This window comes from Onychostruthus taczanowskii, unplaced genomic scaffold (genome assembly GCF_017590055.1).
Source record: "Onychostruthus taczanowskii isolate IOZ18803 unplaced genomic scaffold, ASM1759005v1 scaffold60, whole genome shotgun sequence".
In the NCBI taxonomy this organism is placed as follows: Eukaryota; Metazoa; Chordata; class Aves; order Passeriformes; family Passeridae; genus Onychostruthus; species Onychostruthus taczanowskii.
This window is the reverse complement of record NW_024503680.1, coordinates 5,160,657-5,222,803: the sequence shown is the minus strand read 5'-3', so window position 1 is coordinate 5,222,803 and position 62,147 is coordinate 5,160,657. Positions and strand designations below refer to the sequence as shown.

Genomic DNA, 62,147 nt, shown 5'->3' with positions numbered 1-62,147 from the left:
AGCCTCAAAAGGAGGACCCCAAACAAAGAAATCTCTGGGCAATTGCACCCTTAGAGTGTAAACTCCCCATCCCTCATATGACAGTCCAGATCAAGAGTCTTGTTAGGCTCTGGGGTCTTCTCACTCTTCATTGCCTCACTGTTTTATTACCAAGTGGCTGCCACATTTTCACACCCCCTGAGGTCAGTTTTGCTGAGGGTTTCACTCAGATCTGTGGTCCCTATTACAATATGGTTGTTACAGCTCATACACCATGATCTATGGGCTGTCCACCCCAGATATTCATTTTTAAGTAACATTAAAGCTACAGCTTCATCTATTCTAGTATTAATGTTCAGACTGTCAGCCCTGGGTTTCACTACTCTCTGTCTTTTACCTACACAACACACCCAATAGTTCAGATAAAGTTCAACTTGCACCTAACAGGTCCAGCTCCTGATATCAAACAAGCACTCAGCTACTTTCAAATAATAGAACATTTTCAACAGTCGTGATCACCCAGTCATCATCACTGATGTCATCATCATCATTGCCATCATCTGTCTCCGTGTCAGATCCAAGCTCAGATCCAGGATTCTTTCCTTCCTCAGGCTTCTCTGGCTGCTCCCCCAGCACAGACCTCTCCCAGATGCCAGCTTCCCACCAGTCTCCAGCTTCTCTCCAGTCTCCAGCTTTGCTACAGCCTCTAGCTTTTCCCTAGTCACAGTCTTCCCTCACATTCCGGGGTTTCTTTCCCTTAATTTGGATTCTTTCCAGGGGAATTACTACAAACAATCAGCTAATATTTACACCCCAGTGGGAGTTTGTTAAAGGTATATTGCCCCTTCTCAAGGAAATGCCAATTTCTGTTTTCTTCTCTAATAAGGGGGCTAAAAAGGACACATCTTTCATACCCAGTGCTGCCACCCATGGGTGTGTGGCTGCAGAAATGCCATTTTGTGCTGCAGCAGAAGTTGGCTATTGTGGTACATTAGTGACTGTCGAATCAGGGAGTGCAGCCTCCTGAATTCAGGGTCAGGGCTGGCATTTGAGCCACAGGACCATGCCCTGCTGGACAGCAGACACCAGGTTTGGCCCTTCAGAACACCAAAACCCAAATGTTCATTATGATCTCTAAGTGCAAAGCAAGTGGCTGACATACACTTCATGCCCACGCCTGCTCCCGCCCAGGGGCCATGAATTAACCTGGGTGGTTTGGCTTTTGGCACTTGTTCTCTTTACCCCAGTAACTTTAACTCTTTGCTAACCAGGTTGAACACCAACAACATTCTGTTAAAATTGAATCTCGTGCTCCCACGTCTGTTAAAAATTGCATTAATTTTTGTCCAATAGCATCAGAATGTCTGGACCATTATTATGTCTGCCTTAATAGGATTTCAATTGCCAGATTCAGTCTGGCCTGGCTTACAGCCATAGTGCTCTTGCAGATCAGTCATCTAAATCAAATCAAATGGGGCCAGTTTGGAGTATAATTTCCCACTCTATCCTCAGGTCCACTGGTTTCTTCTGTTTCTCTAATGAGTCTGGTTTCATATTCGGGGGATTTGAAGGAAACAAAGAACAATCTTCTCCAGGTTCACTATGGTCAGGGCTACCCCAAATGTTTCCAATCTCATTCTTCAGGGGATAGCAGTTAGTTTTCTAATCTATACAATGCTGGAGGACAGGGAGTCCACATAAATATAACTTCAATCTTTTCTTCTGACTTTTTTTTTTTCCTTTTCTCCCTGTAATTTTTCTTCCTGTTTATGCAGCCTCTCAATTTTCAGAGACAATAATACAGCTTCTTTCCAACCTTCTATTTCTCTCTCAGATCTTATTTCTCTCTGCTATAGTTTTTCCTATCCTAACAGGCAGCTTCTGTGCAGGTGTCTAATATCTCACAAAAAACTCCTTTGCTCTTTTCATCTTTTATACAGTCCCTGGCCACATTTAGCTGTTCTTCCACAGCTTTCCAATCCTGCCAGTTTTCATCATGTGGAGCACAAATCTGAAAGAAAATCACTGAGCACATTGCTCTGCATCTTCCCTCAGCCTTGGCATGTTAGTAGCCCACAACACTAAATCTCCTGGAATCCAGGGTCAGTGGAGATGAGTTAAAACAATTGCTGGCTGCCCATTAATAACAGTACTCACAGAATTTGTCCAGATGGGATTGGGGCAGTTGCAGTGAGGTAGCAGTGAGCATAGAAAGCAAAGCAACAGGAACAGACAGTGGAAAATCCTTTTCGGTGGGCACACAGGGAGGAGCAGGGTCTGGGCTAGAATTTACCTCAGGATATCAACCCCACTCCTGAGCTGCTGCTTTTCCCAAGCTCAGTTATCCCATACATGTCAACAGTCCCTCTGCCTTTGTACCAATCCTGTAATCTATGTTGAAGGCAAATCAAAACAGTCTCTTTGAAACCCCCTGCGTGGGCCACACTTCTGCAGGTTTTGCCCCAGCATGCCAAGTAATATATGGCCATTCCTCCTGGCATAATGTCACTGTGAGTTTTAGAGATCATTTAGTAGTGCCAACTATCTTCTCCCTGTTCTGCAGTGCCTCAGCTAAGGGCATCCCTTTCTTTAAGCCAGGTACATAACTCATCTTTCCCAAAACCCACTTTGAAACTCAAAACTTGTAGAAGGCAGGACTTGAACCTCCTTCAGAGATTTGACACTCACTACTCAGTCCTTCCTTACTCCAGAGCTCCTAGTAAAACCATCCACTGCTGCAAATTTGGATATTTGGTGCTTGGAAGAAAATGGGCAAGTGAACAAAGGCCCCACTTGGGTTGCTAAGCTGGTAAAGAAATTTTTGACACTAAGCTCTCATGATCACTAGATAAATTTATTGGCATAGATCAAGCATGAAATCTGGTAGCCTGAGCTGGATGCCACAAAAGAGGAACCCAAAAATCTCTGAAAATCCCAGGGCAATTACACCCTTACAATCTAAAATCTCCACCCCCCATAATCAGCACCATTTTCATTGCTATTGGAGTGATCATATTCATTGTCATAGGAGTCATCATCTTCACTGCTATTGGAACTGTCACTGTTGATGTCATCATCACCATCTTCATTGCTATAGGAATTTTCATCACTGATGCCATCATCACCATCTTCATTGCTATAGGAATTTTCATCATTGATGAGATCATAACCGTCATCATTGCCATCATCACTGTCATCATCATCATCATCATCATCATCATCATCATCATCACTGTCATTGTCCTTGCCATCAGAAAGGTCATTTTTATCACCATCACCACCATCTTCATTGCTTTTGGAATTGTCACCATCTTCATTGCTTTTGGAATTGTCACTGTTGACACCATCATCACCATCACCACTGTCATTGTCACCATTGCCATTGTCATTGTCCTTGCCATCAGAAAGGCCATTTTTATCACCATCATCACCATCTTTATTGCTTTTGGAATTATCACTGTTGACACCACCATCATGATCATCAGCAGCATTATCACTGTTGTTGCCACCACCATCATGGTCATTGCAATCACAAAGCTGATTTTTATTACCATCATCACCAGTTTCACTGCTATTGGACTCACCAGTTTCATGGCTATTGGAGTCACCCATTTCATTTCTATTGGAGCTGTTTTTGTCATTGTCAGGCACCGTGCTGGGCTCTTTCCCAGCCTCAAGGCTCAGGGTGCTTCCCAGCTGCCCTGGTGGTGGCCACCCAGCTGGAGCTGCTCCATGGAACTCTGTAGGAGAGCAGAAAGCAGCAGCATCAGCCCCATCATGCTGCCCTTCCACCCACTGCTCCCACCCAGCAGCCCAGTAAACCACGATGCTGTGATGTCTCTGCAGCTTTTCCTGGTGGGGTTTCAGGCTCTGCCCGACCCCTGCTGCCCTCACGGCTGATGCAGCTCACCATGCTGGTGCCCCCCAGCTCATGGCAGTGCCATGGTGGGACTGGTGCCTGCGGGGCCCTCTGGGCACCTCTGCCCTGGGGCCAGCAGCCACCCGTGGCTGGGGAGTCAGGGAGAGGTGGCACTGTGCCACAGTTCACTGTGGCACCGTGGTCAGCCCCACATGGCCCGGGCTCATCCCACCCCACTCCCCCTGTGGCTGGCTTCCCTTGTCCTCACAGGCAGCAACCTGGCACCTGCCAGCACCTGCAAAACACCTGTGATTCTACGAAAATAAGGAAAAAACATTCTTAAATATTCCTCCCACCCTCCCGTACTTGCCTGCAATGGGTGCTGCCTGCAGCTGTGCCCACAGGGTGAGGAGCCCCAGCAGGAGGATGCTTCGTGCCATGCTGATGAAGTCTGTGTCCAGGGCTGTGCCAACCGGCAATTTAAAGGGTCTCGAAGGCAGCCCGGGTCCAGGAATGGGAGGAGGCAGGCCACAGGTGACTTCAGGAACCTCCCACATTTGTCTCTGTTTACCGAAGAGCCACTCCAGCTCCACCCACAGCCAAGGCAGGAGCAGGATCCAGCCTTGGCTGCACTCCAAGGAGGACAGCACAAGGACTGAAGGACAGAAGGGGGACCCAGGACTGCACAGAGGCAGATTCTCCACTGCTGCTCTCAGCAGCAATCCCTACGATGACCTTTACCAACAGCAGTGACCCCAGCGCCGGGCTCTGCTGCACGCAGGAGCCTCTCCTGGCCCCGCCATCCCGGGGCAAGAGCACCTGGCAGCAGCACCAGCAGCTCCCTCCTTCAAAATGCCCTTCATTCAAGGCTCCTGTTTCACACGTGGAGACTCTTTGCAGATTTTTGGAGGTCAAATATTCAAGGTTTCATTTGAGCACCTGTCTCTGAACCATCCCGTTCCCAAGCAGAGTGCTCCAGCTCTTTCAGAGTTCCTACTGTCAGTTGCCAGGTTTAGGCACACAAATGAGCTCAAAGTCTCCTGAGCAAGTTAATGCTGTCCCCAGACCCATGGTCCTCCTGCTTTGTGCCCTCCCCAGGACCCCTTTATCACAGGACAGCCCACACAGCTCAGCACACTCTGGGCAAAGTCAGAGCTCAGTGTGTCTTTCCCCCAGACCAAGCAGACCCCATCAGTGTGGCCTCCATGCAGCTTCTGGGAACTCCTGAACATGAATGCCCATGCATGAGAGCCCTATTAATTTACGCACAAGCATTCAATAACCACATGAATTTGCAATGGGAGTGCACGGTTACTGCATGCACAAACACCAAATCAGTTACTGTCCAATGAGCATCTGCTCCAGTTAAACAGTGCTGCACTAAAATTTACCTCTCTGGAGGAAAAGGTCTTGGGACTTCAAGCACGAGAGCTCACCTGAGCTGAGGAGAGCACAGGAACCTGTCTGCAAGCTGCCAGCCACACTGCTGGCCTTCACCAGAGACCCACAGTCAGAGTAAATGAAAATTAGATGCACTGCCACACTGGCCCCTTTCCTCTGCATGTGATCTCAGGGTAAAGACATATTTAATGTGTTTGAGACAGCAGATTAAGCTTAACTAAGATCCAATTCTGTGAGTGCTAACCTATTTAAACCAAGTTATTCTCCAGTCACCCAGGAGTGCGAGTTGGAATCTAATTTTCCAATTTTTTCTTCTCTATTTAATTATTTCTTTCTGAATTACACACAAAGCAATGTGCAATGAATAGGATAGGAGAACTTAAGGACTGCTCTGCCCAGGACACATCAGCACCAAGCACAAATGGGTTGGAGTTTCTGGATAATAGACAAAGTTTAAATTTGCAGCTGTGGGGTGAGTGAAGTTAATTGGTTTGAAATGGATGTTATTACTACATCTCTAAGCTGGCACTTGACAGGAGCGCTGGAAAAGCAAAGTCATGCTTAAAGAGCTTTCCACCAACATCACATCAAGACAATGCAGGGCCAGTGCACGGGAAGGAGCACAGCTCTGCACAAACCTCCACAGCTCTGTGTGGGAAGAGGGCTCGTGGCAAGAAAAATGCTTTAAGTACAGGTTTATCCTTCTCCTCCTGCCGTGACTCAAGGTGGATGCAATTCCTCCCCGAACCACCCATGCCCACCGGAGATGTGGTGCTCCACGCCTCGCAGCGCCCGGCAGAACCCGCCGGCCCGGTGCCTGTCCTGGGTTCCTGTGGCTGCTAATCACCATGGATCCGGCACCCCGGGGCAGGCAGTGCTGGCCAGCCGGTGTCAGCAGCCCCAGCTCCCTTCCACGCACCTGGAAAACCATCTGGAACAACCTGAGGGATCGCAGGGCTCCTTCCGACCTCGGGAGTGCCACGACGAGAGCTCAGCACTGCTGCTGTCCCCGTGCTTGCCTGGTGGTGCCTCCTTTTGGGAACAACACCGTAATTCTGGCACGTTTCTGTTTTAGCAGACCATAATCCTGGATAACAATTAGGGAGCTAATGGAGGAGAATGTCTGACAAGCAAATTGCTCTGATGAAATAAACGCCTGAGGATACTGAGGGTCAGAGGGACTTGTCCAAAGTCTCCCTGAGAATCAAACAGAACATGGGCAACCTCAGCTGTGAATCTGGTGTTCGTGTCTGGCAGACATGCACCTACCACACAGATCCATGGAAAAATCACCATTAAAAACCAGGGCCTGGAGGAGACCCAAATAAGGGACCACATCAGTTAGATTTAGGTGAACCCTGAGAGATGTTGTTCTTGAAAAGACATCCCTCTCCCTGCAAAAACAGCGACTCCATCATTGAGAATTTGTTCCAGGATTTAATTCTTCTTCCAGGCTCCTATGGGAGCCTATGGTTGTGTTTGAGGGTCCCAGGATGAGGGAAGAGATGAGAATCTTCACTCCTTGTTTTAGAAGGCTGATTCATTATATTATATTGAAATGCTATACTAAAACTATACTAAAAAGAAAGGAAAGAAATGGAATGAATAACAACATTTTGTGACTGTTCACAGCCTCGACACAGGTAGCTGTCATTGGTCATCAAGTAAAAACAATTTCACATGCTGGGTAAACAATTCTCCAAATCACATTCCAAAACAGCAAAACATGGAGAAGCTGAAGCTTCCCAGCTTCTCAGGAGAAAAGATCCTGACAAAAGGATTTTTCATAAAATATATGACAGGAGCCCAGTGTGGTCAGTGCTGAGCAACAGCTACAGCAGGAGAGTCACTCTGAGGGGACACAGCCACAGGCTGCAGTGACAGGTGCTGAGAAACACCAGCACAACATCCTCTGGAGGCACCAACACAGCACTGGTCACAGAACCACAGAATGGTTTAGGCTGGAAAAGACCTCTGAGATCATCAAATCCAACCTTTTGACTGATCACCACCTTGTCAATTAGATCATGGCTCCAAGTGCCACGTGCACGCATCCCTTGAACACAAAAAAAACACGACTGAGCATCTGGCAAAGCTGGTGGGAAGGAGGTGCCACTGTCCCCTGCAGCACGGCTCAGGGCTGCTGGCACAGAGGACAGGGACAGCTTGGAGATGGCTGCTGCAGCACACCCCACTCTGCACAGCCCGACCCACCCCGAGCTCGGGCAAATCCCCCGTGCTTGGTTTCTCCCACTGAATCATCTTGGAATGAGAATGTTACCAGCAAAACAGTAAATGGTTTATCAATGCAAATTGTTATCCAGCTGATTCACCAGAAAAGCTTCTCTTTGACCACAACATGGGGTGAGAGTATCTAGAAAACGACAGAAAAGTTGTTTTGACTATTCTGCACACATTATACGATGAGGAAATGCTTTGGGGTGTTTGCTCAGAGTGGCAATGAGAATCCAGAAAGAGGAATTACACGAGGAAACACAGAGATCATGGAAAGACGGCCGTTCCCATTCCCGCTGCAGCACTCGGCTCTCGGGGCCGGGGCCACGCGTGTCCTGCGCCCCCCGGACAGCCCCGCTCTGGTGGAAGGGGCGGCTTTAAGGGACTCCTGAGGGATGCCGGGCCTCGCCCTCCGGCACTGCCGAGCGGCGGGGACACCGGGGCTGCGGCCAGCGCTCCGGCGGCACCTTCGGGCGGGCACGCCGTGAGCCCGGGCTCCCCGAGCACACAGCGGGAGCCCCCCAGGCCCCGAGCACACAGCGCTGCCCCCCAGGCCCCGAGCACACACCGGGTACCCACCGGGCCCGGCCCGGCCCCACGGCCCCGGTTCGCGTCACATCCGTCGAGGCCCGATGATGCAGGCGCGGCATCCCCGCGCCTCCGGTCACCGGCGCCGCAGCCGGCAGCGGGGCCATGGGCGCCGCCCGCGATGCGGAGCAGCAGCCGGGGCCGCCGGGCGAGGAGGGCCCGGGCGAGGCCGAGGAGCAGCTGGTCAGCACGGTGAGGAGGGGCCGGGCAGGGCCGGGCCGGGCCGGGGGCAGCGGGCGGCGGCGGGGCCGCGGCTGACGCGTGTGTCCCGCAGAGCCCCTGGAACATCATGATCAAGCACCGGCAGGTGCAGCGGCGCGGGCGGCGCTCCCAGATGACCACCAGGTACGGCGGGAGCGGGATGGGCGGCCGGGGCACGCCGTGGATGGAGGGGAGGGGTGGAAGCGCGGGACCGGGACGAGCACCGGGCGGAGGGAGGAGCAGGCCGGGCCGGGCCGGGGGCTCCGCGCCGCCCTCTGACCCCTCCACCCGCAGCTTCACGGACCCCAGCGTGTCCATGGAGCTGCTGCGCGCCGTGCTGCAGCCCAGCATCAACGAGGAGATCCAGGGCATCTTCAACAAGTACATGAAGGTGGGCGCTGCGGGCGGGCGGGCGGCAGCAGGGGCGGGGGGACAGCTCGGCTGCCACCGGGGCCATCGCGCCCCTCCGTGGGAGCTGAGCTGGCACCGCGCACGCTGTCACACTCTCCTGCCTGTTCCTCTCCAGTTTTTCCAGACTGCAGCAATCAACGTGCGTGATAACGCTGGGGAGGAGGTGGACCCTGAGCAGCTCATCCAGGAGACCTGTAGGAGCTGCCTGGAGCAGGTGGGTGCTGGTCAGGTGTTTCTTGGGTGCCCAGCCAAGCAAAGCAGCCTGGCTAGAATGTGTTGTTCTTAACAGCTTTGCTGTCACTCTGAGGGGACATCTGCAGCCCTTGTGTGACTGCTGTGTTGGGATTCATTCTCACTGGCAAGAAGGGAGCAGTCAGGGCTGGGCAGCTCATGCTGCTTCTTCTCAGTGCTGCTGTAGGAGCATGGCACACTGCTGAAGTCCTGCAGAAACTGGCTCCCAGCACCTGTCAGAGGGTCCTGGCAGGGTAGGGCAGGATTTTTCCTTTCACGTGTTGCTTATCTGCCATTTCTCCAGAATTTATCATGCTCAGATTGTGCTTTTGCATCTGGCTGTCTGTGGAAGCATGGCCTGATGGCACTCCAAAAGCAAAGCTGTTGCAGGGTTTTTAGGCAGATATGTAGAGGTGGGGGTTGCTTATGGGGCCCTCTCTGAGCTCAGAATCCATGGAACCTTCTTTGTCTTCCTGCAGGCCAAACTGTTGTTCTCCGATGGCAAAAAGGTGGTTCCCAGGTTGCCCCATGAGCAGGCAGTGCCAAAGGTAATTGTTGTGATTGTACACAGAGGTTTAAATGACCTGTGAGAGCTGGGAGAAGAAGAGTTGGGATCACTTTGTTCTCTGGCTCTTCTTGGCTGCCAGTGCAGTAGTGCAGAGGCAGAGTGGGGGATGTCTGGCCCGAAGGGAATACAGGGCAAGGAGAATCCCAAATGTGGGTGCTGCTTGCTGCAGTTCTGTGCTGCTCACAGAGGTGGGCTGGGGTCAGTGTTCACCTGGCCAGGCAGGGAGAAGAGCCCTGCTCATCCCACTGCCCTTCCTCTTCCAGCGTGCCCGACAGATGGATGAGGAGCTGAGCCGCCGAGGGAGCCCCATTCCAAAAAAGGTGGGATGGTTTTCCCCACAAGAGATTTTATGTTTTGGGAAACCTGGCCCGCATTTCTGGCCATTCCCACTGTGTGAGTCCATGAAGGTGCACAGGCAGATTTTTTGAGGTGTTGGAGGTGCTCACTCTGAGCACCAGGCAGAGTTTGTGCCTGTGACAAAAGAAGCAGCTTCCCTGGGAGAGGGAGGGTGGCTGAGAGGGTTCCCTCAGCAGCACATCTGGGTCACAGAAGGGTTTCTTCTTGCAGAGGAAGGGGCGGCCTCCAGGACACAGCCTGTCAAACGACCGTGGAGTCTCAGGCATGGCAGCGTGAGTACAAACCCTGAGCTAGAGCCCCTGTTTCGGGAGGGCAGGGGGAATGAGGCTGCCTGTGGGGAGCACAGAAACCCCACAGACTCCTCTGCTGCAGAGAGGTGATGGGAGTTCTTCTGGGTGTGGGCAGAAGCAGGGTTAGGTTGAGGTGTTCCCCTCAGGAGGCAAAGACCTTAAAAGGAGGGATTTTAAACATGCCCAAAGGGATGAAGAGGTCCAGATGGACCATCCAGAGTGAGTGGTGAGACACAGGGGATGGTGGGAACTGGGCAACCAGGAGAGGAGAATGTGCAGCAAAGCAGAGGGTCCGAAACTGGGCGCTGTGGGGGAATGGAGGGTGTGAAAAACGGTGGATTGGAAGGGCTGGGGCTCAGTCCCAGCTGCTGGTGGTGACTAAGCTGATTCCACTGGGACTCATTCTTACTGTGTTTTCCTTCCCCTCAGGTGGAAGCTCAAAGTCTCTGAGCCTGTGAAAAGGGATGGACCAAAGGTATTAGCTGTCCGACACTGCTGGGCTCCCTCTCTCCTCCCCTTTGCTCCCACTAGCAGAGCCCTGCAGCTGCAGGAGCACAGGACAGCTCGGGCTGTGCCCTGTCCTGCTGGGGCCCTGGGCAGGGGGGGAGCAAGAAGAGGAAGCGAAGTGCCCGGAGGCCTTTGCTGGTCTCCCCAGGCACCGTAGCCTGTGCCCTGTGCTGTGGTGCCGCTGAGGGAGACCTGAGGAGACCGGGAGTAGCCAGGAGAATCCCACAAGTGTTTCCCACGAGGGAAACTGCTTAGATCAACCCAGATGGAATGTGACGTCCCTCCCCTGCAGAAGGCTGGAGGTCATTGGCCAGCTCCCTCCCTCCCAGTCTGGAGGCAGCTCCAAGGTTCCCTGTTGGAGAGCCGAGGCTTGTAGAGCATGGCCAGCAGCAACTTCATTTCTAATGTTGCCCCTTTTCCAATTGCTCTGTAGTGGGATCCATCCCGACTGACTGAAACCACAACCTTTGTGCTGGGATCTCGAGCAAACAAGTAAGGAACGGCCCTGTCGATGGAGGGTGGTGTCCCCAGGCAGGAGCCCGTGACACTCCTCCCGTCACTTCGCTTCTCTGCCTCAAAAGCAGTAGGAAGGGCTTGGGGAGGAGAGGGGTGTCCCTGTGCCACCGCAGCTGCCCTCCCCACAACCCTAACACCCCTCGTGTTCCTATTGCAGAGCTCTCGGGATGGGAGGAACAAGAGGGCGACTCTACATCAAGCATCCCCACCTCTTTAAGGTCAGGTGCCACAGCCAGATGGTTTCCCATGGGAATGAGGAGTGTGTGCTTCAGCTCCCTTGTTTACCTCCTCCCCCATGCCCTTGTTTGTTGTCTTAGAGCACATTCCCAAGGTTTGGCTAGCACACAGCACGAGCCAGTGGTGTGTGCCTGCCAAGGTGGTCTGCCAGAGGCAGGGCAGGCGGAGCGGGGGGCAGAGCAGAGCAGGGGGCAGCATCCTGCAGGAGGGGGCTTTCAGGGGAGGGTCTGTCACCCGTTCTCAGCTCGGTCCTTGCTGCTTTATTGCAGTACGCGGCCGACCCGCAGGATAAGCACTGGCTGACAGAGCAGCAGCACATGAGGGCCATTGGGGGCAAGATGGTGAGTACGGCCGGGCGCAGGGCCCCAGCAGGGCCAGGAGGATAGGCAGGGCATGGGGACACAGCGCTGCCGAGGCCCATCCCCTGCCCACAGCACTGGGGCATGGGCCAGGAGGCACAGCTGGCTCCCTCGGGAACAGCTGTGGCTGGGGGGTGTGGCCCTGCCCGGCTGCCCCTCGCAGGCACCCTGAGGTGTCCCCCGCCTTGTGCCACAGGCCTACCTCCTCATCGAAGAGGACATTCGGGATTTGGCCGCCAGTGAGGATTACAGGTGAGGACCAAAGCAGAAACTCTGAAAGTGCTGCTGGGCCAGGGGCTGCTTCCCGGGGAGCCCTACCATGTCTTCCCTCACTGCTGCATTGCAGGGGCATCCCATGATGGAGGGACTCTCTGCCTGACGGCTGGGGGCTCGGTTATGGTTGGGGTTTGGTGCCCAGGGGCCACGCTGGGCGACTAAGGTTTGGTGTTGGTTGGGGTCCATGGTAGGTTTGGGCTCAGTGCTGATTGAGATCCATGGTGGGTTTGGTGGGTCTGGGCTTGGTACTGATGCGTGCTAGGGGACATGGTGGGTTTGGGGTCAGCAGTGGGTGCTGGAGTCCCTCCATCTCCCCCTCCTTCCTCCCCAGGGACTCTGTTGATCTGCGGCTAGAGGAGCTGAAGCCCTTCATCCCACCAGCCTGGATGACTGAGAAGATGCAGAAGCACATGGAGACGCTTCGCCGCGGGGGGGAGGTGCCGCCCCCCGAGGGCCCCCCCGAACCCTGATGCCCCCCAATAAAGCCGCTTCGTTCCCACCTCGCCGCTTCCTGGGGCCGGGCACCGGGTCCGGCCGCCGAAGGGCCCGCGGGACGCGCGGGTCCGCCCCTCGCGGGGCAGCGGCCAATCACAGCGCGGTGCGTCACTGGCCGGCCGTCAATCAACAGCCCCTGGCCGTTACCGTGGGAGCTGCATCCTGGGCGGGCGGTGATTGGCCGGCTCGAACGGGGCTGTGCGCTGATTGGTGGAGGGGCCGCACGCGGAAATATTCAAACGGGGTGCGGGAGCAGGCGGGGCCGCGCGGGACGGGCGTACCGGAGAGTGTTCGGGACCGGGGCTGCGACCGAGCCGCTCCTGCACCGGAGAGGGGCTGGGACCCAGCCACTCCTGCGCCGAAGAAGGGGTCGGGACCGAGCCGCTCCTGAATCGGAGAGTGTTTGGAACGGTGGTTGGGTGCGGACCGCCGTCGCTGCACGGGAGAGCCCCACGCACCGCCGTTCGGCACAGGGCAGCCCCGCTAGGGGAGCCCTGACCGCCGCTCGGCACCGGCACAGCCGCAGAGGGGCCCGAGTCCTGCCCCGAGCGGGACTGCGGGAGGGAGGGAAGGAGCCAGCGGAGCCCGGTGCGGCGCCGCCGGAGAGCGGTAGCCGCGTCCAGCCCGTGACCCGCCGGCAGCGGCGGCCGGTGCTGCTGTGCTGGTCCGTGCCCCGGAGCCGCTATGGCCTCACAGAACGCCGACCCCGCCGCCGTGTCCAGCGCAGCCGCCCGCAAAGCGGCTGAGACCGGGGCCACGGCGGCCCGCGGCGCGGTGGGGAAGAGGTGAGCGGGACCGGGACCGGGGCTGAGGGCGGGGGCTGCCCCGGTGAGCGGGCCGGTAACGTGCGCTTTCCCCGCAGGCTGCAGCAAGAACTGATGGCGTTGATGGTGAGTGGGGCCCTGGGGCCGAGTCGGGGGTTGGGTTGGGGATCCTGGCACCAAGCCGCGGGTTGGGGGTCCCAAAGGCACCCGGGGGCTGAACTGGGGTGGGGGGTGTCTCGGGGTGTCCGGGGCCGCCCTGACGCGCTGCCCCTGCAGATGTCCGGTGACAAAGGCATTTCTGCCTTCCCCGAGTCCGACAACCTCTTCAAGTGGATCGGAACCATTGACGGCGCCGCCGGGACGGTGAGAGGCGCGATCCCGGTCTGGGGGGCTGACCCTGCCCCACCTTCCTCCCTTCAGCTGAGGGTGGTCCCAGCCCTCCACTCCCCCTGTACCTCTTTTCCCCCGAGGCTTTCCCGCAGCTCTGGGGCTACGGCCCCCCCTGACTGTCCCCCTCGACTCCCACCGCCAGGCCTACGAGGAGCTGCGGTACAAGCTGTCGCTGGAGTTCCCCAGCGGATATCCCTACACAGCCCCCACCGTGCGGTTCCTCACCCCCTGCTACCACCCCAACGTCGACACCCAGGGCAACATCTGCCTCGACATCCTCAAGGAAAAGTGGTCAGCGCTGTATGATGTCCGCACCATCCTGCTCTCCATTCAGAGCCTACTGGCAGGTGGGTCTCATGGACAAACTGCTGTGGAGTGCTGGGGGAAGGGATGGTGATGGTGGTGGGGCTGTCCATCCCAGATCAGGGCTCAAGGGTGTCCAGGTCCCCCCCCCCACCAGCTGACTCAGCCACTGTTTCCAGAGCCAAACATCGAGAGCCCTCTGAACACACATGCAGCTGAGCTCTGGAAGAACCAAGTCGGTGAGTGCCTGAAGCACAACCCTCCTCCAGTGGGATGGGCAGCAGCACAGCCCCCAGTGCCTGTCTGGCCACACAGCTGCCCTGGCTGTTGTCTCAGGACCCTTGGTGTCATGTTCCCCCTCTCTCCTCAGCCTACAAGAAGTATGTGCGGGAGACGTACAACAAGCAGACCAAGAGCCAGGAGACCTGACCGTCACCACCGCCCCTCAGCACACCCCATCCTCCCTCCCTCCCGGCTGTCCCCCGCGTTCTGTATCATAGCCTGTTTTTAAATTAATGTCGCAGTCCGAGCCACGGTTAATGTATAAATAAATGCAGGTTTATAACTTCTGCAGGGGATTCTGTGGCAGCTCTAGCACACCCCGAGTGCCCAGAGGCCCCTCTGCAAGTGTGGCAGGGAGGGTAGAAGGGATACTGACCCCTGTGAGGTAACAGGAGCTCTACAGTATTTGGGGACCTGGAGTGATCCCTTTCCATTTACAGAGTGGGAGCAGCCCCCACCATCACCTGCAAAGGCAGGGGTTGAGGATTGTAGGGGTACCTCTGTCCCCTGCTCTGTGACAGGGGTGCCACCCCTACTGCTTTTCCTGCCCCGCTAGCTCACAGCGCCCCACAGCAGTGCCCAGCACAGGGGCCTCCCCAGGCTGCTCTCTCTGTGGTGCCGTTTGTCTCTGCTGGCTGTGTGGTTTCTGTGGCTTCCACTGTCCACGGTGGAATGTTGGCTCCGCTCTCCATCTCTGCCAGCGTGGCCCTCACCTGCTCGATCTCCTCCTCCAAGCTCTGGGCGGCTGGGGGCTGTGTGGGACCCCCTCCTCTCCGGCTGGGCAGCCCCCAGCCCCCCAGCCCAGTGCACAGCGGGGCAACACCACCCCTTTGCATGGAGAAGAGCTGGCAGAGGTGCTGGGCTCTGTACAGGTCCTGCAGGAAGAGCTCCAGGGCGGAGAGGAAGAGCACCCACAGCCGCTCCAGCTCCTGCCGCTCCAGAGGGCTCGCCGGGCCCTGCCGCAGCCCCGCCAGCAGCATCCGCCGCAGCCCTGTGGGACAGGCGAGTGAGCTGGGGCGGCCCTGGGGCCGAGCAGGGGGTGTGCAGAGGTTCCCGTGGCTGCTGCCCAGTACAGCAGGTCCCTCCTTACCCATGCTGAGCTCACGGGCCTCTGCGCTCCTCCTGCGTCGCTCCTCACGCAGCCGAGGGCAGTCGCCGCTCCCCCCGAGCTGCAGCAGCAGCTGCCGGTGTCCGGCCGTGGCCTTGCAGAGGGCAGCCTGGGCTGTGGCACATGTTCCCACTGCCCCCGCGTGCCCACGGCACGCGTCCCTCCTGCCCGGTGCCATGCCACCCCGTGAAAGCAGGGCAGGGGCAGGATGGGCACGGTGGCCACTGGCTCTCCAGGGGGCTCGACTGCTCTGTGCCACAGCGCTGCGCTGCGGGTACGTGACCAGCTCTGAGCCGTGTTTTGGTTCGGTGGTCCCACCCACCCTGGCTGGGGGTGTACCCTGCCTCATCCTCCCTGCTGTGCTCCACCCCAGCTGGTCCCCAGGGAGCTGTGATTTCCAGCAGGCTGGCACAGCCTCTTCACAGAGGGACACAGAGACAAGTGTCACCTTTCCCCTACAGGGAGGGGATTGCTCCTGCCCTTCCACCTTATAGCCAGATCCTCTGGATGGGAGATGTGGATCTCAGTGTGGGGCAGGCTGTTGTGGTTCTCTAGAGCTCCTGTGTTCCCATAGCCCTGCCCTGGAGCAGGAGCCTCAGGGCCAGGGCCATGCTCCCTCAGCCTCTGGCGTGTGAACGAGCTGCTCTGCACGGAAACTCTGAGCTCAGCACTGGCGCCTGCCCAAGAGGCCGTGGGAACCACAGCTCTGGGCTGCCCCTGCAGCACTGCCCTGTGGCGTGAGCCCGCCCACGTTCCCTCCCTGGGGAGCAGAGCAGGGGCACACACTGCCACAGCCCCCCTCCCCATGCACCCCCAATGAAATCCTGCACCAGCAGCTCAAGCCTTTCCTCTTTAATTGAGGCTCAAATCAAAGCCACAGGTGACAGATGGGAGGAAAAGCTCAGCCGCCGATGGTGAGATGAGACCAGGACCCTGGCACAGAGCAAGGTCCCAGCCAGTGCTGAGGGCCAGGTGCTGTGGAGCTGCTGCTCCCTGGACAGCAGGGAAGCAGGGCTGGGTGCAGCAGCTGGCCTGAGGAATGTCTGGTCCCTTACTGCACGCCCTCCATCATCTTCAGGAACTCTGCAAGAGAGCAGCAGCCTCAGCCCATGGCCCTGCCTGGGTGCACAACATGGGTGCTTGGCTGGGGCCACTGCTCACCATCAAAGTCGATGCGACCATCATTGTTCTTGTCTGAGTCCTTCATCATGTCCTCTATGTCCTCATCAGTGACAGGCTCTCCAGTGGCTCTCAGGATCTCACCCAGCTCCTCAATGTCAATGAACCCATCTGCATTCCTGCAGGAGGGTGAGACAAGGATGGGACCTTGCTTGTTCCCACAGACAGGATGGGCCGCTTCGCCCCCACACTCACCGGTCAAAGATGCGGAAGCAGTTGGCCAGCTCCTCCTCAGACTTGCCTTTGGCATCCTCTTTCATCTGGCGCACCATCATGACCAGGAACTCCTCGAAGTCGATGGTGCCGCTGCCTGTGGGGAGGAACCAGGTGTGGGTCAGGCTGCCTGCCCAGGGTCCAGTGCCCACCCCTGCCACCAGCCACCAAGGGCTGCTCACCGTCCTCATCCACCTCCTCAATGATGGCATCCAACTCCTCTTTGGTGGGGTTCTGGCCCAGCATTCTCATCACCGTCCCCAGCTCCTTGGTGCTGATGTCGCCACCGCCATCAGCATCAAACATGTCAAAGGCGGCTTTGAACTCTGTGGAGAGACAGGTCAGGTCTCTGAGCAGTGGGGCAGAGCCAGGCCCTGCACCACGGCCACGTCTGGCCCCTGTCCCTGCTGTCCTCACACTCACCCGCAATCATCTCCTCGCTGAGGAAGGCGCGGGCTTCTGCCTGCTGGTCCGTCTGCAAGGCAAGGGAGAGGGTCACCCATATCAGGCCAGAGACCCCTCATACAGCGTGGCCCAACAGTGCTTGGCTGTGGAAAGAGCCTCTGCCCTGCTGCAGGATCATCCTGTGCCAGCATAAGCCACAGACACCAGCAATCCCTACAGTTCTGATGCCTTCCAGACAATCCATGAACATGGAGGGCTGCAGGGAGCTGCCTGCCCGAGTCCCCCACTGTCTGGGGGGCTCCATTGTGCTGGGGTCATGGTCCCTGTGTACAGCCTTGGCATCCTGAGCATGCAGTGCTATTTTTGGGACCTCCTCAGCTCCCCTTGTAGGGCTCGCTGGGGCTACAGCCGTGGCACCTGTCAACCCTGATCGAGTTTCTCCTGGAGGCGCAGGGCGGCCATGGAGCCAGCAGCAACACTGTGTCGCATGACCCAGCACTCGGCTTTCAGCCACCCCCTGCTACCCCTGCCTCTGTGCAGCCCTGAGCTCCAACCAGAGCTGAGATGGTGTCTCCAGGCACCTGCACCCCCTCAGCAGCCACACACACCCCCTCAGATCTGTCCTGCAGGGACCCTGCACCACCCCAACGCTTCCCTGCCCTGGCCACCATGGTCAGCCCAGCACTGGGGACCATATCCCTGCTGCCCTCTGCAGAGGCACCTCCACAGCCCACACTCCCCTGCTGCCTCCTGTCCAGTCAGGTCTTGTCCTGGCACACAGCACATGGCACACAGCACACAGGAACACTCACCATCTTGGGAATTTATGGTGCTTCCCTCCCACAGAGAATCACCAGCTCCTGCAGCAGGAACTCCCAGAAGCTTCCTGGTGCCCCTGGCACCCCAATTTGTAGTGTCTCCTCTGTGGGATGTACCTCCAGCTACTGCCCCCTGGCCCCCTCAGCCTATCAGCGCTCTGGCAGCACCCAGCCCCTCTCACTGGCAACTGGTGCCTTTACCTAATTTAGCCAAAGCTTTATTGGCCAAGGGCTGGGATTAACGTGGGGATGAGGCTGGGATGGAAATTCAAGCCCTTCAGGAGGGAGATCAAAGCTGTGGAAGAAGCTTAGCTCTGCCCACCCCCAACACCCCCATCCAAGGCAACTCAGCAACGAGGGGGTTAAAAATAGCCCTGGAGCCGTCAGCATCACCGGGGGAGGGGCGACAGGGTCCCCCCTGCTCAGGGGGCATAGACTATCACCCACTGGCCCCTGAAAATGCAGCCCTTCCTGGGCCAAGCTCCAAATACTAAGCTGATTTTCCCCAGTACAGTGTCCCCCCCCTGCACCCCCGTTTTCTGCTCCAGGGGACCCAGGCAGAGCAGGGCTGCAGCCACCAAACCCAGATAAAGAAGGGGTCCCGTGTGGGGTCTGGGGCACAAAATCCCTGGAGAGATTTGGAGCATGAGCCCCATGGTTTGGGGTCCCCAGTGCTGCTGGCACCTGTTTCCGGAAATGGCTCCATCTTTTCGTGCTTCTGAGGAGTGGGAATTATGCCCGGTGCCTCCTCGAAGACTCAGTCCTCACACTCACAGCCCGTGCCAGCCACTGCTGCCAGGACTGGCTGGGACTGGTGGCTCTGGGGACGCACTGGCCAAGTGGCCCATGCCCTGTGGTGCTCGGAGCCTCAGGGCTGCAGTGGGGTCAGGGTGACAAATCTCTGTCCCATAAGATCCCAGTGCCAGGGATACCCAGAGGTTTTCTGGCTCCTGGTTTTGCTGGGACTTTCATTCACCAGGTGGGAACAGGAAACAAGTCCAGCCCCTAGTGCATCCCACCCTGCCCAGGGAAGCTCAGGGGTCCCATCTGAGCCCGTGTGGGGTGCAGGGTGCTGGAACAGGGCACAGTGAGCAAGAAATGGACAGAGCGATAGCAGCAGCTGGGCTGGTTCCTCGATATTTATAGACATTCCCAAGGAAACAGTGAGGAGTGAGCGGGCAGGCGCTAAAAAAGGCTGGGCGAGTGCCGGAGGTGCAGCCTGGCCATGGGGCGCGTGGTGAGGCCGACTGAGGCCAGGGCGGCAGGGTGCCAAGGTGGCCCAGGGGACATCCCAGTGGGATCAGGAGCCTGAGTCTGGGCAGCAGGATACAGGAGTGTTGGTGAACCTGGCTGTCAGGGCACAGCGGTGCCAGGGTATGGGGATATCAAGAGCCTGGGACACCACAGCGCCGAGCACCGGAGTGTATGGCTCCTGTGGCCCCAGGGCAGATATCCGGAGCTCGGCCCGGCCAGGACATCCCGGACAGCGGACAGAGGAGCCGAGACCGGGAAGGGCGGGCTCGGTTCCTAGGCAGGGGCTGCGGGCAGAGCCAGGCTGAGCCCTGACCCTGATCCGAGAGTCCCGGGCGGTGTTGCAGTGACCGACCCCGATCTCGGCTGTGCCGGGCAGTGCCGGGAGAGCCGATCCCGATGGTGCCGGACGCTGCCGCAAGCGCAGATCCCGATCCCGGCCGTGCCGGGCGGTGCCGGCTCCGCCACCCCGATCCGGGTTCCCGGCGGAGGCGGAGCCGCGCAGGGAGGATCCCGGGACGAGCCGTGGCGGAGCGGCCATCGCTCGGCACCACCCGGCTCGGCTCGGCCCGGCCCGGGGCAGCGCGAACGGGCCGGGGCGGGGGCAGCACCGGGAGGGTGTCCCGGGGCCGGGCTGTCCCCGCCGGGGGCCGTGCCGCGGTGGGCAGCCCCCGGCCCCGCCGTGTCGCGGTGCCGGCCCGGACCCCCCGGCAGCGATGGCCGCCCGCATCCTGCACCGGCTGCGGCACGCGCTGGCGGGCGAGGCCGGCCGGGAGGAGCCGGCGGGCGGCGGCGAGGCCGAGGACTGCCCGGAGAGCTCGGAGCTGGAGGACGACACCGAGGGGCTGTCGACGCGCCTCAGCGGCACCCTGAGCTTCACCAGCCACGAAGACGAGGAGGAGGAGGAGGAGGAGGGGGACGGAGCTAGCGAGGAGCTGGAGGAGCCGCCGCAGGCGCCGGGGGCGGCAGCGGGCACGGAGGACGGAGGCAGGTGCTGGGGCGGTGAGCTGGGGGGACTGGGGTGACTCCAGGGACACTCCTGCGATGGTGGCGTCCGGCAGCCCGACAGATGTCAGAGGCCTGTCCCCACGGAGGGCACTGACGCCCCTCTCCCGGCACAGAGTGGGTCTCTGCGGCGGAGCGTCCCGGCGGCAGCCTGCTGACCCGGCAGCTGCAGGAGCTGTGGCGGAGGTCGCGGGGCAGCCTGGCACCGCAGCGGCTGCTCTTCGAGGTCACCAGCGCCAGCGTGGTCAGCGAGCGCTCTTCCAAGTACGTGGTGAGTGAGCCCGGCGCGGCTGGGCGGGCACGGGTTGGGTACGAGTCCTGCTCTTCCCGGGGCAGGGATCACACGGGGCTGGCGCTTATTTTTTTCTCTTTCCCCGTGCTGCTCGGATGGTGCTGGCGGCTCAGATGAGCCTCAGGTAACTATTGCTGATGGGTGCTGCAGCTGCAGCAGCCCAGTCCACTTCCTTCTGTTCGGGCAAACTCCCCCAGGCCCTCTGTGGCCGCACACCCCGCTGTGCTTGTGCCGGGAGCAGCGTGACCACAGCACTGCCTGACACCTGCCTCCCCCGCAGCTCTACACCATCTACCTGATCCGCTCTGGCCAGTTTGACAAGGCCCCTGCCACCATCGCCCGGCGCTACTCGGACTTTGAGCAGCTGAACCGCCGCCTGCGCTGCCGCTTCAGCTGCGACATGGCCAGCGTTGCCTTCCCCAGGAAGAGACTGCGCCGGAACTTCACTGCTGAGACCATTGCCAAGCGGAGCCGAGCCTTCGAACAGTTCCTGTCCCATCTGCACTCCATCGATGAGATCCGCCGCTCTCCTGAGTTCCTCGAGTTCTTCTTCCTGCCGGACCTGCAGGCCGCGCAGCGCCTGACCTGCACTGGCATGTACCGCGAGGCCCTGGCCACCTGGGCCAATGCCTACCGGCTGCAGGACCGGCTGGGGGTCTGCAGCTCCGGCCGCTTCCTGCTGACGCTGGCTGGGCTGGCCGTCTGCCACCAGGAGCTGGACCAGCTCAGTGAGGCCCATGGCTGCTGCGAGCAGGCGCTGCAGCTGCTGGAGGCCCAGGGCAGCCACCCACTGCTGGGACCCTTCCTGCAGGCCCACGTCCACCTGGCCTGGAAGGTGGGCAAGGACAAGCGGCGCTCGGAGGCCCGGCTGCAGGACCTGCGGGAAGCTGGGCTGCCCCTGCAGCAGCAGCCATCCCTGAAGGAATGCCTGATCAAGGAACCTCTGGAATGAGCCACCTGTGCTCACATAGGCGAGAGGGCAAGGGCTGTGGGGGTGCTCACACGCCTGTGGCAGCTGGGGACAGTGAGGGAAATGCCATGGGTGGCAGTGGGGCAAGGGAGCAGCACTGCAGCCCCACAGGCAGCGCAGCCCGTGGCTGGAGCTGCCTCCTGAATGCACTTTCTCTGTGATTAGTCTGTTTTGTGGGGCTGGGGACTCATGGGGGTCCACCACCCACACTGGTGCTGCCAGAAGCTGCTCCCCCTCTGTAGGGGATCCTGGAGTGGCTGAGACTTTAGCTGGGACATACTGGCACCTTGCAAGGGAACGGGAAAGCTTCTGGCAGGGTCCAGGGCTCTTGCCGGGAACTTCCCATAAAACTTACACAATAGAAAGGACTTTATTAAATAAAGTCTTGGCAGGAAGAAGAGCAAAGCGCCTGCTGTGTCTGTTTAGCCTTACTACCCCAGGGCATCATCAGTGGGAGGCCTCAAGTCGCCACACAGAGGTGGGAGCTGCCTCATCCCCTTCCCTCAGCTCCCAGCTGGGCCCAAGCCCAGTCCTGGGGAGGAGCCCAAGGACAAGCAGAAGTAGCAACTAAAGAGCCAAGGCAGTACAAGCAGTGCAGAAGTGAGAAGAGGAAACAACCTGTGCCAAAGTAGCACCTTCCCCTCCTGTGACCCAGCCTGGCATGGGGGCAGAGCTGATGCACTGTGCTCCTGGCACTGCCTGCCCTCGTGCAAGCCCAGTCACGGGTCCAAGGGGACAAACTCCAGGGACAGAGTCCAGCTCTTCACCCAATGACTTTATTATTAAGGTGGGTGAAGGATAGCTGATGGCAGTATGCACTTATATGCTGCACAGCTAGCAGCTGGTTGCAGCGATGCTCTGTTGGTCACAGTCTGCTGCAGACACCTCTGGCACTGGGACTTCCTGCAGTGCTTGGTCCCACCTGGTCTCCTTCCTGTTCCTGTCCAGGTCCTGTCTTGATCTCAGGGTGCCTCCCTCGGCATGCATGAGCCGCAGTCTATAGGGTCTCCTTAGCTAGAGCTTGCTCTGCTTTGGTGTCTGTTCCACCCTGATGACACCTTCCTGTGCGCAGGTGACAGCCAGGACCCCATCCCTGCGCCACAGCCGGCCCTGCACCAAGCCCCGGCACCCACCTGCAGAGAGAGACTGTCAGACTGCAGCCCACTGCCCCCAGGACAGGCAGGGCTGCCCTTGGCCATGAAGGTCTCCCAAAAACCCACTAAGGACTTACCAGCCCAGGGGCTCTCACACTCGTACAGCATCCAGTGGTCAGCTCTGAAGGGCGCATGGAACCACATGGAATGGTCAAGGGACACCATGAACTTGATGCGGTACTGGCGGTGCGGGAGCAGGGCCGTGCCCAGGAAGGCGTAGTCAGAGATGTAGGCGGCCACGCAGCAGTGCACCTTCATGTCAGTCTCCCCTGCAGAGCAACCAGCGCTGCTTGTCCCGTGGGACATGTCTGGGGTGCAGAGCCCCAGGGGCTCCTCTCCCCTGGAGCCAGCTGCCAAGCACAGCTGACATTCTTCCAGACTTATTCCCTTTGCCATGCCAGGCCCCAGCATGGCTCACGGCATCACCTCTGCACCCACACCTGTATTACAGCCTTGAAGTGGCCAGGCTGGGGCACAGGCAGCCCCTTAATCACAGCCCACTCTGTTGCCACAGTGCTCCACAGTGTGGGCTGGTGCTTAAGCTTGGGCGCCTGGACCCAGCAGGACCCACCTATATAGCCTCGTGCTCGCACCCAGAAGAGCTGCTTTGGCTCCTGTGGCTCTGAGCTGAATATATCTGGTGGGTTCACAGGTTTAATGTCAATCGGCACATCTTGAGCTTGGATCTTGGTGAGACGCTTCCTGTATCCCTCAGCCACATTAGGATTCCTGCAACCCAGCACAAAGGAGCGAGGTTAATGCCAGACAGGCAGGTTGGAACACATCCTGCTGGCAGCAGCTCCAGCCCAGGGACCAGGGGCACACAGAAAGACAAGAGGAGCACAGCTCCTCTGTTCCCCTCCCAGGCATATTTGAAAACTCCTCAGACAATACTCTCCCACACCTCCCTATGCCCAGGCAGCAGGAGCATCCCTGGCGTGTCCCTTCCACCCCACTCACTGCAGGAACTTCTGGATGAGCTCCTCCTGCGTCAGCAGCTCCTCGGGGGGTGGCACGGTCGGCATGGTGAACTGATGCTTTACTGGGCTTCCCTGGGACAGCTGGAAGGAGGCCTGGCAGATGAAGATCGGCTTTCCATGCTGGATGGCCTTTACAGAGCGAACAGAGAAACTCTTCCCCGTACGGGTCCGCTCCACCTGGTACAGCACCGGCACCTTGGGGTCCCCTGCGACGGGAAAGGGACGTTCTGCAAGGCCCGGGCCCGGCAGTGCCGCTCACACCCTCCCCGTTTGCTGGCACCGGCATGACGGCGCCTCCTCACTCCCGCGAACTTCCGCAGCGCCCCAACCAGTGCCGGGCCCCTCCCGAACCCCCGCACACCGTCCCCGCCGCCCGGCTGCCCGGTTCCTCGGGCGCACCTGTGCGCACGAAGTAGCAGTGCAGCGAGTGCACCTGCTCGTCGCGGCTCACGGCATGGGCCGCCGCCACCAGCGCCTGCCCCACGATCTGCCCGCCGAAGAGGTGCTGCGTGGCGGGCACCCAGTGGTGCTGGCCCCTGCGGGGAGAAGGCGGCCGCGGTGAGCGTGGCGGCGGAGGAGGAGGCGGCCCCGTCCCGTTGCCACGGCGTCCGCCCGCACCTGAAGAGGTCGACCTCCAACCGCTCCAGGTTCAGCACGCTGGTGATCAGCACGCTGCGCAGGTCCCCGGACGGCGGCGGCCCGGATCCCGGCCCCGCTCCAGCCCCGCCTGGAGTCCCCATCACCTCCGCGAACCAGCACCGGCACCGCGACCCGACCAGCACGGCGGACCAGGAAACACCGCCCATCCGTGGGGCAAAGGCCGCCATGTGATTGGGCAGTAGAGCTGTCAGTCGCCCGTGTCTTTTCAGGATGCTCTGGGCTGGTTGGTTCGCCTCCTGTCAATCGGGAGAAGACGACGCTGATTGGTCACTATTAGGGTGCGGGCGGTGCCCGGCTGGTTTAACGGGGATGGCGGGGTGGGCTGGGGCAGCTCAGCGGACGGGGTCCGGCTGTCCCCCCGCGTCCACCGCTCGCCATGCGCCCGCTTCCTCGCCTGCAAGGGCTGCCTCTACCGACTGCGGAGCTGCGTCCCGTTGCGCAGCCACAACCGGCAGCACGGCACCGCTGTCGGCCAGGACGTCAGGTAAGGCCCGGCCGCCGCGTCCGTGCGGAGCTCGCAGCAGCCCCTGTGGTAGGGCCGCGCGCCCGGGGTCCCCCCGTGTAGCACGGCCAGGCCTCGTGGAGCCGCCGCTTGGGCCCGGCCCAGCGCTGCCCCGGGCACAGGCCCTGCCCCGTTCCTGCCTCTGGTAACCGGGCTGATCCCGGTAGAGTGAGGCCCCGGTACGGGGCTGCTGCCAGCTGTGCCACACACTTGTGTTCGCTGTATAGCTCCTGCCTTTTCCAGCTCAAGACTTCAAGCGTGGGCATCTGCAGCATTCTCCAGCTGTCCTTACCTCACTGCGGTGGAAAGGTGGTCTCAGGTTTCCCTCAGGGAGCGCTTCATTCCATGGCCTTCACTTCCCCGAGCGGGTGTAGTGACACTGTTTCCATCTTAGCTCGTGGATCTGCTTGTGTGCACATAGGCTACAAGGTCACTCACTGGTTATGCGACTGCTCCCTTTGCCCTTTTAAAATATAACTTGCCTTCTTAAAATACAATTTAACCTCCTTCCTTGAAGCTTTTCTTGTCATGTTCTAGCCTGCTCCTCCAGAGCTGCAGAACCGTGTACTTTAGGGATAAAGACACAAACACATGGGTACCAGCTTCCGCAGCAATGCGATGAAGTGTTTCTTCAAGCAGTTGCTGAGAGTTTTCTCCTGCACTGGGCACCAGGCAAGGGAGGCCAAGTCCTCTTCGCCTTCCTTGTGGAGAGCAAGGAGCGAGGCTAGAGAGTGGTGCACTTGTTGCTGAAGGGAGACAAGTGAGCCTGGAGCTGCCGCACAGCGATGGGGAGGCCGCCAGGCAGGAGCCGGTGCCCGCACGCCGAGGGGCGCTCCGGTGTCCCCGGCCCGGGGCGATGCACAGCGGCCGCTGCGGGCGGCGCCCGAGCGCTCCGGTGCCGCCGCGGCGGGCGGTGCCAGCGCCGTGCGGGGCCGCACCGCGCCGCCACTGGCACGGGCGGGAGGCGGCGGCGGAGCGCGGCAGGGACCGGGACGCGCCGCGGTGTCCCCGCCGGTAGCGGCGGCCGCGGGGCAGCTCCCCGTGCTCCCCTCCGTCAGCGCCTGCAGCACCGCACCGAGCGGCTGGCCGTGATCGCCGCCAGGAAAGCCCTGGGTGCAGGCACTGAGAGCCACCGGCAGGAGCTGCTCACCGTCCTGAGAGACCCCATCACGCCGGACTTGCTGCCTCAGCTCCACCTTCACTGCCTGCTCGAGGATGGGATCTGGGCCACGCACAGAGGGCTGCTGGGGTGAGAGCAGAGATTTCTTCATGGAGCTGGAGATTGTCATCCAAGGGTTAAGTCAAATTTTCAGTGCTGGGCTCTCTCTGGAGAGCTGCATCACCACCTTGGCCTGGCACCAGAAAGAGTGTGTTTCTGATCCCTCCTGATGCCATAACACTCTGCTCCCCATGCTGATCACTGTGCTGCTCAGGCAAATCCCCAAAGTCTGCCTATTTCAGACTTGCCTCTTGACCCTCTGGTGTGCCATGGTAACACATTCCAGAGCTCTGGCTAGGCTTTCTCCACTGTGGCAGCAGCTCGGTAGAAGCAGCAGCTCATGTCAGCCTCTCTTGCAGCTGTTGAGAGTTGTGTGATTGTTCTCCAGAGTCCACCAGCTCCCTGAGCCCTTCAGTGTCAGCCTGAAACATCTCATGCTCTTCTGCAGAGTGAGCCAGGAAGCTCAGTCCCTGATACATCCTGTGGCAAAATTGGAGGCCACAGAAACTTCAGAGCTTGACAGTGCAGATTATATTACCCAAAGGACTGAAGACAGCATCAGGCAGTCTTTGAGTAGCATTTGCACAGAGGCTGCTGCCAGGCTGTACCTAAGTGAGAGGCTGCTGCCAGTGTGCCTAAGGCAGTGGTTTGCAAGTCCAGGCAGCTGATTTGCACCAGGTAGGACAGGCTCAATGTACAGATCCAGGAGGATGCCCACCCTGTGAGCATCTTCCAGAAAGGCCCAAGTAGCTACACTTGCCACTTCTACCTGGCCTTCCAGCTGCCCTACTGGCCCATCTTGGCTGTGCTGAGTTCAAACAGGAAGCTGTTGAAGAGGGAAATGCTCAGAAGACCATGGGAGAGGGGATGTGATGCCCATCAGGCTGGGTGGGACAGTGCTGATGGCCTCTTGGAGGTCCTAAAGAGCTCCTGGAAAAAGTCTTTGGATAAATCCCTGGTGGTGTCCTTCCTCACAGCAGAGATCAGCCACAGTAGTGAGGACTTGGAGCACAGGACTCTGTGGGAGCTGGCTGACATCTGGAGCAGGCCCTCCACTGAGGTGAAGCTCCAGCACTGAGTGGAAGCTGAGCTGGGTGCTTCCACTGTGTCCTGTCTTGCACCTTCATTCCCCTCAGCCTGTCATTTCCTTGGCGTGGAAGGGGCAGTTTGGGTCCTTGATCTGCTGAGTGAGTGTCACTTCTTGCACAGGGCAGCAGAGGAACTGGATTGGGAGCTCCTGATCCTGCAGGAAGGGTAACAGTCACTGACCTGGCTAACAGCTGTGGCCAGGAGCCAGCTCTGGGTGGTGCAATGTGGGAGGTGCTGGTATCCTAGAATCTGCTGAGTTGGAAGGGACCCATTGGGATCGTGTCCAACTCCCAGTCCTGTGCAGGACACCACAAAAATCTCACCATGTGCCTGAGAACGTTGTCCAGACACTTCCTGAACTCAGGCTTGATGCTATGAGCACTGCCCATGGGAGCCTGTTCCAGTGCTCAGCCACCCTTCAGGTGACAAACATTTTTCTGATATCCTGCCTCAATCTTTCCTGACTCAGCTTTATACCATTTCCTCGAGTTCTGTCACTGGTCATGACAGTGAAGAGACCAGTACCTGCCCCTCTTCTTCCTCTCATGAGTATGCTGAAGACCACAATGAGGTCTTACCCCAGTTTCCTCTTCTCCAGGCTGAACAGACCAAGTTACCTCTAATGTTTCTCAAAAGCTTTCCTTCCAGTCCCATCACCATCCTCGTGGTGTCTTTTGAATGTTCTCTAATACCTCAATGTATTTTTTATATTGTTGTGCCAAAACTGCCCCCAGGACTTGAGGTGAGGCTGCACCAGTGCAGAGCAGGGCAGGACAATCCCCTCCCTTGCTGGCAATGCTGTGTCTGATGTCCCCAGGACAGGATTGGCCCTCCTGGCTGCCAGGACACTGCTGATCATATTCCATCAACCAGGATCCCCAGGTCCCTTTCCACAGTGCTGCTCTCCAGCTTCTTGTTCCCCTGTCTGTATATACCACCAGGATTGCCCTGTACAAGGTGCAGAATGTCATTTGCTCTTGTTAAACTTCATACTTTTAGTGATTACCCATCTCTCCAATTTGCTGAGGTCTCTCAGCAGGGCCTCTCTGCCCTCAGTGGAGTCGACAGCTCCTCCCAATTTAGTGTTGCTAGCACTAAACATTAGTATATTACTTAGTATTCCTTCAAGTCCTGACTGCAAGTCGTTAATGAAGATGTTGAGAACTGGGCCAAGGGTGAAGCCCTAGGGAACCCCTCTAGTGGCTGGACACCAGCCTGAAGTCACTCCATTCACTCTAAGTCTTTGTTTGTGCCCAACCTGTGAGCCAGTTGCTCACCCATTGTGTAACAGGATTATTCAGCTGCAAGCTGGACACTTTGTCCAAAAGAATACTGGGACAGACAGTATCAAAAGCTCTGCTGAAACCAAAAAACATTACATCTACTGGTTTTCCTTGGTCAGTAAGGCTGGTTACCCTGTTTTAGAAGGAAATCATGTTCAGCAAGCAGGACTTTCCCCTCATGAAGCCATGCTGGCTGTGACCAGTGACTGTGTTCTCCTCCAGGTGTTTTTCAGTACCTGCCAGAATGATCTTTTCCATTATTTTACTGGGCACTGAAGTGAGACTGACAGGCCTGTAGTTTCCAGGGTTCTCCTTCCTGTCCTTTGAAACTGGGACATCATTCCCCAGCTTCCAGTCATGTGGGACCTCTCCAGATTCCCAAAACTGCTCAAAAATCATCGACAGTCTTTGTGATGACATCAGCCAGCTCTTTGTGGTTTCTCAAATTAATCCCATGAGGGCCCATAGATTTGTAAGGATCTAGGTACAATAACACGTGACAAAACTATTTCATCTGTGGCCAGCACCCGCAGGTCCTTGCAGCATCCAGCTGTGAGGTGTTGTGCAACTGAGCCAATAAATCACCCTCGTGTTGTTTGGGAGCTGAGCCTGTCCCTGTGCCAGCTGCAGCCACCCTTTCCTGCCCAGGGAACAGAGCATGGGGAATTGGTCAGGGCTTTGGGCACTGCCCCTCAGTTGTCCTGTCTCACCGTGGTGCCTCAGGTGGCAGGAGGTGGCAGCTCTTGAATCCCTGCAATCCCACTGTGCTGCAGCTCACTATAGAGCAGGGGTGTTGTTTGTCTGGTTGCAGCAGCTGCTCTCAATTCCTCAAGAAAGAGGAACCCGCCCTCGTGTGCAGGGGTCACTGCCGGGCAGATAACACTGCAGGGAGGTGGGGAGCAAAGGCTTCGTGCAAGGGTGGGAGAGAGAAAACAGCCTGGAGAGTAAACGCCCTCGTCTGTGGGCGCTGCTCTGGAGTGGGTGAGTTCCCCAGCCCCACCGCAGCCAGATGAGCTCCAGCCCCAGCAGCTCCCAGCCTGTTGTTGGGACATAGCAGGGAATGTCAGAGGCCTCGCTCCATAGCTGTGGTTTGGTCACTGTCCATGTTTTCCCATGGAATTTAGCAATTCCTTCATTAACACTTTGGTGTTGATAGAGTTGGCTGTGGTTGTGGGCTGGGGATTTCCTTTGAGCACAACTTTTGTAACATGATCTGATACTATCTCTGACTAAATATAGCATCCTGTTTCTTTAAAACACCTTTTTGTAAGCTTAGAGCTGCTTGTTTCCCCTTTGGTTGTGCTATGGAAGAGGCCTGGAACACTTTTCCAGCCCCTTTGATATCTTTCTGACTCCCATGGGAACCCCTCTGATTTTAGGAGACCTCCCCCCTCCAGCCTGTTCCTCTGCACAGCTGCCTCCCCTCCGTTGTTTGGGAGCTGAGCCTGTCCCTGTGCCAGCTGCAGCCACCCTTTCCTGCCCAGGGAACAGAGCATGGGGAATTGGTCAGGGCTTTGGGCACTGCCCCTCAGTTGTCCTGTCTCACCGTGGTGCCTCAGGTGGCAGGAGGTGGCAGCTCTTGAATCCCTGCAATCCCACTGTGCTGCAGCTCACTATAGAGCAGGGGTGTTGTTTGTCTGGTTGCAGCAGCTGCTCTCAATTCCTCAAGAAAGAGGAACCCGCCCTCGTGTGCAGGGGTCACTGCCGGGCAGATAACACTGCAGGGAGGTGGGGAGCAAAGGCTTCGTGCAAGGGTGGGAGAGAGAAAACAGCCTGGAGAGTAAACGCCCTCGTCTGTGGGCGCTGCTCTGGAGTGGGTGAGTTCCCCAGCCCCACCGCAGCCAGATGAGCTCCAGCCCCAGCAGCTGTTGTTGGGACATAGCAGGGAATGTCAGAGGCCTCGCTCCATAGCTGTGGTTTGGTCACTGTCCATGTTTTCCCATGGAATTTAGCAATTCCTTCATTAACACTTTGGTGTTGATAGAGTTGGCTGTGGTTGTGGGCTGGGGATTTCCTTTGAGCACAAATTTTGTAACATGATCTGATACTATCGAGTCTCCGACTAAATATAGCATCCTGTTTCTTTAAAACACCTTTTTGTAAGCTTAGAGCTGATTGTTTCCCCTTTGGTTGTGCTATGGAAGAGGCCTGGAACACTTTTCCAGCCCCTTTGATATTTTTCTGACTCCCATGGGAACCCCTCTGATTTTAGGAGACCTCCCCCCTCCAGCCTGTTCCTCTGCACAGCTGCCTCCCCTCCAGCCTGCCATAGGCACTGCAGGATCCTGGCTGCCATCCCCACCTGCCCGGGCTTGAAGAGTCTGGCTGAGGGCACAGAGCCAAGGGCATGGAGCTCCAAGTCAGGATGCCTGTGCCCCACACCAGGTCACTGTGACTGGCTCTGTGGCCACAGACACGTGCCCAAGCAAGGGCTGCTGCCAGCACTGCTGTCTGGGTGCTCCAGCATCTGACTCGTCCCCCTCCAAGCTGAACACACAGGAAATAACTCATCATTCTCTGGGTAAACATCTTTCCCAAGAGTGAAACTGCCGGGCCAGGATGAGTCTGGCTGAAATTTACCTCCACGTGAGTGCTGTGCTGTGCTGTGCCCTCCCATGCTCCACCCGCTCTGATCCACTCAGACAGTCCCAGCGTAATTCCAGGGCCAGGGACATGTCCTGAACCCCACAGGGCTGTGGCCTGTGCTCCCTTCCTCACTGGTGGGGGAACTGCTCCTACAAGAGGTTGCTGAAGCACAGGGGCATCCCAGCCCCCCAAGCCTCCTTTGACAGAGTCTTGTCTGGAAGCACTTTATTGCTCTCTCTGACCCACATCAATCCCCCTGCCCACGCTCTGGGCATACCACACCATCAGTGCGGGGAAAATCCCAACCCCGCTTTGCCCTGCTTTCACATCAGCCCTTCAGCAGCACATGCTGGGGTGAGTGGGCAGGGCGGGGCACAGAGCCTGCCGGGCAGCCATCACTGGGGGGCTGTTGATGTGGTGGGCAGCCCAGCAGCACCCTCGATACCTCACTCATGTTGGCAGAAGCTCTTGAGTAGCGGGGGCAAGTCCAGGCCATCGATGGCCAGGCGGTGCACAACGTGTTTCTGGATAACCAGCCGGCACAGCGTCTGCAGGGAAGGAACTGCAAGAGAACAGAGAGTGTACCTGAGCTGGGCAGGTCGGCAGTGAGGCTGAGCACAGCGGGGTGGAGGAGCTGGCAGTGCTTCTGGGAGGCACTGTGGTTAAAGGCAGTAGTGGGTGCGTTTGCTTTGCAGCATCGTCCTGCCCTGGGCTCAAACTGGCTGTGCGGGGGCTGGTGCCAGGCTGCTCCAGCAGGGCTGGAAGCTCAAGGGCCCCGGGCAGCAAAGCTCTTCCCGTTATTAGGAGGAAGGCTGAGAGACAGTTATGTGCCCAAGCTGTGCGTGACTGTGGCTGGTTTGCATTTCTTTCTCTGGTGGATGTCAGGCAACTCCCCAGGGTCTCACTTACTCATGCTGGGCTTCTTTTCCATCCCACTCCCTTGTTTTGCCTGCACTGGCCCCAGCACCAAGCTACTGGGTGAGTGTCTGCAGGCTGGGGCTGCACTGCCTGCAGAGACAGTGCCTGCCATACCTTTGGGGCAGACCACCATGAGAACCGTCCCCTTGAGCACCTGAACAGAATCTGCCTGGTTCCTGCTCCTGTAATACGACTTCCCGGAGCCATGGGTGGCTCAGCAGCATGGGTACTGTCTGCTGCAGCCACGACTCTCCTCAGCTGTTACACCAGGGAGAATACCAGGTGCCAGCCTTAGGACAGAAGTAGCTGCTCTTGACACCAGCATGTGAAGCAATGGCTCCCAGTGCTGGGGGCAGGCAGTACTCTGGCTCTAGCTCTTCTTCTGGCTCTGTCTCACCTGATCCATCTCCTCATTCTTCCAACGTGGTGCTAATTAGCACTTATTAGCCTGGTCCCTCCCAGCAAACCAAGGGACATGGGATAATGCCCAGGCTCCGATGGCATCACAGGGTGTCTGCCCAGGGAACATCGTGTCTGGGGCACGCGGCAGGTGCGTGGGCGCAGCGTGCTGAGCCGTGGTGGGTGTAGGTGGATGTTTTGATGCCAGGGCAGGATCTTAGTTGGCTCTGGCTGCCACGTGCTGTAGGAAAGGCTGGGCACAGCAAGGCCTCACAGCTGTGGGACAGCCCCAAACACCCAACCCTATCACTGTGCTTGGGAAGGGTGGCCAGGGGGCTCTGCCTGACTGGTGCTGCTGCTGGGGGTCTCTCCCTGGCCCCAGCACAGTGCCCATGGCAGAACTTGTTTCAGACACTGCCCCGCAGTCGTACTGTGGATCTCGCCTGTGCTCCACAAGGACCAGAGGCTTTCCTGTGCCCTCTTACCCTGTGTCCCTCAGCCCAGTGGCACACACCAACCTTCCCTCTGTTGGCAACTATGGCATGACCCCACCAGAGCTCCCCCACTCCTGGCCCACGCAGCACGTGCCGCAGGGAGGGGCACAGGTACCTACAGCCATAATCCACCGGGATCACCCGGACGCTCTTGGTGGAGGCAAAGACGTCAATGACGGCGTAGAGCGGGCGGGCGGCGGGCAGGCCCCTGGCGCTCGGCCCCATGTCCTCGCCGTTGATGACGATGTGCATGTCGGCGGTGCCGTCGGGCTGGGGGGCGTACAGCACCCCGATGCGGCTGCGCCGGGCGGTCGCTGGCAGCACGTTCATCTTGTACAGGTCATCCAGGATGTGGCTGTAGCGGCCGGGCCGGCTGCGCCCCACCAGCGTGTCCCGGGGGATCCGCACCCGCTCGATCAGCAGGAAGGGCTCCCAGGGGCGCCCCCGCGCCTGCGCCTCCTCCCCCTCCACCACCACCCGGTTGTGGTTCCGGGTGATGGCAAACACCCAGGTGTCCCCCAGGTTGACCAGGTCCGGCAGCGAGTACTCAGGCACTACCTCCAGGCTCTGCGGATCGTGCGCTGTCAGCCCCACGCGCAAGTGCCCGCACCAGCCCAGCTCCTTCTCCTCAATCTCCACCAGGAAGATCTGCCCGGGTGCCAGAGGCTCCTGGCTGAAGCAGAGCCCGTTGGCGAAGCTCTCCACCCGTGTGGCTTGCGTGTGTGAGGCATCCAGGCGGATGTTGGCGCCGTGGATGTGGTGGAAGCGTGCAGCAAGCCGGCACCGGGCAGCCATTGCTGCCGGGGCTATTTTTAACTGTCCCTGTCACAGCTGCTGCGAGGTGCTGACAGGCCGGCTGGGAGGGACAACGGGAGGGCTCAAGAGGGGTCCTAGTGCCATGGGGGAGGCTGGGGGGGCCCTGTGGCTGCTGGGCACAACTGGGCCCAAACCAGACCCACAGACGTTCCGCCCTGGACTGTCCAGCGCTGCCACGTGGGCCGGGGTGCCTGGCTGCGCCCATGCTGTCCAGCAGCAGCTGGCAGTGCCCGGTGGTGCCCAGTGGCACCAGCTATAGGCAGCAGTGGCCAGTGGTCATCACACGGCATGACTGGCAGTGCCTGGTGATGTTCGGCTTTACCCAGCGGTGCTGGGTGGCAGCCAGCTGTACCGCCTACACCCAGCTGTAACCGGTGGTGTCCGGTAGTGCCCACCGGCACCCCGTTAGTGTACGGGGGCTCCATCGATGCCCCCCCCCCCCGTACAGTCGCGGTCCCGGTTCCGGTCCCGGTCCCGGTCCCGGTCCGGGGCCGCTCCCACGTGCGCGGGCAGGGCCGGGGCGGGGCCGGCCGGCCCCGGGGCACTGATTGGCCGCCGTCGGGCCCCGCCCCGCTCACGTGAGGGCCGCAGGTCATATGGGCGCGTGTCATGTGCCCGCCGTGACCGCCGCCTGCGAGCGCCGCGCCGGGAGCGGCCGCGGTCAGCGGGACGGGGGGGCGCCGGGACGGGACCGGGGGGACGGGACTGAGGGACCGGCGCCAGGGGAGCCGACTGCGCCGGGCCGGGGGTCAACCCCGAGTCGGGGACCGGATCGGGGCAGCCGGGCCGGGGCGCTCGCGGGGCGCTGCCGCGGCCGTTCCTGGCCGACAGCACCCTGACCGTCCCTTCCGCCCACCGCAGATGGGGCCAGTGTTGCTGTCGTCGCTGCTGCTGCTGGGGTTGGGCTGGGCCGCCCCCCCGGACCATGAGGTGACCTACCTGCCCGGGCTGTCAAAGCAGCCGTCCTTCCGCCACTTCTCGGGCTACCTCTGCGCCGGGCCGGGCAAGTACCTGCACTACTGGTACGTGGGAGTGCGCCTGGCGAGGGGGGGTATCGGCTGGCACCGGGCACTCACAACTACACGTCCACAGGTTCGTGGAGGCCCAGAGCAATCCCCAGAACAGCCCCCTGGTGCTGTGGCTGAACGGGGGCCCTGGCTGCAGCTCCATGGAGGGCTTCCTCAAGGAGCACGGCCCTTTCCTGGTTAGTAGTCACTGCTATCCCGTGGCTTGAGGACTCAGGGGATGACCGGCTACATGGCACGAGCCGTCCCGCTGTGTCCTGTCCTGCTTTGCCCGTCAGTCACCGCTTTCTTCCTCAGATCCAGCCTGATGGGGTCACACTGAAGTACAATGAGTACGCATGGAACAAGGTACAGGCACTGCTTTTCTCTGTGGCTTTGAGATGGGGTAGCCGTGAGTCAGTTCCTCCTGCTCTCTCCATGGAGCCGCTGCTCCCCTCCCACCCAGCACACCCTCCTCTCAAGTGTGCTGTTGAGCAGCACAGGAATGTGGCCACCCCAGTGCAGCCCTGGGGCGGGCCACGCTCCTGTGGCTGCTGCCATGGGCGGGGCTAGCAGTCCTTGGCCCCACTGAGCCAGAGGGTCCCCCCTGATTGCTGGCTCCTCTGCTATCCTTGCAGATTGCCAACATCCTCTACGTGGAGTCTCCCGCTGGTGTCGGCTTCTCATACTCCGATGACAAGAAATATGGCACAAATGACACGGAGGTGAGTGACTGGGAGAGCCCTGCTCCCCTGCCTGCCCACTGCTGGCTATGGGGTGCAGCTTCACCACCTGACCGTGCCACTTTCTTCCTGCAGGTTGCTCACAACAACTACCTGGCACTCAAGGACTTCCTCCGGCTCTTCCCCGAGTACTCCAAGAACGAGCTCTTCCTCACAGGAGAGAGCTATGGAGGGATCTACATTCCCACACTGGCAGAGTGGGTGATGCAGGACCCCAGCCTCAACCTGAAGGTGGGCAGCTTGGCTCTGCCCAGCCGGGGAGCAGAGGGCTTGGCACAGCCAGGGTGGGACCAGTTAGGATGCAGGGCACGCCTGGCCCTGCAGCCTTTCATCTCTTCCTGGGGTTCTGGCAGCAGCTGCTGGTGGACGTGTCTGTCCCTGCTGCCGGGGGAGTGTCCTCAGGCACCCCCAACCCTCCCTGTTCCCTCCGCAGAGTAAACAGTTCCACATCTGCTTCCTGCCTGCGGCTGCTGTGCTGTGACTGCCCCGCGGGGAGCTGGAACACAACAGGGTTGTTTTCTTCTTGCCTCGCAGGGAATCGCTGTGGGAAACGGCCTCTCATCTTATGAGATCAATGACAACTCCCTGGTTTACTTTGCCTATTACCACGGGCTGCTGGGGACCGAGTAAGAGCAGAGGGAATGCTGCATGTGCCATCCCTGTGCAAGCAGGATGGGTGCACAGCTGAGGCTGGGGTTGTCTGGGTCGGTGGTGTTGAGACAAGGGCAGCACCTAGCCTGCCCTGGGCCAATAGCTGGGCTGTAGCTCCTTGTCCCAGGGCAGCTCCCATGGGTGGGTTTGTTTGTGGGGTAAAGAGGGCACAGGGCCAAGCTGTGTGCCTTGTGGCCACTGGACAGAGAGCTGCAGGGCAGCTGTCATGTCAGTGTTGCCACCTGTCCAAGTGGTCCTGGTCTCTGCCTGCAGGCTGTGGCAAGACCTGCAGGCCTTTTGCTGCTCCCAGGGGAAGTGCAACTTCCATGACAACTCCAACCTGAATTGCACACTCAAGGTGAGGGGAGCCGGAGCCCCTATACACATGCTGAGGGGCATGGGCCTGGGCCCACAGGTCCACAAGGGTCCTGCTGAGTCCCAAACCCTTCTTGCAATTCGTTGCAGATGGGGGAGATGATTCAGATTGTAGAGGAGTCTGGCCTCAATATCTACAACCTCTATGCCCCATGCGATGGAGGTGTCCCCGGGAGCATGAGGTGAGAGCTTTAGTTGCACTGGCACAGAGGACATGGTGGGCTGGGCAGGGGGCCCCTCTGGGACAGATGGATGGTGTGTGGCTGCTGCTGAGGACTTCCCCCAGGAGAGCCCTTAGCCCTTGTTCTCCAGGGTTTTCAGTCTGTCCTCATACTCTCTCTGGCTACAGATATGAGGGTGATTATCTCATCACACATGACCTGGGCAACTCCTTCATCCGGATGCCACTGAGGTTCTCCTGGCGGCAGGTGAGCTGAGGTGCCCATGCTGCTGGGCTGTGAGCAACCTCTGTTCAGCCAGTTGTGCTGCTGTGGGCAGGAGGGGCAGAAAGCCGCTGCTCCATGGGGCAGATGCTGCTGTGACAGTGACTCTCCTGACTCTCCCAGAACCTGTTCCGGATGCCAGTAGCCCGAAAGAAGGTCCGGATGGACCCGCCCTGCACCAACTCCACAGCCCCTAGCATGTATCTGAACTCCCCCGAGGTGCGGAAGGCTCTGCACATCTCCCCCGAGGCCCCAGAGTGGCAGGTGTGCAGGTGAGCAAGCTGTGGGCAGGGAGGGACTACTCTGAGAAGGAGCAGACATGCTGCCAATGCTTCCTCCACAGCTTCGACGTGAACCGCAGCTACAAGCGCCTGTACATGCAGATGAATGAGCAGTACCTCAAGCTGCTTGGAGCTACGGTGTGTGCAGGGGAGCCCACAGATCCTGGGAGTGTCTCTGCCAGCTCAGCCTCCTACCTGGCTGGGGCTGCTGCCCTGCCAACAACTCACTCTCTGTCTGCTACACAGAAATATCGGATCCTGGTGTACAATGGGGACGTCGACATGGCTTGTAACTTTCTCGGGGATGAGTGGTTTGTGGATTCCCTGTGCCAGAAGGTAAATGGGCAGGGCCCAGGCTAGGCCAGTCACTGGCTCTGGGCTATGTGCTGTAGCTGGCTGTGGCAGGAGCATGGGCAGGGCCAGCTGCAGGTGCTGAAGGCACTGCTGCTACTCCCAGGTGCAGGTAGCTCGCCGGCCCTGGCTCTACACTGAAAATGGTGAGAACCAGATCGGTGGGTTTGTGAAGGAATTCACCAACATCGCTTTCCTCACTGTCAAGGTAGGGCTGAGGGCTCTGGGGGCCAGGGATGGGGCTGTGGGTGGGTGTGCTGGATACTAAGGCTGCAGTCAGGGTTTGGTGTCAGCTGGGCTGTGGCAGCACCCCAGCCACACTGCCAACACTGTCCCTTTCCTACAGGGAGCTGGCCACATGGTGCCCACAGACCGGCCACTCGCTGCCTTCACCATGTTCTGCCGCTTCATTAAGAACCAGCCTTACTAAGAGCTGCAGAGGTAGCGCCCGGCGCTCCAGCTGCTCTCACCACCCCACCCGCCCTCACCACCGGCACCTACACAGCCCATCCTCGCTGCTGCTCGGCTACACCACGGACCTGCCACGCCTGCAGCCTTTCCCCCGGCTAGACAGGGTAGGGGCATGGGCTGGGGGACTCTGTCCTTGTGGGAGAGGCGTTGTGCACCTGCTGCAGCCACCTCCTCCCTTGTGGCTTCCTGTCTTGCCTCCTCCTATCTGTGGTGGCAGCTGCTTCCCTCCCGGGCAGGGAGCAATCCCCAGCACTTCCCCTCGGCCCCACACGCACACGGCCTGGGCTGGCTATGAGGAGCAGCAGCAGGGGGCAGCTGGGTCCTACTCACCTCTACCTTGGCTCCCACCACCTCTGCTCCCACTGAAGGAGACTTACCACCACTACCACAACAATCCCACTGCCAGGGCACGCAGTGCTTCAGGAACTCGCAATAAACTCTGACCAAGGTGGTTCTGCTCCTCCTCGCACCTTTGTGCCAGCCCCTGCTTCGCTTTCCTCCGCTCTTTGAGGAGCACCAGTGACAATGCCCTTTGCCAGGGAGCTCTGGGCTCTGTGAACTGTGCCCTTTCTGCAGGGGTCCCTGCCTCCTGGAAACGAGTGACCCACCTAAGCAGCAGCAGCGCAGTCACTCTGAGCCCTCTGGCACTGCACTGAGCTGCATTTGCTCCCAAGGACCCATGTTGGGCAGCAGCATCAGCTGCTTCCTTTCCATCTCCCCAGCATGGACATGTCCTCCAAGCACTGAGGCCATGTGGTTGGAGTCAGGTGGTTTATTAGTGTAATGAGCAGGGCTGCAGCAGGGATTCCCAGAGCACCCTCTCCACCTTGCTGCGCCCAACCAGGGCCTGGACGCCCTGACAATGTGCTGGTGGTACCAGGGAAGCTGCTTCCTACCTACAGTCTACGGGTCCAGCCCGGGATCTGCCCTTGGTCCAGGGAGGAGAGCTAGAGCGAGCTGGGGTCCAGGCTGGGCTCTGCGGGCCGGGAGCTGGAGTAGGCAGCAGTGGTTGGCACTGGGCGGTATTTCTCAATCACCTCCCGCAGCCCCTTGGAGAAGTGGAGATCAGCTCCCACTGTGAGGAATCCCTGCAGAGGGAAGAGGGGTCAGTGCAAGGCTGGAGGTGACAGTGCCCTCCCCAGCAGGACATGGAGGCACAGGCTGTGCCTATCGCACCACATACCGCATGATTGGTGACCACCTCCCTGGTGAAGTCCATGCCTTCAGGCAGTGGGATCTGCACTCCCTTCTTTGTCCTCTCTACAGACAGGGAGAGCTGAGATGAGGCTGAGCTCTGCTATGCCCCTGCCTCCACTCCCAGTTGTGTGGGAGCAGTGATGCCTACCGTTAATGATGGGCATGATGGTCAGCTGCAGCAGGGTCTTCAGTGGGGCCTGCAGTGAGAACAGCTGCAGGAGAAGAGCTGGGGTCAGTGTAGTGGCAGAGCTGCCAGCCAGGGCAGGGAGGGCTGTAAGTGGGGATCCTGAATGGACAGCCTCTCCCCAGCCCACCCCAGCCCTGTGGCTGGGTCTAAGGGTTCCCAAGCCATCACTGTGCTCTCACCGCAAGCGACTCCAGCGCTGACTGCTTGGAATATATGCGAAACCTGGACAGAAGGAAGCAGTTGTGAGTACGGTGTGGAGGGGGCTCTCCCCATGCCCCCATGGGACCCCAGCCATACCGTCGTAGGTCCAGCTGCACACGCAAGGCCTTCCCTTGCAGAAACACCTTGGCACTCAGCTTGGTTTCCTGGGGAGGAAGAGGGCTGACTCACAGCAGGCAGAGGACAACCAGGCCAGCTCATGCCACAGGTCCAGTGTCCCTCTCCTCAGTCACACCAGTGCCTTATAGCACAGGATGGGAGACACTGCTCCTGTGTATACTGGGCTGACTGCACAAGGAGCCCCAGCCCTCCTCTCACCATGGCCATGCTGGAGAGCTGGACAGGTGGGCGATCCGGGGGCACCAGTGAGATGTTCAGGAAAGCAGAGACAGAAACTGAGGTCCCCGAGGGTTTGATGGTGCAGCGGGGGGGAGCAGAGACCTGCAGCACCAGCCGCAGTGGGGCATCCACCGAAGGGCTCTGGGGAATGCAGGTGAGTTGGAGGCTGTGTGCAGGGCAGGGCTGTGCTCTGCCATGCCTTCCATCCTGTCTGGAGGCTCCTTACCAGCATGAAGATGGTCCCAAAGAATGTGGCTCTCAGCAAAACCTCCAGGTCCTTGGGCACCTGTGGAGAGCACAAACCACTTTAGGGGGAGCAAGCCACTGCTGCAGGTCCCAGCAAAGCCGCTCCCTGGATGGCACCTCCTTTGCTCTGTGACACAGCCCACCCCTCCCTCCTGCCTGCACACAGTCTGAGGGTCTGGTGCTCCTTACCTTCTCCCCCTGGAGCTCTATGGTCAGTACTCCTGCCTGGAAGTATGAGTGCATGGCTGAGTCGAAGAAGTACTCAGAGAAGGCAACATAGACCATGCGTTCAGTCTCTTTGATCACCGGCTCCACCGCGTGGTTCTCCAGCTCCTGGTCCTCTCTCACGCGGGGGAAGAACATGCCCTGGACCAAGAGCAAGAGAGGTTCCCACAGCCATTGGGCAGCCCTCACCTGCTCCATGGAGCCCAACGTGCCTGCTGGCACAGCCTTTTCTACAGGGATGGGGAAGGACCAGCAAGGCAGGACCCAGTGTTCACCTTGAAGTCGAGCTCAAGGGTGTCAGTGGTGATGGATGGATCCCGTAGGAGGGAGTAGTCAATCCCAATATGCTCATCCACGTAGTTTCTCACTGCCAAGGAAGATGTGCTGGTGTGGCTTAGCCTGGAGCTGCCTGGCAGCTTGATGCCCAGCACTATCTGCCCGACAGTGAATGGGATCCAGTCCCTTTCCCAGGGCAACACATACCAGGCACTGTGTCCAGCAAAGAGTTCAGCAGCACCAGGCTGGCATGCTCCAGGGATGGGCAGATCTGCAAGGCAAGGAGCCAGGCTGAGGGGAATCACTCCCAGGACTGGATGAGGAGCTGCAGAGGCAGGACAAGGCCCAGCAGATGGGTGGGATACAACTCTGCCCTCTCCCACACACAAAGGGCTGAGCCCTAACATCCCACAGCCCCTCTCTGTGCTCAGCTGTACCTGCTGGCTGAGGAGGAAGCGCATCCCTGTGACGATAAAGGTGCTCAGGAACTCATAAACTTTCCTGGAGAACACAAGAGTGGTTCTGCACTGCCTGTTTTCCCTGTGGTTCTGTGCCCATTCCAGCACACAGCTGGGCTGTGGAAGCACTGAAGGTGTGGGAAGCAGGTCAGAGAGCCAGGCACGCGCAGAGGGGTCGGGTGTACCTGAGTGTGCCGGAGAAGCCAGCGTGCATTCTCGCTATGGAGGCGTTGCAGGTCATATTGGAGATCTTGAGGCGCCCAGCCTCATCCTTGGCCAACTGCAGCACTGTGTAGATGTGGACACCATCCGCAGAGGCATTGATGGACCCAATGTCGTAGCTAAAAGCCAGGGAAGCAGATGAGCACACAGCTCCTGCCAGCTGCAGGACAGCAAGGCACCTGTGGCACCCAGCATGCACAGCTATGGGGTGGGCTAGCACCCAGAGCAGGAGGAAGGGGAGGCAGCTCACAAGAACCAGTAGAGCAGCTGCCTGCGGAAACGTAGGCTAATGGAAGCATTGTTGATGTTGAAGACAAGGTGCTGCTGTGGCTGGAAGCTCAGATCTGAAAAGGCCAGCTGCAGGTCTGTCACCTTGACCCTGCAGGGAGGGGACAGGGGTGGTTAGACGGACAGATGGACACGGGAGGCCGTGGGCAGCAGGCAGCACTCACTGGCTGATGTTGTACTGGAACTGCCCCTCATTCCCATGCAGGTCCGACACTGTGATGTTCTGCAGCTCCTGCTCTACAAAGTGCAGCCCCTCCTGCTTCACTGCAGGGAAAAACGAGGCTGGGTCAGGACGTGCCCTCCTGGGAGCATCGCCCCTGACAGCCCCCACTCCTCCCGGCCACCCCATGGTGGAGCAGTGCAGGCAGAGCCCTACACAAGCACAGACCCCAGGACGGTGCCAAACGTCCCTCTTCCCAGACTGTGAGATCCTGGACGTCCCCTTACCCAGGTCCAGCCCCTTGGAAGTAATCCGGATTTTACAGCCAGGAGGGCTGTGTGAAGCTGTGAGCAGCGAGGGCAAAAGGAGGAGAAGGAGGCAGCCGCCGGCAGCCATCCCGCACCTGGAGGCAGAGAGCAGGGTCAGCACGGACTGGCCTGGGGACATACACGAGTGTCAGCACAGACAGGCCCGGGGGACACACTGGAAGGGAAGCAGCTGCTGTCCGACCTGCCCCGGGTAGGGGATAGCTCCAAGGAGCACCCCACGGCTCCACTGTTCTCCCTGAAACCCCCAGTGCTGCCCAGGTCGCTTTTGCCCGAAACCTCTGGAGCAGCAGCCCATGAGGGACATGGCTCCTACCCCATGTGCTGTGCACAAGCCCCCGCACTGGCCCTGTGGAGCCCGAGGGTCCCACATCTGGGAACACCCACTGCAGCACTCCCCCCGCGCTGAACACACCCCGCTCCCCGAACCGCAGGGACAGGCGCCAGCCCCGTGCGTGCTGCTGCAGCGGAGAGCCCCAGCAGTTCGCAGAGCAGCGAGCCCTCGCCCGTGGGGCCGTCCCACGACCGTCACAGCCCCCCCGAGATGTGCCGCCTGCCCCCAGGCTGGTTTGAGACGGGAGCTGGAGCCTGTCCATCCCACAGGAACAGGCAGAGCTCCGTGCGAGCCCGTGGGATGGGATGGGGCTCACACACAGCTTCCCCCACTTCTCGGAGAGGATGGGGACTCCCTCCCCGGGGCTGTGCGATGGGACGGGGCTCCCCCACAGCGTTTTCCTCCAATTCTGTAAAGGGAAAGGATGGGGGATCCCCTTCCCCGGAGCCACCATCCTGCCCAGAGGCTGGGGGGCTCCCCCAAACAATGCCGGCTCAGTTCGGGTACTTACAGCGAGGCTTGTCCTTGGCTCCCGGCGTGGGGAAGCTGAATCACGTGAAGGCAGGAGGGAGGGAGAACACCACCAGCTCCAAGACTTTCTTTTGAGCTGGCTGAGGTTTCCCTGCCTTTATATAGCCCCCAACTGCCACTCCTTGTGGGCTCACAGCTGGGAGGAGACAGCGGAACGGACGGTCGGGGAGGATGCAGGTCGGTGTCCCGCCGAGCCCGGCCGGCTGCCAGCAGCGGCACAGGCAGCGGCTCGCCTGGCCACCTCCGGGCTGGACACGAAGCCTTTTCCCCCCGAAAACACCGCTCCCCGCGTCCTGCACACGCAACCAGAGCCGTGGGTATCTCCGGCACCCCCCGTGCGAGGGGCACATGTGCAAACGGCAATGTCCGGGCGGGCCTGGGCTGTTGGGGACTCCCAATCTCTGTTATGCAGCTTCTGCCAGTGCTCGGCTGTCCCAGCTCCAGTGCAGACCCGGGCCGGGGTTGCTGCTGGGGGCTGGTTCATGGCCATCTGTAACATGAACCTGAGCAGAGAAGTTGCGGACCCTCAGGACTGCCCCCACCCCAAGGCAGGCAGCACTGGCTCTGCAGGATGTGCCTCTGGGTGGCCTTGCCCCGTGTGTTAGCGGCAGCTTGGCTGGCTCCGGGGTCGCAGCACCGAGATGGGCACTGCCGGAGTGTCCCCACGAGCGCCCACGCAGCCGTCCTGCTCCCGTCACGGAAAAGACGGGCAGCTCCTCAGCCCGGGGCTGCCTCCCGAAAATCCTGCCTGACCGAGCCATGCCGAGAGCCCCTGCCCTCACCACCCCCTCGGCCACTTGAGCTGCCTCGCTCCAAGTCTGGAGTTTCACTGTCCCTTCACAGAGTCCCCTCTGCCCTCAGGGGTCGGTCTGAGCCGGCCCTTTGTGCCCCGGGGGGTTATCGGTGCTCTGGGCAGCGGAGCCGGGCTGCTGGAAGCCCAAAACGCGAGCCTCAGTGCTTACACAGCACTTATCCCCCCAGAACTGCTGCGCCAGCGTTAACTCATTAAACTGACCCCGCTGCTCCCGGAGCAGAGGGCAGGACTCCGGGAGATGGGAAACCCCTTGGAAAGCCGGGCAGCTGGGATATCCCAGAAGAAAAGGGCAGGAGAGGCCCCGCGGTTTCCCCTTCACCGGGGCCGTGGGCCAGCGGCTGCCCAGGGAGGTGGGGCCGAGGCAGGACGGGTGCTCTGCTAGGTGGATGTGGCAGAAACTCCGCCGGCTGCGAGGGGTCCTGCGACCCCCAGAGAACCCCCAATAACAGCCGTGTCCTCCTTCCACGTCCCGTGTCATCCTCCAGCATACGCTGTGCAGCAGCGGCCGCGGGACAAGGGACCGACCCCAGCGACCACCGGGCAGTGCCCTGCGCTGCACCGCGCCCCTCACTGCCAGCGCCCGCCGGCTGCCACCAGGACCCGAGGGATAGTGTGGGGAGGGACGTGTCAGCGCTGCGCCCGAGGGACCGCCGGGACAGGCAGCGGCTGCCAGGCCCGGCCCGGGCTGAAGCGCAGCAGGAGCAACCGCTGTGCCCGGCGGGGGGCGGCGGAAACCCCGCGCCTCCACATCAATGCAGCCCCTCCGCCCCGGCGCCGCCGCTCTTCAAAGGCTCTTTGGTGGCGACCGCTGCGGCCGCGCCCTGTCAGTGCCGGGAACCGCCCGCGGCGGGCGGGAGGGCGGGGCCGGCCCGCACGAAGCGGCTCCACGACAGCGCGGGCGGGACCGCGACCGCTCCGCGCCCACCGCGGGGCGGTGCCCGCCACAAAGATGGCGCCGGGTGGGCGGGGTGACCGCGCAGCCTTTGCGCATGCTCCACGTAATTCCCCCAAGCGCGGGCTCTGCTTCGCGCATGCGCTCCATACCCGCGGCCCCGGCGCAAGATGGCGGCGGCGGGGCGGGCGAGGCGGAGGTGGGGCGGCGGCGGTGGCGGACGCAGCGGTGCCCGGTGCCTGCAGCCCCTGGCCTCACGCCCAGGTAAGCGGCGCAACCGCGTGGCCGCGGCTCGCCGCGCAGGAGGAGGCGGCGTGGACCGGCGGCGGCGCGCGGGCGGCGGAGGGGAGGCGGCGCAGGCCCGCGGCCGCCATCTTAGAGCGCGGCCGCTACTGCCGCTGCGCTCCCGCCGCCGCGCCCCCGCCGCGCCTGCGCGTCGCGCGGCCCCTCCCCGCGGCGCCGTAACGGGCTCCTGTCTCCGCAGCCGCCCCCGCGGGCCAGGCGCGGGACGCCCCGCTATGAGGATGCGGCCCCGGCGCGCCAGCGGCGAGCACGGAGCGACGGCCACGCGTCCCGCCAGGCAGCCCGCCACCGTAAGTACCCGCCCGGCCGGCCGCCGCCCCGCTTAGGCCGCGCCCCCGGACCGCTCCCGGCCAGACTGCAGAGTTGTCGCCGCCGCCGCCTCCTCTCCGCACTCGCTGGGCGCTCGTGGCCGCCCGCCGGCCCCGGCCCGCCGCGCCGAGGAGCTCCGTGCCGTCTTCGCCTCCGGCAGGGCAGCCCCAGGAGGTTCCCGGCCGCTTCCCCGCGCAGACCCGGTGCCCCGGTCCCAGTGCCCGTGGTGCCCCGGGAGCGCTGCGCTGCTCAGCTCCGGGCCCGCCGGCCTGCGCTCGGAAAGGGGATAGGTGCCGATGGGGAAGGCGATGGCCTGGCTCCCAGCCTCCTGGAGCAGCCGTGGTTCTGGGATGGGGGAGAACCGGGGGTTGTCCCGGGGGGCTGTCGCTGATCTCCTTTGTCTGCATTTGCTGTTGTCTTGTACAAAATTCTACCTCGGTGAAATGGAAACAAATACCGGTCCTGTTTGCTGTACTTCTTTACTCTGTGTCTCCTTACCCCTCACTGTGGTCTCTGGTTGTGCTGCTGCTCTAGGTTGTAAGCTCTCTGGGCAGGGACAGCGTTGTACCGTGTTTGTGAAGCACTGTATGCATTGCCATGGTGTATAAAAACATACCGTAATCACCATAAAATGCTTCCTCTGGATCCCTGTCACTGTCTAAGTCCCAGTGTAGTTACATAAAAGTAGAGTGGCTTCTGCCAGGATTCCTGTTAGTTTGGCTGTTTCCTTTTCCCAGACCTTAAGGGTACTTGGCTTTAATACTTGTTAACACTGATCAAGTGATAAAGCTTCTTGGCTACTTCCACCATTCCAGTTTATCCATAAATGGGAGGAGGCAGAGCCAGTCACCCTGTTTGACAGCTCTTTTGAGCGATGGGTGGTGAAAAACACTGGCAGGTCACTGGAGCTGGCATGTGCCATCCAAGCTGGCCAGGGCTCTGTGCCCAGTGCTGTCTGTGAATCCTGACAATCATGACTTTGGGAGCTCTGGTCCCCCCAGTACACCCCATTCACTCCAGGGTGTGCTCTGTGTAACCTGCAGGATGCAGCTGCATGTGCAATTGTAACTTTAGTTTGAGGAGGAGGGACTAAACATCCCTCGCAGGTTCCCTGCGCTCCTGCCTGGCAGCCCTGCTGTCTCCGGGGTCCCTGTACCCACGGGCTGACACGAGCCTGAGCTGCTGCCACTGGCCCAGCTCACCTTGGCACCTTTGTGAAGTGGCTGTAAGGACGTGGTGGGGTTGGAGTTCAGGAGGGAGTGTGAGATTGCACAACGCTCACTGCTGAGGCCATTAAAGGTCCCCAGTTATGTCCTGCTTGCTCTGGGGGCAAAGACCCAAACTCCAGGTGTCTGCAGTGTCCCACACCTTCCCTTGTGTGCCCTGCCTGGAAACATGGAAACATCTTCCGAGGGGCTGAAGGAGTTGAGTTCCTCAGTGCTGATCTCAGCCAGTGCTGTGAGCAGCTGAGCTACTGGCCCCTCGCTCTTGCTCAGTGTTTGCTCCTGCCATTCTGTTGTGCTGCAATAGCCACTGGCCTGTATGCACAGGAAGTGCAGCGAAGGCTTCAAACCCAAGTGACTTAGCCCCAGAAAAATCCCGAGTTTTTATTGGAGAGCTCCTGTACGTGGCTCCTGCTGCCAGGTAGTGTGCTGCTCAGGTGAGGAGCACACTATGCACAGCATTGTGCTGCTGCTGCCCTGACTCTGCTGCTGTGTGCTGTGGGGTGTCTCCAAAGCCTGAATAGAGTTAAGTGTCTGAGGTAGCTGGGAATTATGTAAAATGCCTTGTTTCCCCCCAGTTCATTGCCAGTGTGTTTTGGGCTGCCAGAGAAGAGCAATCTGTGCCGCTGTTTCAGAAACTTCCCCAGGGGAAGAGTGGTGACTAAGAGAGGAAAAGCCTGGCTGTTTCTCTCCAGCTGGCAACATTAAATTATGGTTAAGAGGAGCTTTATTGTTCCAACAGACCTTCTTTTGCATAACTGTTGTTATGCAGATGAAAAAGCAGCAAGGGCCAAAACAGCTGGCTGAGGCCTTGCTTGTGGGACTAGGACTAGGACTAGGACGTGTCAGCCTGGGACATGCAGAGGGTAATAATTCAGGAGCTCCTGACTCCCAGCCTGTGGTTTTCTGAACCACAGAAGTTGTTAGTGAACCTCCAGGGCTATTTTATATAGCAGATTTTTTTTTTAATGACAGCTTTTGTTGAAATGATGTGCAGTTATGTGTGTGTGAGTTGATTCAAACTGTCTCTGAGGGTAACAGATCAGACCTGGCCAGTGGTATTGGTGTGGCAGAAGGTGGCACATAATCACAGAGGAGCTTATGTTATTTTTTACAATCTGATTTCTTCACTCTTTGGAGAGATCTAGCTGAAAAAGGAATATTTTGAATGCTGGCCTGAAGAACACCCTGGCTAACCCCATTTAATGCTGAGCATTCCTCATAGCTCATATCCAGGATCACAAGTGTTTTTCAGGGCTGAGGTGCAGTTTGCATGTACTGGTTCAATTCCTATTTTATTATCAGAATGAACTTGTATTGCTACACCTGAGTGTGCCAAGCAGATATGGGACCTTTCCTGCTGTAACACCGGATATTCCTCTGTTTTTTCCAGTGTGGTTGCTGAGAAATGGCCAATGAGAATCACAGAAGCCCTGCGGAGGAAGCGTCTCTCATGAGTCACTCACCTGGCACCTCCAACCAGAACCAGCCCAGCTCCCCCAAACCCATGCGCCTGGTCCAGGACCTGCCAGGTACCAACCCTGCCTTCGGGCATCCTGCAGGGCCCTGCCAGTGGGGAAGGGGCTGAAACAGAGCTGCCAAGGGGGGCCGGGAATGATGTGTGTTTCAGAGTGTGCTGTGACAGTGCTGGGCACCTGCAGGGCAGGTCTGTCGTGCAGGATGCTCCTCTCCTGACTCTCAGTGTCCTCTCAGATGAGCTGGTGCAGGCTGGCTGGGAGAAGTGCTGGAGCAAGCGGGAGAACCGCCCCTACTACTTCAACCGCTTCACCAACCAGTCTCTGTGGGAAATGCCTGTGCTGGGACAGCACGATGTCATAGTAAGTGCTCACTCACCTTGGGAGTGCTGTACCAGGGCTGGGGTCTTCATGGTTTGTGGGACTCAGATTACAGGTGTGGGAGGGTCTTCTGTGCCTTGAGAACTCCTTGCTCGGTTCATTGTCTGGCATGATTCTGGGGAAGTGTTCCTCTGTCAGGTGCAGGTCAGGTGTTGCTGTTCCAGGAATCATGCACCTCTCAAAGAACAGTCAACGTGGGGGATTTGTGATGAGTTTTTCTCATTATTTTTAAGAAGCATATAGACATTTAGAAGAGAATCTTTCAGCTTTGTGCAGGTGTGACTAGTGGTGTCCTTATTTCAATCCATGTGGGAGCTGGGAGCAGTGCAGTGGGACACTGCAGTGGCAGTGGGTGAGCTTGACGTGTGCTGTTGTTGTTTGGACTCTTGTAGTCAGACCCTCTGGGACTGAACGCGGCTCCAATGCCACTGGAAGGTGGGGTGGCAGATGCTTCTGTGGAGAGCAAGCAGAGGAAGAGGAGGTTCTCAGAAGAGGTTCCACCAAGTGGCAACAGTGTGAAGAAGCCCAAGGTGGGTATGGTGCTCTGAATCAAACATGTGCAGCCTTAAACCAAGGGGGGCTGCAGGGCTCACAGGGGTCTCCTGCGTGGTGTTCTGCGTGGTGTTCTGGTTTGATTCACTGGGCTGCTTCTCCTTTACCTGTCTCTCTGGTGCAGTAATTCATCTTTCATGCACACACAGGCGGATGTCCCAGGGAACCCAGCTGCTCAGCCAGTCCCTAGCTCTCCCAGTATTCCAGGAACCTCTGTTTTGAAGGCATGGTGTGTTTCACCTGAAGACAAACAGCAGGCAGCTCTTCTACGACCAACTGAGTGAGTTGTCTCTGTTTGTCTTCTGTTCCTTTCTCAGTGAAGTGTTTGAGACACACAGGTTTCCAGATATCTTCGAGAAACCTGAGGGATAAATCACTGCTAAGAGTCTTGATAGTTTGGTTTCCAGGCTGGTGAAATAGCCCAAGGAAGCATCTTTAAAAGTAGTATTTGATAATTAAGCAATAATCTGATTATCCTGATGACATTTTCTTCTGCCTCAGAGTATACTGGGACCTGGATATTCAGACAAATGCTGTGATTAAGCAGAGGGCACCATCAGAAGTGCTTTCTCCACACCCCGAGGTGGAGCTGCTTCGGTCCCAGCTCATTCTCAAGCTGCGGCAGCATTACCGTGAGCTCTGCCAGCAGCGAGAAGGTGAGTTTCACTTGGCTTCCTTTGATTTCCTTCTCAGTTCTATTGTTGTGGTGATCTGACTTCTGTTTTATGCGTGTTTAGTCCCTGTGTTCTCTTTTTGTGATGGTTATACTCTGTGGAATTGTTTGTTAATTGATTAGGCAGAACTTTGTGTGATGATCCTTACCAGAGCTACTGGGCATTTCTGTGTTGTATTGATTAGATCCTTCTGTGCATCTCCAGGGATTGACCCCCCAAGGGAGTCTTTTAATCGCTGGATGTTGGAGAGGAAAGTGGTTGATAAAGGGACAGATCCTCTTTTACCGAGTGACTGCGAGCCAGTAGTGTCTCCTTCCATGTTCAGAGAGATCATGAATGACATTCCCATCAGGTACTGTTCACAGACAGAGAACTTTGTTGGGATGGTTCTGGGTCAGTCTGGTCTGGTGGTTTACCTGCCGCGGTTCTGCTGTGGTGCTTCCATTTGTTTCGATGCTGGTGAAGGAAAGCTGGGGAACTGAACCTCTCTTCCATGCCTTTGTGAGACTCATGCATATGAATTTAACTTACCTCAGGTTATCCAGAATTAAGTTCCGAGAGGAAGCCAAGAGGCTGCTCTTCAAGTATGCTGAGGCTGCGAAAAGACTGATTGAATCCAGGTGGGAGCTCTTCTCGCAGTGCTGTCACGTTCAGAAAAGACAGAAGGGCTATAGGGGCTTCTCATCCTTCCTTGTCCAGCACTGGCATAATGTTATGGAGGAAAAGCAAGGTTAGGAGCATACAGAAGAAAAACTGTAGTGCTGGAGCCATCTTTTGATAATGACCTGTAAAATGTAATACTGGGGAGCTGAATGTGTGTGGAGACAATGAAGTACTGGGTGTGGAATGTCTTTTGTTATCCCTGAGATAAAATCAGGAGTGCTTGGGCACTCACTGCTGTTACAGAGCATTTTGTATACAAGATAGGGTTTTTCTGACCAGTTCTGCCACAGGAGACAGAACTGAGGAAGATAGTGAGGGAGAACCTTGTGGGGAAAGGAAAAGTTTGCAAACAGGGTAGTTTTCTCTAGGTCACAAGCTCCTAGCAGTTCTTGAAAATTAGAGGCAGTATTAAAATGGACCACTGCCATGACAAGTAAAGGCTATGTGGGCCTCTCCTGTTGCAGAGAGGACAGCAGCCAGTACACCAAGTTTTGGAGAGAATATAGCCGTCCACAACCATGCAAACATCTGGAATGCCTTTCCAGAGAACGGGAGGGGAGTGACAGGGATGGACCTTGACAAGTGACAGTGTCCACATTCCCCACTGATAAAAAACTTTGAAGGAGGGTGGGATATTTTGCTGTGCAGCTGTGAGTTAAATTTTGCCTCTGTTTTGGCAGGAGTGCTTCCCCAGACAGCAGGAAGGTGGTGAAGTGGAATGTGGAGGACACCTTCAGCTGGCTGCGAAGGGACCATTCTGCTTCCAAGGAGGACTACATGGTCAGTGTACCACTGATGTGTGGCTGGGCACAGGGAGCTGGGGAGGGGGCATGTGGGGACAGGTACAGGTCCTTCTGGAGACACTGAAGACCCCTGGAGAGCCAGTGGTGGCCGTGTGAGAGACTCTGGTTCTCTGTTTCCACAGGACCGCCTGGAGCACCTACGCAAACAGTGTGGGCCCCACGTGTCTGCTGCAGCCAAGGACTCTGTCGAAGGCATCTGCAGTAAAATTTACTACATATCCCTGGAATACGTCAAGCGCATCCGGGAGAAGCATCTTGCCATACTCAAAGAGAACAATATCTCTGGTATGCAGCCAGCTTTGAAGAGCTGTAGCACTGCTTTTAAAGGCCCCATGGTCTGGCCTGTGCTTATTCAGAGAGTGTTACCTTTTGGGAGGGCAGCTCTGTCTCCAGATGTTAGAAAGTCTGTTTCAAAGTAAGAAACATCCAGTCCAACACAGGCCTCAGCTGTCAGTCACAGTGTCTTCCATCAGATGCTATGACCAGCTGTAATATCAGATACTACAAATATGTGATTTGCCAGGATGCAGTAGCTTGTTAGGAGCAGGCCACACTGAGCAGGGCATTTGTTCATTTCACTGGACCATACTTTTTTGCTTTGCTGCTTCATGAGTTCCTGGGAACAGCTGACATCTCCTTAGTAGTGCTGAGTATTTTCCCTTTATTCTCATTTGCCACGTTTCTTGTGTTCTGAGCACCTTTCTGCACCCCTCTGCCTCCCAGTTTGTCACTCTGCGCCCTTTCTTGGCAGAGTTCATGTTCCTTGATATTTTCTCTGTCCTTTCTTTCGCTCATGTCTGTACATCTGCCTCTAGTCAACGTTTCCTTCCTCCATGGGGCCTGCTCCTTTCATTGCCACTGTCTGTAGTCCTTTCTCCTTTTGCGTCCTGACTCTCCTCAGGCTCCCTTCAGGTCCCAATGTCTGCCTTTTGCCATTGTTTTTGATGCATATCTTCCAACCCCATTAAGTCAGAGATTCCTTCCAGCTGATTTATGAGCTCTCCCTGAAGCTGAGGCAATGGATAACTGCAAGGTGCAGGGAGATTCCTTTGCCTCCTGCATTCAACAGCCTTTGAATTTTTATTGTTTTTTGGATGACTTTGGGGCAAACTGAAATAAGAAACAGTAGCAACAAAAAGAGTATTTTGTTTGTTTGGAACATGCCCCAGGATGCTGGGGTGGCTGTGTGCTGTCTGCATCGGGGAATCACCTTGGAACTTAGGTAGCTGCCTACAGGATCCGTGAGGGACCACCATGGTGGTTTTTTGGGAGGACCACCCTGCTCTTCAGCCCTATTTGGTTTGCTGTGTCTTTTGAGGTGGACTGAAGACTGGTCCCGAATACCCTTGGCTTCTCACAGACTGCCTTTCTGTTCATTCTCCAAAGCTGAGGTGGAAGCTCCTGAGGTCCAGGACAGGCTGGTGTACTGCTACCCCGTGAGACTGGCCATCCCCTCCCCGCCACTGCCCAGCGTGGAGATGCACATGGAGAACAACGTGGCGTGTGTGCGGTACAAGGGGGAGATGGTCAAAGTGAGCCGCAACTACTTCAGCAAGCTGGTAAGGGCTGGGTGCTGCCTCTGCTGCCCCTGGGGCAGGGTCATCTCCTGGGCAGGGCTGGGCAGAGGCTGGCCAACTGCCCCTGCAGGGCTGTCACACACTGCCACGGCCATGAGGACAGTTACTCTCACCTTAGCTGGGGTCAGGCTCTGCTGGGAGTATTTCCCAGGTGTTGGGTGTGTGCTCTGAATAAATGTTGTGCTGCCAGAACATTGTATTCAAACCAAGGCAACCCTTGCTGAGAGACACGTGCTGCTGTGGTGGTTCATTCATTTCGTGTTAGTGACAAGCTGGTGGCTCACGCAGTGACAGCAGATGTGCTGACAACTCCCTGCAGAGCCCACCTGCTCCTCAGCCTCCCTCTCCCTGTCACAATGTGCGTGTATCACCATAGCTTGGCTGTTCCCAGTGTCTTCAATGGCTGGCTTTCTCTTCCAGTGGCTTCTTTATCGGTACAGCTGCATCGACGACTCAGGCTTTGAAAAGTTCCTGCCCAGGGTTTGGTGCCTTCTCCGTCGATATCAGGTACGGTCTCACCACAGCTGTACATCAGAAAGCCTTGGCAGCACTGAGGACTTGTCTTTGCGCTGGGAAAGAGTCACAGCTTTGGGAGCCTGGAGCAACACGGGGTTTAAACTGGGTCTGTAGTCTGCTCATGCTATGCTGAGGTAGGACTGTGGACTGGGGAGTAGTTCCGGTCTTGACACGAGACTTTGGTGTGGGTAAAGATGTTTGTGAAGGAAACCTTCAGTAGCTCTTGACTCTGAGGGGCAGCTGAAGGGTCACTTGGGTACAAGAGAAAACTGATGGTTTTGTGGGGTCAGAGTTGGATAAAATCTCTAAAGAGCATTCTTGGGTACATGCAGGGACCTACACGAATTTGAGAAAGGACGAGGGGGCCCTGCATACCTAGAGGAGTGGGTGCATGGACATGTGGCCCTGGGTCCATGCTCAGTGAAGGGAACAGCAGGAACAGCGAGTGCTGGCACGGCTCACCAGGCTTTGCTCTCCTCAGATGATGTTCGGTGTGGGGCTCTATGAAGGGACTGGTCTGCAAGGGGCACTTCCCGTGCACATCTTTGAAGCCCTCCACAAGCTCTTTGGAGTGAGTTTTGAATGCTTTGCCTCGCCCCTGAATTGCTATTTTAAACAGTACTGTTCAGCCTTCTTGGACACAGACGGGTATTTTGGATCCAGGGGGTGAGTGTTACGTTTCCTTGCTCTGCGTGGGTGTGGATGCATGCCCGTGAGATGACTCAGGATGAGCTGATGGGGATCTTTGCCTCTTTCTCCAGCCCGTGCCTGGATTTCTTCCCTATAAGTGGTTCTTTTGAGGCAAATCCTCCATTCTGTGAGGAGCTGATGGATGCCATGGTCTCTCACTTTGAGGTATGTCTGCTCACAGTGGGGTTGTTTGGGATGGAGCTGTGCTGTCCATCCTCTGCTCCTCACCACTCCTGTGCCCTGAGGGCAGGGACAGAGGACAGTGGCAGCTGGGCACTGCTCTTGAATCAGAAGCATTTCCTTTCTGTAGGACTCATTAAACACGTCATTGCTCAGTCAGTGCTGAGATTGTTCCTTTTCTTCTTGCACTAGAAACTGCTGGAGAGCTCCAGCGAGCCGCTCTCCTTCATTGTGTTCATCCCTGAGTGGCGGGACCCCCCCACGCCAGCCCTGACGCGCATGGAGCAGAGCAAGTTCAAGCGACACCAGCTCATCCTGCCGGCCTTCGATCACGAGTACCGCAGCGGGTCCCAGCATGTCTGCAAAAAGTAGGCTTTGTTCTCAGATCCTTTGGGAACACAGCTCTGAAGCTGTGTGACAGAAATATCCTCTCCCAAGCTGAAATCAGTGGGAAGCAGGGAGCAGGCAAGGACAAGCGCAGCACATCATCACTTTGGGTGTTTAGGATGGGCAGACAGCAGGGTGAATTCAACGTCTGTTTAATGACTAACTTTAGCTTGTGAGAGGTGTATGCCTTGGGCACGAGTCCAGCTGGAACAGGTCACACCTGTGGCACTGATCTGTGCCTCTGCCAGCCCTCAGGCCTGGTAGCTGCTTGTGCTGCAGCAGCTGGACATCACTGGGGGAGCAGAGGCAAGGGGCAGCGGGGGTTTGGTCCCTGGTGGGGCAGGCTGGTCTCTGCTCTGCTGCTGAGGCAACAAGTGTGAGCAGCAGCTTGTTTAAGCAACAGGTGCCTGAACACTGAAGTTCTTACCTGCTTAGGACTGATGCCTCAGTGTGCTGAGTCCCCTCTGCAGGGACAGCAAGGTTCCAGCACATGCATGTACTGGTAGGGAGCAATGGGGCTCTGCAGCATCAGTGTTTTCTTCCCTCTGTAAGCTTAGGACCCTCTGCTGTACTCAGAACTTCCCGAGGCTGCACTGTGCCTCCCTTCTACTCAGAATAACGAGAAAAAGGATGGGACAAAGACTTGTCCTAGTGCAGGCAGGAAGAGGAGGAGCAGGTATTGAGGGCTTTAGGCGGGGACCAGGGGAGGTGCTGATGCCTGTGCTCTTCCCTTGCAGGGAGGAGATGTACTACAAGGCTGTGCACAACACAGCCGTCCTCTTCCTGCAGAACAGCGCCGGCTTTGCCAAGTGGGAGCCCACGCCGGAGCGACTGCAGGAGCTCGTTGCAGCCTACAAGCATTCGGGCCGAACCCTCAGCTCCTCGTCTTCCTCCTCCTCGTCCTCATCCTCCTCCTCCTCCTCCACAGCGGACAAAGAGCGGGAGCTGGGCCGAGAGCAGAGCAGCAGCCGAGAGACTAATCCCAACTAAGGCAGAGGTGCGAGGCAGCGGGGGAGGTGCCGGTGGCCCCGGGGGAGGCTGGCCGGGGCAGCAGAGACTGCTGGCTGTGCAGCACGGCCCGGGACTCCTGCGCAGCAGCTCCACGGCACCTGCTCTCCTCTGCGAACTGCACGCCAGCCCCCAGGAGCCGGGAGCGTCCGGCGGCCAGTGGGAGAGGAGGCTCAGCCACGGCCCTCAGCAGGGACGAGGGAGCCCAGTGCGGCGCGGCAGGAGGAGCCGGCAGCTCCGCCACGCCGGAGCGCCGAGGGAAGGGACAGCCGGAGCTGGGACGCGCGCGTGGGCAGGCAGAAGGACGGCGGAACAGACGGAGGGATGGATGGCCAGCGCGAGTGCTGGGCGCTGAGCGCCGCGGCCGGAGGGGCCCCGGCAGGAGAGGGACGGGCAGAGCCCGGGGGCTCCTGCGGCCGGACTGGCCCAGCACGGCTCCGTGTCCATGGTGTAAATAGTTCTGTCTGTGGCGCCCACGCTCCTCGTGGGGCTGCCCCCATCGCATCTGTGTTTCTTTCTCATGTGTGAGTCTCGTGTTCGCTGACATTGTGTCCCACAGGGGAGGAGTGGAGGAGTTTCTTTGGTGTGTAAAGATGTCTTTGCAGCTGTTTTGTAGTCATTGTGGTTTTTATGCGGAGCCTCCGGGCTTTATTTAACCTTCTTGGGTTTTGTTTTGTAAGGATTAATTTAACACCGCTAACCATTTTATTACTTTTATCAAGAAGAGCAAAATCTATTTTTGATTTCTGTTTCCTAGTTCTTAGGAACATTAAAACCAGCATACAGCCCTGCTTGTGTCCATGACTTGCCTTCTTTGGTGTCTGGGGTCTGTGCTCACCCCTGTCTGGTCTCTGCCTGGGTGGAAGGCAGAAAAATGTTGGGGTTTGATTTTTCAGAGCTGTCTGGCATCTGCCCTGTTCCAGGCAGCCCTGCCCTCCAAGTGAGTTTCGTTTCCTAATGACCAGTGTGAGCCCCTGAAGCAGCCTGACCACCACACTGCTCCAGTGAGGTTTTGGTGCTCTCCCACTGGAGAAGTGCAGGGAGGTGCACTCGACTCGAAGTGCCTTTGGACTCTTCGGGGCAGGCACCACAGCCAGCCTCTCCTGTGGGATGCCACAATGCTGCTGGCACTGGACCAGTGCCACAGCACTGCTGCTGCCAATGCCACAGCAGTGACAGTGCCCCCCTGAAGTGGGCAGGAACTGCCCAGCGCCAGATGCTGCCCACTCCCAGAGGCTTCGAAGCTCTCCAGAGATGCTTTTGATGGTGACAAGAAGATCATTGATGTCCTTTAAGTCAGGGCAGTTGGGAACGTCAGCTGTAAATCTGGCAGTTTGTAAAGCCTTTTTTCCCTCTTTAATCATTGTTTTTGACCCAAGACCACCTGCTCCCGAGGCACAGGTGAGCAGAGATGAGCTGGTGCTGGGAGTGTGCCTAACCCATCCCTTGGTCAGTCAGTGCACACTGAGCCCTCTGCCTGCTCCCCCAGGTGAGGGGCAGTTACCTGGGTAAGTATCCAGTGGCCGTGGTCTCACAGGGACATGTAAGTGACATCAGTGGCCAGAAGCCTGTGGCGTGGGCTGCTTCTTGAGTCTCCTTTATCCTGACAGAGCAAGAGATGGTCAACGGGGCACATAAGGTTGACACTGGGGGCATTTCAAAGGCAGATAACCAGGACTAGGTCAGTCTGAGAGGGGCTGTGGTGTGAGGGGCAGCTGTGGGAGGGTTGGGAGCAGTGGGTGGTATGGGCAGGACTGGGGAATGAGGCACACCAGGAGCTGAAGCCCTCGCATGAAAGCTCTGTCAGGCTGTACTAAACCTGGAGGATTTGGATGAAAAGGCCCTCACTTGTGGTGGGCAGTGCTGTCACTCTCCTGTCTGGAGGAAAGGAGGGGACCACTGAGTGCTTTTGCCCCCCAGGGCTGCTGGAAACGCCCTGTAATTGGGAAACACAACCCGCTGTGCACAGCCTGAACCTGCCAGGTGCTGTGTCCCCCGAGTGCCCCCAACTCGACCCCCGGGGATAGTGAGCCCCAAGCGCCGCTACCGCAGGCTCCACGCCGGGAAGGAGCAGCCTCAGGGCTGACCGTGAGCGGGGAGCCCTGGAGTACCGGGAGCCGCACCGATCCCGCAGCAAACCCCGCACCGCCCCCTGCATCGACCCCTGCGCCTACCCCTCAGCAGCCGGCGGGGCCCGGTTCTGCAAGAGGAGGCTCCGCAGGGCTCCAGCACGGCCCGTCCGAGCTCCCCCTCCGTTCCCCGCTCCCCGTTACCGGGCCAACGCCGCGGCGCTGCCGGCGGCCCCTGCGCCGTGCTCGCCCCCGCAGCGCGGCGGGCAGCGCCCCGCGCCTCCCCCCATGGGGCTGCCGGGCCCGAGCCCGCCGCCGCCGAGCCCACCGGTGCCACCGAGCCCGCCGGCGGCGGGGACCGACCCGCCGCTGTGCCCCCGCCGGGAGCTGCGGAGCGCAGGTACGGGAGAGGATGCGGTGCGGGCCGGGAGCGGGGGCGGGGAGCACGGACCGAGAGCTGCTCGCCCGGGGAGCGGGGTGCGGGGTCCCCGCCGCCGGCAGAGCCGGTGTTCGGAGCCATCCCGGGGCCCCAGGGAGCCCACACGCGCCGTGAGGGCCAAAGACGTGTCCGGGAGCTGCCCTTCCGCTGGTGCCGGCCCCTGGGAGCGATTTTTTCCCCGCAAAGCAGCGGCCGGGATGACGGCGAGTGCCAGCGCCGGTGGCACCGGGCGGGGGTTGGAGTCGGGGCCGGGGAGGGGCTGTCGCCACCACCGTGCTCTCACTGCCCCTGTCTCCCGCCGAGCCCCGGGTCTGACCGGGACAATGACCATGGCGGGCAGCGGAGCTGGGACCCCACGCTTGGGAGGCAGCGGGCCCGGGCCTGCCCCCAGCCCTGGCTGACAGCGGTGCCCCCTCCCTGCAGCCCACCGGGAGCATGGCCCAGCCAGAGAGCAAGCTGGTGTCCCCGCCGGTGGCACCCTCGTCCCCCGAGCTGGAGTGCCACATCTGCTACAGCCGCTTCGACGCCCGTGCCCGCAGGCCCAAGCTGCTCCGCTGTGGCCATCGCCTCTGTGCCCGCTGCCTGCGCAGGATTGTTCCCCCGGGGGACACTTCAACCCCACAGCTCCGTTGCCCCTTCTGCCGCCAGCACAGCCCGGTGCCGGGCGGGGACGTGCAGCAGCTGCAGGATGACGGTGAGGCACTGGCACTGCTGACAGGCCGTGAACGGGCCAAGAAACGGGGTCCACCCCTATCTCCTGAGGTGCTCCTTTGCCCCAGTGTGCTGGAGCCCGCATCCAGCCCCGACTGCCTGGTTGTCACCATCCTGGAGGTGCCAGAGGACGTAGCCCCACCGGAGAGCCTGGGCAGGCTGGAGGTGGTGCGGCTGTACCGCCCCACGAGCCTGGGTGCGCTGCCCTGCCACGGCCCCGGGCAGAAGTGGCGCTCCTGGGGGTGGCAAGCCATCCCCCGCTTCATTCTGGGCGTCCTCTGCCTCCTCTACTTCAGCTCCCTGCCCTTCGGCATCTACCTCCTGCTCATCGAGCACCACAGCCTGGGCATCATCCTGGTCAGTCTTGTGCCCTCCACCCTCCTTCTCTGCATTGTCTACAGCCTCTGCCAGTGCCTGTGCCTGGAGGTCTTTGGGTTCCCCCACTCCTGACCCTGCACAGCCAACCCCTGTGCCTGAGCCAGGCAGGATTTGGGTTCCTTGGGGCATTGTCCCTTGAGGTACACATGTCCTCTGACCCACAGCATGCTCAGCCTGGACCAGGGGGAGAAGCTCAGTGCCTGGTGCCTTCCCATGCAGAACAGCACTGTCTTTTCCATGTGGGTGCTCACACTGGCTGCCGCAGCTGCAGGAGCTCGTTGCAGCCTACAAGCATTTGGGCCAGACCTCAGCTCTTGTCCTCCTCCACAGCAGACAAAGAGCCGGAGCCAGGACACTGATGCCAGCAGAGGAAGCGCGAGTGCTGGGGGCTGAGCGGCCGGAGGGGCCCCGGCAGGAGAGGGACGGGCAGAGCCCGGGGGCTCCTGCGGCCGGACTGGCCCAGCACGGCTCCGTGTCCATGGTGTAAATAGTTCTGTCTGTGGCGCCCACGCTCCTCGTGGGGCTGCCCCCATCGCATCTGTGTTTCTTTCTCATGTGTGAGTCTCGTGTTCGCTGACATTGTGTCCCACAGGGGAGGAGTGGAGGAGTTTCTTTGGTGTGTAAAGATGTCTTTGCAGCTATTTTGTTCCCCCCAGCATCCCCACCAGCATCCCCACCACACACAGGCACACCAGGAGACCCAAGACAGAGTCACATTTATTACTGTTTTGTGTCCCTCCCACTCTCCTTGGTGAGGCAGTTGCTGGGTCCCATGGCTGTCGCTCGTGTCATGCCCTTGGGGACAGGACGTGACTGTCCCAGCCCTATACCTGCTCCAGCACCACTGGCACCCCCGGGGGACACCTGTTCTTGCTGGGGGAAGATTCCAGCATCTCTGCCACACTCCAGATCTTGGGTTTCTGGGGTTGCTTTTCCTGCCCAGGGCCTGTTGTCACCTCGGGGCTGCCCCCACACCCATCCTGCACGGGGCTGGGACTGGGAATGGGGACGGCACCCGACGGGACCCCCTCGCCCTCGCTGTCCTCGCCATCTGAGGCGCTGTGTGTGGCCCAGCTCGCCTTTTTCTCCTTCTTGAGGCGCCGGCGGGCATTGGCGAACCAGGTGGAGACCTGGGTGAGGCTCATCCGGCTGACCACAGCCAGCATCACCTTCTCCCCCTTGCTGGGATAGGGGTTCCTGGGGTGTCGTGCCAGCCAAGCCTTCAGTGCCCCGGTGCTCTCTCCTGTCGCCGCCGCCTTCACCCGCGCCGGCTCTGGGGGCAGCCCCAGCGGCACCTCATAGGGGGCTGAGACCTGGAGGGGCAGAGGGGTGTCAGGGTGGGACTGGGGGCATGACAGCCGGAGGAGAGGGGCTGTAGGATGTCAGGGCTCGGCCCTTTGTGTGTGGGAGAGGGCAGAGCTGTATCCTGCCCGTCGTTTTCCTCTCCCATGCGCACCCCAAGTGCCAAGTGCAGGACGGGGTGTGTGTGCGGGCAGGAGAATGCCGGGGAGGGGCGGGGGCTTCGGACAGCAGGTCCCCAGCCCCGATTCCAACCACCCCACACAGTCCCATCCCGGTGCCGGGAAAGCCCCGCATCCCGTTCCTCCCCCGGAGCTGCAGCGCGGCACTTACCAGGGGCGTCACGAGGCTGAGAGGGGGTGGCAGGAGGCTGTACCCGGCCAAAACGGGACAGGGGCAGGAGTAGGGGCAGGGGCAGGGCAGTAGGGCTTGGGGTGGCCCCCGCAGGGTCCCCCAAGGCCCCCCGCAGCCCCCCAGCTCTTGTCCTGGGCTCCTCTCGCCACGAGGTGCTGCCATACTGCAGGAGAGGAGCCGGGGAGCTGCTCCCGGGTCTTTTATAGCTGCTGGGGTCTGCAGTGACTGACAGCTGATTAGGGGGTATTAGCACCCACGAGAGCAGCAGCAGGATCTGGGGCACCTGAAACCCCCCCTTCCTCAGCTACTGTTGGGCAGGGACTTGCACGGACCGTCCTTGCCTGCCTGCCACTAGCCAGAGCCCTGCTCCCTCCCAGCCCCCCCAGCTCAGTGCAGCCTATACAGCTCCCAGGGGTGGGGTACAATGGCACCCTGGGGCTTTACTGCAGTGCTGAGCTGTGTCCCATCCATGACCCCAGACCTGACTTGGGGCTGTGGGTGGCAGAACCCCCTATGCTGTGGAAGGTTGGAGGGCCAGGGGCTAACGGAGGAATTTTAGCCTGGTGGGACGATAGCAACCCATGCTGCCCCATCCTGCTCGTCCTCTGGCTTGGCCAGGTCCTCACCCAAGCCCCAGCACTGCCATGCCTGCTTCTGGATTCCCAGCAGCAGAGTGACGAAGGGGAAGGGTCCTGCAGCCCCACGGACAGCGGGGACCCCTGCAAGGCACTGGGGGGTTCCTGTGGTTGGCACAGCAGGGTATTGGGTGGGCAGGGCAGTGGTGGGCAGCTGTGTGAGGGGCCCTGAGAGCCTGCGACCCCCTGAGCCACCTGCTCCTGCCACCACGCCTCCCCACTAAGACTGGGATTATCCCACAGGTTGTATCCGTCGTTAAATACCGACTAATAACGCTCTCAGGATATTAAATATGTAACAAACCCGCTTAGCGCTGGCCAGGACGGGAAGGCGAAGGTCACCGGTGCTAATGAGCCCGGCCACATCCCTGGATCCCTGCAGGCCCTGGTGACAGCAGAAGGTCCCAGGGGTGAGGTGCCAGCGCCCAGAGGTGCCATGCCCACACACACTTACCCCATGGCCAGAGCCCGAGCAGCACCTGGAGCTCCCAACACACAGCAGCCAGAGCTCTGGACCCATCTGTCCCACAGTGGGCTGATGGTGTGCTCTGGGCAGCCACAGGTATGGAAGCCCCAGGCCAGCCAGGACACTGGTGCTGCTGGCTGGGACCAGCCCTGGCCGTGGCCTCGCGGTGGCCCCATAACCTTGTCCCCACGGGACTCGTCCAGCCCTAATCAGCACCGTGGATCTGCTTGATTAGATAATGGGGCTGTAATCTAGGAAAGCGCCTGCGGATTGCGCGCAGCACCCTGACCCTGCACAGCACAGCTGGAGAGGGAGGGCCACGGCCAGCAGCCGGCACAGCTGGACCCGAGCGAGCCGCAGCCCGGCAGGCACAGCCACACAGCAGCGCCACCGCGCACAGGCAAGGCTGGGGTGAAGGCAGCGGGACAGAGC

The 62,147-nt window shown here is 59.1% G+C and overlaps 11 protein-coding genes across 28 annotated transcripts; 6 read left to right on the top strand and 5 right to left on the bottom strand.

Moving 5' to 3' along the window:
* Positions 1-8,061: 8,061 nt before the first annotated feature.
* On the top strand, positions 8,062-12,514 carry DNTTIP1 (deoxynucleotidyltransferase terminal interacting protein 1). Of its 3 annotated transcripts, none has more exons than XM_041419324.1 (13): positions 8,062-8,245; positions 8,337-8,407; positions 8,558-8,654; positions 8,790-8,888; positions 9,385-9,453; positions 9,737-9,793; positions 10,041-10,102; positions 10,550-10,595; positions 11,061-11,119; positions 11,301-11,361; positions 11,650-11,721; positions 11,936-11,991; positions 12,347-12,514. In XM_041419324.1, exons 1-13 carry the CDS (start codon positions 8,168-8,170, stop codon positions 12,483-12,485), a joined length of 966 nt encoding a protein of 321 aa, XP_041275258.1. In that variant the 5' UTR covers positions 8,062-8,167; the 3' UTR covers positions 12,486-12,514. The 3 variants fall into 3 exon arrangements, with proteins under 3 accessions (XP_041275258.1, XP_041275257.1, XP_041275259.1); XM_041419323.1 differs by having other exon boundaries at positions 8,062-8,254; XM_041419325.1 differs by lacking the exon at positions 11,650-11,721 and having other exon boundaries at positions 8,062-8,254.
* Positions 12,515-12,535: 21 nt separating this feature from the next.
* On the top strand, positions 12,536-14,479 carry UBE2C (ubiquitin conjugating enzyme E2 C). The gene is made up of 6 exons (XM_041419328.1): positions 12,536-13,295; positions 13,373-13,400; positions 13,551-13,637; positions 13,807-14,011; positions 14,147-14,206; positions 14,338-14,479. Exons 1-6 carry the CDS (start codon positions 13,195-13,197, stop codon positions 14,394-14,396), a joined length of 540 nt encoding a protein of 179 aa, XP_041275262.1. The 5' UTR covers positions 12,536-13,194; the 3' UTR covers positions 14,397-14,479.
* A 326-nt stretch (positions 14,480-14,805) lies between these two features.
* Positions 14,806-15,697, bottom strand: LOC121343831 (regulator of G-protein signaling 9-binding protein-like). Its single transcript, XM_041419327.1, has 2 exons — positions 15,340-15,697; positions 14,806-15,240 (listed from the first exon to the last, which is right to left on the bottom strand). The coding sequence occupies exons 1-2, from the start codon at positions 15,533-15,535 to the stop codon at positions 14,807-14,809; spliced, it is 630 nt and encodes a 209-aa protein (XP_041275261.1). The 5' UTR covers positions 15,536-15,697; the 3' UTR covers position 14,806.
* Positions 15,698-16,194: 497 nt separating this feature from the next.
* Positions 16,195-18,124, bottom strand: TNNC2 (troponin C2, fast skeletal type). Its single transcript, XM_041419255.1, has 6 exons — positions 17,967-18,124; positions 17,173-17,224; positions 16,932-17,075; positions 16,732-16,846; positions 16,519-16,655; positions 16,195-16,440 (listed from the first exon to the last, which is right to left on the bottom strand). Exons 1-6 carry the CDS (start codon positions 17,967-17,969, stop codon positions 16,409-16,411), a joined length of 483 nt encoding a protein of 160 aa, XP_041275189.1. The 5' UTR covers positions 17,970-18,124; the 3' UTR covers positions 16,195-16,408.
* Positions 18,125-19,729: 1,605 nt separating this feature from the next.
* On the top strand, positions 19,730-21,895 carry SNX21 (sorting nexin family member 21). 5 transcript variants are annotated; one of them, XM_041419193.1, is made up of 4 exons: positions 19,739-20,214; positions 20,345-20,499; positions 20,634-20,644; positions 20,801-21,895. In XM_041419193.1, exons 1-4 carry the CDS (start codon positions 19,940-19,942, stop codon positions 21,470-21,472), a joined length of 1,113 nt encoding a protein of 370 aa, XP_041275127.1. In that variant the 5' UTR covers positions 19,739-19,939; the 3' UTR covers positions 21,473-21,895. The 5 variants fall into 5 exon arrangements, with proteins under 5 accessions (XP_041275130.1, XP_041275127.1, XP_041275128.1 ...); XM_041419196.1 differs by lacking the exon at positions 20,634-20,644 and having other exon boundaries at positions 19,730-20,225; positions 20,345-20,492; positions 20,944-21,895; XM_041419194.1 differs by lacking the exon at positions 20,634-20,644 and having other exon boundaries at positions 19,739-20,210.
* Positions 21,896-22,252: 357 nt separating this feature from the next.
* Positions 22,253-25,283, bottom strand: ACOT8 (acyl-CoA thioesterase 8). The gene is made up of 7 exons (XM_041419198.1): positions 25,079-25,283; positions 24,243-24,520; positions 24,024-24,160; positions 23,605-23,830; positions 23,216-23,373; positions 22,722-22,913; positions 22,253-22,623 (listed from the first exon to the last, which is right to left on the bottom strand). Exons 2-7 carry the CDS (start codon positions 24,449-24,451, stop codon positions 22,505-22,507), a joined length of 1,041 nt encoding a protein of 346 aa, XP_041275132.1. The 5' UTR covers positions 24,452-24,520; positions 25,079-25,283; the 3' UTR covers positions 22,253-22,504.
* On the top strand, positions 24,589-38,360 carry CTSA (cathepsin A). Of its 2 annotated transcripts, none has more exons than XM_041419190.1 (15): positions 24,589-24,768; positions 34,452-34,612; positions 34,683-34,794; positions 34,913-34,963; positions 35,233-35,319; positions 35,413-35,568; positions 35,872-35,963; positions 36,262-36,346; positions 36,454-36,545; positions 36,713-36,791; positions 36,930-37,078; positions 37,150-37,225; positions 37,334-37,423; positions 37,545-37,646; positions 37,785-38,360. In XM_041419190.1, the coding sequence occupies exons 1-15, from the start codon at positions 24,661-24,663 to the stop codon at positions 37,866-37,868; spliced, it is 1,524 nt and encodes a 507-aa protein (XP_041275124.1). In that variant the 5' UTR covers positions 24,589-24,660; the 3' UTR covers positions 37,869-38,360. The 2 variants fall into 2 exon arrangements, with proteins under 2 accessions (XP_041275124.1, XP_041275125.1); XM_041419191.1 differs by lacking the exon at positions 24,589-24,768 and adding an exon at positions 34,163-34,250.
* NEURL2 (neuralized E3 ubiquitin protein ligase 2) lies at positions 31,172-33,990 on the bottom strand. Its single transcript, XM_041419199.1, has 2 exons — positions 32,894-33,990; positions 31,172-31,525 (listed from the first exon to the last, which is right to left on the bottom strand). The coding sequence occupies exons 1-2, from the start codon at positions 33,567-33,569 to the stop codon at positions 31,410-31,412; spliced, it is 792 nt and encodes a 263-aa protein (XP_041275133.1). The 5' UTR covers positions 33,570-33,990; the 3' UTR covers positions 31,172-31,409.
* Positions 38,361-38,661: 301 nt separating the features above from the next.
* Positions 38,662-43,028, bottom strand: LOC121343739 (phospholipid transfer protein). Of its 10 annotated transcripts, XM_041419189.1 has the most exons (15): positions 42,014-42,176; positions 41,731-41,830; positions 41,529-41,657; positions 41,242-41,397; positions 41,036-41,099; positions 40,806-40,869; positions 40,598-40,689; positions 40,287-40,463; positions 40,078-40,137; positions 39,831-39,992; positions 39,591-39,658; positions 39,473-39,515; positions 39,255-39,318; positions 39,093-39,169; positions 38,662-38,997 (listed from the first exon to the last, which is right to left on the bottom strand). In XM_041419189.1, exons 1-15 carry the CDS (start codon positions 42,171-42,173, stop codon positions 38,857-38,859), a joined length of 1,557 nt encoding a protein of 518 aa, XP_041275123.1. In that variant the 5' UTR covers positions 42,174-42,176; the 3' UTR covers positions 38,662-38,856. The 10 variants fall into 10 exon arrangements, 9 of the variants coding, with proteins under 9 accessions (XP_041275123.1, XP_041275122.1, XP_041275119.1 ...); XM_041419188.1 differs by having other exon boundaries at positions 41,731-42,176; XM_041419185.1 differs by adding an exon at positions 42,898-43,028 and having other exon boundaries at positions 38,662-39,169; positions 39,473-39,658; positions 40,598-41,099; positions 42,014-42,129.
* Positions 43,029-44,760: 1,732 nt separating this feature from the next.
* PCIF1 (phosphorylated CTD interacting factor 1) lies at positions 44,761-56,154 on the top strand. Of its 2 annotated transcripts, XM_041419178.1 has the most exons (17): positions 44,783-44,887; positions 45,108-45,216; positions 47,852-47,990; positions 48,172-48,296; positions 48,707-48,844; positions 49,016-49,146; positions 49,368-49,522; positions 49,745-49,892; positions 50,077-50,160; positions 50,884-50,983; positions 51,129-51,291; positions 52,393-52,565; positions 53,004-53,090; positions 53,581-53,765; positions 53,861-53,954; positions 54,162-54,337; positions 55,094-56,154. In XM_041419178.1, the coding sequence occupies exons 3-17, from the start codon at positions 47,867-47,869 to the stop codon at positions 55,344-55,346; spliced, it is 2,136 nt and encodes a 711-aa protein (XP_041275112.1). In that variant the 5' UTR covers positions 44,783-44,887; positions 45,108-45,216; positions 47,852-47,866; the 3' UTR covers positions 55,347-56,154. The 2 variants fall into 2 exon arrangements, with proteins under 2 accessions (XP_041275113.1, XP_041275112.1); XM_041419179.1 differs by lacking the exon at positions 45,108-45,216 and having other exon boundaries at positions 44,761-44,887.
* A 1,952-nt stretch (positions 56,155-58,106) lies between these two features.
* On the top strand, positions 58,107-59,033 carry LOC121343737 (E3 ubiquitin-protein ligase RNF182-like). Its single transcript, XM_041419176.1, has one exon. The coding sequence runs from the start codon at positions 58,308-58,310 to the stop codon at positions 59,031-59,033; it is 726 nt and encodes a 241-aa protein (XP_041275110.1). The 5' UTR covers positions 58,107-58,307.
* The last annotated feature ends 3,114 nt before the right edge of the window (positions 59,034-62,147 follow it).

Bases quoted from the DNA above. Each gene is read 5' to 3' on its own strand.
- DNTTIP1 (XM_041419323.1), top strand. From the start codon at position 8,168: ATGGGCGCCGCCCGCGATGCGGAGCAGCAGCCGGGGCCGCCGGGCGAG. The intron at 8,255-8,336 runs GTGAGGAGGGGC...TGTGTCCCGCAG, and splicing joins AGGAGCAGCTGGTCAGCACG to AGCCCCTGGAACATCATGAT. The intron at 8,889-9,384 runs GTGGGTGCTGGT...GTCTTCCTGCAG, and splicing joins GTAGGAGCTGCCTGGAGCAG to GCCAAACTGTTGTTCTCCGA.
- UBE2C (XM_041419328.1), top strand. From the start codon at position 13,195: ATGGCCTCACAGAACGCCGACCCCGCCGCCGTGTCCAGCGCAGCCGCC. The intron at 13,638-13,806 runs GTGAGAGGCGCG...TCCCACCGCCAG, and splicing joins TTGACGGCGCCGCCGGGACG to GCCTACGAGGAGCTGCGGTA. The intron at 14,207-14,337 runs GTGAGTGCCTGA...CTCTCTCCTCAG, and splicing joins GCTCTGGAAGAACCAAGTCG to CCTACAAGAAGTATGTGCGG.
- LOC121343831 (XM_041419327.1), bottom strand. From the start codon at position 15,535: ATGGCACCGGGCAGGAGGGACGCGTGCCGTGGGCACGCGGGGGCAGTG. The intron at 15,241-15,339 runs GTAAGGAGGGAC...CCTGTCCCACAG, and splicing joins GGCCCGTGAGCTCAGCATGG to GGCTGCGGCGGATGCTGCTG.
- TNNC2 (XM_041419255.1), bottom strand. The intron at 16,656-16,731 runs GTGAGTGTGGGG...ACCCTCCTGCAG, and splicing joins TGCTTCCGCATCTTTGACCG to GAATGCAGATGGGTTCATTG. The intron at 16,441-16,518 runs GTGAGCAGTGGC...GCTCTCTTGCAG, and splicing joins TGGTCGCATCGACTTTGATG to AGTTCCTGAAGATGATGGAG.
- SNX21 (XM_041419193.1), top strand. From the start codon at position 19,940: ATGGCCGCCCGCATCCTGCACCGGCTGCGGCACGCGCTGGCGGGCGAG. The intron at 20,215-20,344 runs GTGCTGGGGCGG...CTCCCGGCACAG, and splicing joins GGCACGGAGGACGGAGGCAG to AGTGGGTCTCTGCGGCGGAG.
- ACOT8 (XM_041419198.1), bottom strand. From the start codon at position 24,451: ATGGCGGCCTTTGCCCCACGGATGGGCGGTGTTTCCTGGTCCGCCGTG. The intron at 24,161-24,242 runs GTGCGGGCGGAC...TTCTCCCCGCAG, and splicing joins TTGGAGGTCGACCTCTTCAG to GGGCCAGCACCACTGGGTGC. The intron at 23,374-23,604 runs GTGAGTGGGGTG...GCTGGGTTGCAG, and splicing joins CTCATCCAGAAGTTCCTGCA to GAATCCTAATGTGGCTGAGG.
- CTSA (XM_041419190.1), top strand. From the start codon at position 24,661: ATGCGCCCGCTTCCTCGCCTGCAAGGGCTGCCTCTACCGACTGCGGAG. The intron at 34,613-34,682 runs GTACGTGGGAGT...ACACGTCCACAG, and splicing joins GGCAAGTACCTGCACTACTG to GTTCGTGGAGGCCCAGAGCA. The intron at 36,792-36,929 runs GTGAGCTGAGGT...TGACTCTCCCAG, and splicing joins TGAGGTTCTCCTGGCGGCAG to AACCTGTTCCGGATGCCAGT.
- NEURL2 (XM_041419199.1), bottom strand. From the start codon at position 33,569: ATGGCTGCCCGGTGCCGGCTTGCTGCACGCTTCCACCACATCCACGGC. The intron at 31,526-32,893 runs GTAGGTACCTGT...GTTCTCTTGCAG, and splicing joins GATCCCGGTGGATTATGGCT to TTCCTTCCCTGCAGACGCTG.
- LOC121343739 (XM_041419180.1), bottom strand. From the start codon at position 42,173: ATGTCCCCAGGCCAGTCCGTGCTGACCCTGCTCTCTGCCTCCAGGTGC. The intron at 40,464-40,597 runs GTGAACACTGGG...CTCTTGGTCCAG, and splicing joins CCCTTGAGCTCGACTTCAAG to GGCATGTTCTTCCCCCGCGT. The intron at 39,659-39,830 runs GTGAGAGGAGGG...CTTCCTCCCCAG, and splicing joins AGCTCTCCAGCATGGCCATG to GAAACCAAGCTGAGTGCCAA.
- PCIF1 (XM_041419179.1), top strand. From the start codon at position 47,867: ATGGCCAATGAGAATCACAGAAGCCCTGCGGAGGAAGCGTCTCTCATG. The intron at 48,297-48,706 runs GTAAGTGCTCAC...GGACTCTTGTAG, and splicing joins TGGGACAGCACGATGTCATA to TCAGACCCTCTGGGACTGAA. The intron at 49,893-50,076 runs GTACTGTTCACA...AACTTACCTCAG, and splicing joins ATGAATGACATTCCCATCAG to GTTATCCAGAATTAAGTTCC.
- LOC121343737 (XM_041419176.1), top strand. From the start codon at position 58,308: ATGGCCCAGCCAGAGAGCAAGCTGGTGTCCCCGCCGGTGGCACCCTCG.